A 72,089-nucleotide genomic window follows, 5' to 3' on the forward strand; every position below is an offset into this window, starting at 1 on the left:
TTTTCCCTGTGGACTCTGTATTAACCTACTTGGCACTTGTGCTAGATGGAAAACTACATCACTTGGCAAGACTTGACATTTAGGCTAAGTGCCAAGTCAACCACTCTCCATTTCTTAGAAAAGCCTATTCTTATCACATCGCAAAGAGAGATTTGAATTAACGGATAGTAAGCAGAGGTAGAATTGGAATTACATATAAAGATTAATTGTCAGTGAAAACCACTTGCCTCCACTGATAATGAAAAGGCAAACAGTGCTGAAAGGTTTATAGCTCCATATAAGTTTCATGAAACACTTAAACATTGGGAACTGCTAGAGACTGAAACCTTCTGTTGTTTTTGCTGGCATATTTAATAGACACACCTTGATAGCCTTCAATCTAGGCCCACATGAGGCAGATCGTTTTGTGTGCAGATGGGGTATATTAGCAAGCAGATTCTTGTTAATATAAATGATTTGTAACTATAACTTATTGCTTTGACTAACATTCTCTTTAGCAGACCTCCAATAGGTAGTGCTGAGGTTCAAGTGCTTAATATATAATTTTCATTTACTTTACTTCTACTACTTTGAATAGTTGATTGCACTTGGAACACTGGGACACTGGATACCACCACAAATGAATTTGTTGAACTTTTGTTTTTTGGAATGTACTTCACATACGGATGGATTACTTGGACTTTAATTGTTTTGGACTGGCTTGGCTGATAAACCTTCCCAGCAGTTGCTAGCCGACCAATCTAAATGTGGAGGGGTGGGGTTTTGTGTATTTGTACTGTGTATCATGCAGATTTTGCTCACACTTGATAAAGAGCTATTAACCTCAAAACATGTAGTTGAATAAAGGCACCTTGAATTCCTGCGTCTATTGGTATCATTTCCCACTCACTGGATTTATTGATTACTTTTGCTCTGGATGGAAGCAACGGGTTCTTGATACCAGAATATAACAAGATAAGGGTAACTATACCAGTTTACATTGATTTCGTATTATTAAAAGGAGAGGACCACATTTCCAGAAGATTTATTCAAATGTTATTAATGCATATAAACCATTAACAAAACACAGTGGCTGGTGGCACTGTTCTGTTCAGAGCCATTTTAATAAATGTGCCCTCCAAGTATTGAAAGTGTTTTAAATGAATGTCAATAAAATATACTGTTGCCCTACACTGGTAAAACAGGGATGTTTGCTTCAAAAACACAACTAGAGTTTATATAATAAAGCTGCTGCATAGCCATCGGGCAGCCATTCAAGCATAGGAGACACAGTAGATAGATAAATTCTGAAGAATCCCATTGTATAATATACAGTACAGCATATCTGTTAGCTGCTGAGTATCCTGTGCCTTTTCTCCATTTTCAGCTTGAATGGCTGCCCCCATGGCTATACAGCAGCTTGTTTATATAAACTATAGTTGAGTTTCTGAAGCAAAAACACCAGTTTTACCAGTGAAGCACAACACTAATTATATTTTCATAACTTTAAAACACTTTCATTTTTTTGATGTTACTGTTCCTTAAGACACCAAATTAAATATTACCCTTCATGTCCCGTGGAAGGAACGTGGGTTGAAATGTCACTGATTCTCTGTGGCTGCTCCTCTACTACTAGCAACTGAAGTCACAGTTTACATAACATATTTTTCAGATTATTGGAAGCACATGTCCTGTTAGTACGCTCTGTAACCGTGTTCCGTTTTAATATGTAATTAAAAAGACATCGATTAATGCATTACTGCACCCATTTAGATGCCTCTCTACTGAAGCCTGCTTCTTTCATTTATTTTTAGAGACCTGTAATCACTTGTATTTCTGATATCCACTATCACTTTTTTTATTTAAATGCAGTAATTTATTAATTTGTAATATAAAAAATTAAAAGAAATTCTTACAGAAAATCTGTGTATTATTTGGAAGAGACTTGTATAGGATATAACCCAGCTAAATATATATTCAACAGCTGTTCATACATGTAAAATTCTGCTAGTTTGTTGAGCTCACCAAACTAAAATTGGGATGATTTGATTATTTAGCCCCTCTCCCAGTGCAAAGATTGGATTATAATAAGGGCTTCCACATTCCGACCGGAGCAAAAAGTGCACAAGGGGGAAGGGCCTCAGGGGTGGAGCATTATTGTATGGGTGGAGGAATCATGACATTTGGTGGCGCATTCATACCATTTGGGGTTGGGGCTGTGACATCGGAAGTGGGTATTGGCTAGCTTTTTACTTTGGTGTCACACTGTTAAAACCTGAACAGACACTTGTGAACCAAACAACCCCAAGAAAAACCAAAATCTTTGGGTTTAAACCATACAGGTAGAAACCTAATCTCATAGGGCCTATGAAAAAGGACAACGACAATTTGAAAATGAACTCCATCCCATTTAAAGGAGCAGTAATAATGTGGCTGCATGCACATACTTTTGCTCACTTTGCAATGCAGTACTGTACCTCTCAGGTCGCAGACTATTTTAAAAAATGGGCTGTTATTCTCTACCATGCTTAGTGCTCCACATCACAGGCCTGCATACTCACAGCACAGAAAAACTAACTTGAATTAATTTTCAAGAAAATTTCTGGAGGTTCCATGGAATTGTAATATATCTAGACCAGTGATCCCTACCCAGTGGCTCATGAGCAACATGTTGCTCACAAACCCTTGGATGCTTCTCCCACTAGCCTCAAAACAGGTCTTTATTTTTTTGAATTCTGATTTGGAGCCAAGTTTTGGCATAAAAAACAGTCGTACTGCCAAAAAGAGCATCCTGTAGGCTGCCATTCCACAGGCTGCTAAATTATTTTACACCACCCAGGAACATTTTTCATGCATGCATTGCTCCCCAACTCTTTCTACATCTGAATGTTGCTTACGGATAAAAAAAAGGTAGGGAACCCCTAATCTAGACTATAGGGGGCAGTAATACTAAGATGACTGGTATACCATTGCTACAATGCCATTCTGAAAGAATTTTAAAAGAGAATTTTCTTTACTGTTGGTTTCTAGTGAATTCATGCACTCTGTTTCCCCCTTAACAGCCCATCAGCAGAACAATGGCAAGGTAACCAGATAACAGCTGCATGACACCTGCACTGCTATAAATGCTCCGATGCTCCACCAAGTAGTGCATATGAGAATAGCAATCAATAGTAAAAATCCAAGTCAGGCTAACAAGTTATGAATCCTTCAGTAGGAATAGGAGAAACAATAGCCTATCTGAAAACAGTTCCATTGTGAAGTGCTTTCTGAAAGTGCTTTCTGAAACACATGCCCAGGCAAACTTACCTGATATGGCTGTCTACACACAAATATTACAGCTAAAAAAATACATTTATAGGTTCAAGAGTAAAAATGTAAATGGCAGAATAAATTATTTGCAATACACAGTGTCATTTTGTCTTGAAAACTATACCATGAAAATCATGACAGAATCCCTTAAAGTCTAAAGGTGGCCATAAATGCTACAATTACAATCTTTCCCACAATAATTGGTTGTATAAAAGGTGTTTCGTCCACACCACTAACATTAAGAACTGAATCGTTAGATATGCAGATAAAAACAAAAATAATTATTTAGCTCTATCTGATGATTTAGCATTAATGTTACAATGTTCGTTCACCTTCAAACGCGCCCAATCAAAATTTTCAGTCCTGCCCGATGACCATTATCAATATCGGTCACCTTGTCTCCCACCACAAACGCACCAATTATTGTATAAACGATCTTTCATACAATAATAGTGTGACTATGGCCACCTTAGGTATAGAAAATCAAAAGTCTTATACCTAAGGGCATATTTCAATTCTAATTAATTAGCTGGAAATCCTATCTTTATTTTTGAGTAGGTACTAAAGTATTCAGTATTATGTATTATATCTTACTCTTGAAAGATATTCTGAAGATAGATAATTAGTGTTCATAGTATAAACTTCATCATTGAACTATGCTGTAGGCAGTCATTCCAGAAGGATGTTCTTGCCAGGAATTTTGTTTTTAATGATGCATAGTCAGTCCCAAGAAAGTATGTTATTAGAATGCATTTGTTATGCTCACCCATCAGAGCAACTTCACATTCAACAGAAAACTTTTTTTGTTTGCCAGATTTTTACTGTGAAAAATATTACAGCCTCTACAGTATATATAAAATAAATTCTATTCCGTTTCTTTATACAGAGCCTTGTGTAAGTCACCCCCCTTTAGTTCTCCACATTGTGTTGGATCACAGCTTGGAATTATAATAGTTTTTACTGTGATTTTTACCATTTGATTTATCCAAAATTTGTAACAAATTATGTTTTTATGATGTCATACAAGAACCACCTTTGACTTCATAGACTTATGCAAGGTACTGTATATACAAATTAAATATAATATTATTTTATCATAAGGTGATAGCAGCGTTAATACACTGGGATTACAACTACACTGTACACAGTAACTAGAGGTTAGTGTTAATGGTTTAGAAATGGTCATCTGACTAAGGCTTTCATGGCCTTGCCTTGGCTACATGAGTGGTAGAGAGAAAGAGAGAGCTAGCGATAGGACAGCCATATACAGTACACGTGCAGAAAAATTGCATTGCCTCAAACAGTGTCCCCAGATTGTGCCACCATAGGTAGGAGAGTTCTATGGTTCTAACAACCATAGAGGAAGCAGACCTGTGCTCTGGACCTTTTGCTTCATCAATAGTTATGCCATTGTCTTTTCCGCAAATTCAAATTAATGCCTACTATTCAACTCCCATTAAATATATAAATGTAGACATGCAGTTAAAGAAGCTTGTAAAATCAGTTTCTATCCTTCTATGGCTACATCTAGAATACTATACTATATAGGTAGACCATTAGTGCAGGTTTTGGGAGAAAACTGGGCATAAATAGACATCCATCTATAGCAAGGATGCAGAATTCATTCAATTCCTAGAAGTGTTCCAAGAAGTGTTTTAAAAGAATGAGAAATATAATGGAGTGTTTCCCTGTACTGGTAAAACTGGTGTATTTGCTTCAGAATCTGTACTATAGTTTATGTAAACAAGCTGTGGTGTATCCATGGGGGCAGCCATTCAAAGCTGAAAAAGGAGAAAAGCTACAGGATGCACAGCATATAACAGATAAGCTCTGCAATATACAATGGGATTCTCTATTGTGTATCCTGTGCTTGAATGGCTGCCAACTTAAAGGGAGTCCCAATGTAAAAACTAAAGAAGTTTTTTAAGGCCATAAAAATAGAAAATTACATAGCCTTAGGCGTTTTGTGGCAATAGGCACTTAACACAAATGGGCTGGCCCACTCCATAATGTTAATCTTGTTGGTCTGGAACCAAGATATTGCTCCTTTACTGGTGTGTTTGGGGTTGTTGTCTTGTTAAACACCCATTTCAAGGGCACTTCTGCATTCAAGTATTTTGATGTATTGAAACTGATCCATGATCCCTGGTATGTGATAAATAGGCCCAACACCATAGTATGATAAACATCCCCATATCATGCTGCTTGTGCCACCATGCTTCACTGTCTTCACAATGTACAGTGGCTTGAGTTCAGTGTTTATGGGTCTAGGTGCCACAGACAGTTTGTCAGGTGACCCCAAAGAACAATCTTGCTTTCATCAGTCCACAAAATATGAGGCCACCTCTCTCTATCATGATGCTTGTGCCACCATGTTTCATAGTGTACTGGCTTGAATTCAGTGTTTGGGGGTTGTCCGAACAGGGTCTGTACCCTAACATGCAAAAAAAATTTAAATAAATATTTTGTTTACGGTCTCAAAATATTTACAGCAGTGTATAAACCGCAGTAACACAACACACACAAATCACCCTAGAGCCACTCCAGCTCTTGTTAAAGGAGACATTTTGTGTAAAAAAAATAAGAATGTATCAGTGCATTATACTCATTTAGATATAGAAGAATTGTGCTTTAAAAAAGTAGTGTTTCAGGCTGGTTTATTGAATATTTCTGCAAAAACCCTAATAATCCCTCCCTTCCCTTCCACTTCCTCCTCCCTGAATTCCCAGGCTGTGCAGGGGAGCTGGTGGCTCTCAGCACACTGTACTGTAGGACAGGATATGATTGGCTCTCCATCTACTGTGCTTCTGGCAAGGACCATTAGGACACGCCCACCCCTCATTTGAAACACAGACAGGGACCAGTGAACATCATTAGGGAGCTCCAATAAAGGGGCTATTTTTTTTTTTTTAAAGATAATATTAATTTTTAGCTGCATGTAAAAGCAACATCATATATTACTTATAATTGCCTACAAAATTAGGGTTTTTACATTTATCCTATATGTCTCCTTTAAGAAAATGCATACTGAAGTTATTTTGCTGGAAAGACATTATTCTGACCATTGGTTCAGGCTACTTTGACAAAGATAGAACATTAGCAGGTATGTACAACACCTGGGCTATGGACAATCCTTGCCATTATGTAATCTCTCTCTAGCTGTGTTTCACTAGTGCAACTCATTAGGGCAGGCTCTACTTGGCCCACACACACATGCCCTCAATCCACACAGTCACATCCCATTATGTTAAAACCCCACCACTGCCTAATAAAACACACTTGTACAGCCTTGTCTGTTATTGGACCCCTGAATTTAGAAACCAGTCTTCTGCCCTGATGGTGACCCTGAAGAGTCCAATGCTTTTTATCACCTCTCAACATGCTTAAGTTGCTCAAGGGCAGGGAGCAGGATCCATCAATAAGTTCTACTGTTTACATTTGATCTCCTGTCTATGGAAGGATCACACAGCCCCAGCCCAGCATGACCTTCAGATGCAGCACGCTTTCGTCATATAATTACTCTTCATTTGTAAAGGTACATACAGTAGTACTGGACTGGGTGCAGCTTAGGGAAATAGAACATTACCATACTACAGATTTAGTAATTGTAACATTCTATCCCTTAAAGGGTCATGTCATTATTACTTACATTATTACTTATTATAACAATTGTTCCTTGCAATCTAACTGCAGGCCAAGCTCCAGTTAATTATGTACAAACATGTACTGTTTACTCCAAGTTCCCTTCCCTTTCGCTGTGGTGGCCTAGGGCTACTCAGCCAGTCTAGCATTTAAACGGATGGCCTGTTTTGAGTTAGAGTGAATACATTGCAGTTTTGGGTATTTCCATCTTAAATAATGTGATTATATTCTCAGATCGATGTTCTTAAAGCAGACATGGAAAGCGCAGAGTGGAAGATTCTGGAAAACCTCTAGAAATTCTAGAAGGTGTTGTTAAACAGATAGGACAACTGGTGTTTGAGATTCACCTTCACTGGCCAGGATTCGAAGTCAGTGGAAATGATAGCAGCGTCGTCAGATACTGGTACAGCCTTTTCAAAGAACTTGTGCGCAAAGACTTCAAACTTTTCTACACTTACAAGGACTTATCTAAGCCACAAATGTTCCTTAAAAAGGAAATCTTTAATGCAAGCAGCTGTTATATACTAAGCTGGGTAAACACACGATGGATATGATATGGATACATGTATTAATTTGAATATTCACAACAGAGGCACAGGAACAAAACAGTAAAATGCAATGGGATCACCACCAGCCACACATGGAGAGACTCCACTCCAAGAACCTGTAGCATGTGTGTGATCTGCATAATATAAAATAGGTTTATGCTGTTCACTGCACAAGTGTTTTGCAACAGGTTTGGGATCATGGAGTTAAAGGAGAACAACAAACTAACAAAATATTTGCAGATCTCTGTATCAAGTGGTGCTATTATAACTTTATGCCATTCTTTGAAATAACCATTATAATACCTATAACCAATACCTATAAATTGGAAGCCAGCATATAGGACAGTGACTGTTAACCTACAGATTGGGAACCAAAATTACAATCTACATGTAGTCATTAATAAATATTTAGTTTATTAATACACTCCACTCCCCCCAAGATAAGGTATTTATCTACCGAAAGCGCACCATTGCTTGAAATCTTGGACTTATGCCATTCTTTGAAATAACCATTCAATCCAACAGATGTGCACTTGTTTACTGCTTGATATGTAACCCGATAATGACTAACTCAGTTAACTGAACTTCTATTTCTTATTAGCTTATAGTTAAAAAATGAGTTTCTTTCCACTTCTGCCCTATATTACTGCCAATTTGCATTGATTATAAAAAAAGCATTCCATGACAATTATAACTTTTCTCAGAAAAAATCATGATCGGTTACCTTGTAATATATTTAAATGGGATCTAACATACCTATAAATTGGAAACTTAGCATATAGGACAGGGACTGTTCACCTACAGATTAGGAACCACAATTACAATCTACTTATAGTCATTAATAATTAGTTTATTAATACACCCCCTCCCACCAAGATAAGGTATTTATCTACTGAAAGCACATCATTGCTTGAAATCTTGGACTTTCAGCAGAGTGGTTTGCAGCAGGAAAAAAAAGGTAAGAATCAATAGTCATCTTGTGCTGATGCTTTGATGGTATCCTCAAGGGAAGCAATGGAGGGCTATCATGGGTATTTTGATACAGATTTTCATAGTGATAAAAAAAAAAGTCAGTCTAAGACCACCCAAATTTGTTGTTTATCTTTATTCCAAGATATGGAGACAGACCCATATAAGAAATAAAATATTCTTCAATTTTAACATAGAAAATAGGACTATAAAGGTGAATTTCTATGGTCTTTCTTTGTATTGTGCTACCATGTTGGGAGCAGATCCACCTTCTGGAAAAGTGGATTGCCAAACAAGTATATTTTAAAGGAACAGTGCCACCAAATAAACTATAGTAGTCTTTATGAAGCAAACCAATCTGTTTTTACAGTGCAAGGTAAAAGTACATTATATTGTCATTCCTTTAAAGCACTTTACATTTTTGGTGTAACCGATACTTTAAGGGCAATCCCAAACGGGGCTGTTTCAGGGGATATAAATGTATTTCATATAGGCCAAAAGCATGGCAGTAACAATCCCAAAACACAGTAATCTAAACACTTTAGACAACTATCACTTGATGAGTTTATGGCAGACTGTTAGATCTTAGATATTTCACTGCCATATTTTGCCACCTAAAACAGTCTTTGAAGCACAGTATAAGTGTGGCATGACTTTAATCCATTACGTCAATCTTGTTTGTCTAGAACCAAGATGTTGCTCGTTTACTGGTGTGTTTGGGGTCGTTGTCTTGTTGAAACAGCCATTTCAAGAGCCTTGGAGGTCATGTTGCCTTACGTCAAAGTATTCTGTGGCCCCTCAACCCAAAAGAACAATCTTGCTTCCATCGGTCCACAAAACATCACGCCATTTCTCTTTAGGTTCTTTGGCAAATTGTTACCTCTTCAGCATGTCTTTTTTCCAACAATGGGACTTTGCAGGGCTTCTTGCCAGTAGTTTGGCTTCACATACTGTAGTCATCTTCTAATTGTAATGTACTCACAGGTAACTTTAGACTTTGAGCTGATCATTGGCAGAGTCTTTGCCATTTTGGCTATTCTTCTATCCATTCAAATGGTAGTTTTCGGTTTTCTTTCACATCTTTCAGGTTTTGATTGCAGTTGTAAACATTGAGATAATTTTCTGTACTTCTTTAGGTTTCCCCTCTCAACTCAACTTTTTAATCAAAGTACGCTGTTCTTCTGAATTGGACAACCCTCAGTAAACCCTCAAAGTAGTGCTGCTCTGAGTCCTCTTCAAAAGATATTTGCCTGATATCGATCGGGAGGACCCGTCGGGAGCCCCCACACACTGGCAGATAAGATGCCGAATCGGTCTACAGGACCAATATCGTCAGCTTTAATCCGCCCGTTTTTGGCCACCTTTATTTGGAACGAGCCTCAATAAATGATTCAATTACACAGAATCAGCAGCATGCATGTCATGACTGTTGGGTTTCTACCAAAAACAGTGATTGATCAGGTTAGTGATGTCGGACTGCTATTATTGAGATACCATTAAATTACATTTACAGAACTGTATAGAAATGAATGCAGTAGTGTGCTGAAGCGCATGTAAGTAGTCAAGCTTGCAAAAGACACCACAACTTTCAGGGCTCCCATACAGTCAGGTATGGTGACTTAGTTACAATAAATATTAGGGAAAGAAATCATTAATTTATAGAGATGATATTTATATTAAAAAACACAACTGGATTGTGTTTCAATAGGAGAACTTTAAAGGCTTTGTTCAGTATTTATTTACACCCATGAACATATTTGCAATGTGAAATGACCAATAAAGATTTGTACAGTTTGCAAGAGTTTTTTCATAGCTTTCTTTCACTTCCATCCCATGTGTTTGTCAGCTTTTCTCCCTCCCCCCCAAAATATACATGCATGTTAACTGGCCCCACATAAAGACAATATTATTGTAGGCAAAACCTAGGAATTTCTAGTAGACAAGGTATGAAGATCTGAATTATGGAAAGATCATTTATCCGGAAAACCCCAGGTCCCAAGCATTTTGGAGAATAGGTCCCATAACCGTATCCAAATTCATTTATCCACAAATACAAAGCACTTCAGACATTTTATCTGTCTGTCACTGGATTGTACTGTAGCTGGCCTATTGTATGGCTGTACAGATGTGGGCCCTATAGCCCTATTGGAGTTGGAATAACTACCCCCATGGCTACAAAGTAGTTTACTATACAAGGAATTCTGACGCAAACAATTTTTAGTTTGGGGTACAATACCGTTGCTTTAATACATACAATGTTCCAAACACCCATAATGCAAATTCATGTAGTGTGTGTGTGTGTGTGGTTCCAACATGTAAAAGAGAACAATGTTTGTATCACACACTTGTAGTATAAAAGCAATAAAAATTCACTTTTTGTGTATGTTACATTGATAAACAAAATTACTATATCTGCTCTTCATTATTACAAGAAGTGTAACAAGTCATTAAAATTTTATTATGGCTCATAAAAACAAGGTCTATGTACATGGAACATAAATAACTCTGATGCTTTACAAATGTTTTCTATGAATCACTCTCATGGCATACATACGCCATGGTTTTAAATGAAACAAGGGTGCATATAAGTTTATCCTGCCTCTTTAAGCGAATACTGGTTGCAGGGCAAATAATACAGAAAATACATTAGGTGGAAACATTTTTTGAGAACAAAGAATTTGTTCATGAATCTGCTGTTAGAGAGCTACAGCTCCCAGGAACCACCCAACGTGCAACAGAATAGCCACGTTCTGAGTTGCTGTTTAACCCATTACTGTTAAACCACAAAAAAAACACCTGAACAGTAGAAAAAAATATAACCCAATCAGCAAGCAATCTGCAACAACATATACAAAATATTGTTCTCTCACAACTGCATTATACCATTTATTCATATTGGCACAGTTAAGTGATCCAGATATTGTGCTTTTTCTGGTGCCAATTCTACTTTTGTCCAAAGGTAACCTGCCATTATTTATATGGCACTCTTTTTCACTCTGCTTAGTCCCATAGTTTGATAAGGCCATCCCATCCACATGTTATTACTTTGGATGTTTCGTGAGGGTGCCAAACAGCACTTATGCAAACTTTATCATGTGCTTTCAGTCTGCTGTACAGTTTAGTTGTCTTCCAGTCCCAGATGTTCAGCTTTCCATCGGCATCTCCAGACACTACATAGCTGTAAATGGAATAGGAAGATCAGCTTCGGTCAAAGCATTTACATAACAAAATGGCACAATTAAATATGTATATACTATGTGTGCATGTGTTGGGGGAAAATATTAAACATAAGTCTGCATCAGGTTTTTTTTACATGGATGTACTATAAAATATAGGAATAATGAACCCCCTATGGCATATAATAAGACAGAAGTTCCATGGCCATGTAAAAGAATAATTATGTAAGCACGGGTATACATGTCACAGTTCTCATAAACTTCATATATAGATTGCAAAGTGGATATAATACTGCTAATAATACACAAGCTATTACAATTCCAACTAGTACCCAACACTCTTACTGTAAAGGTGGCCATAGACGCACAGATAATATCATACAAAACAAATTTTCGTACGGAATTCGGTGCGTGTATGGTGGGAAAGAGCCTATCAATATTGGCAGAAGACTTGGATATCAGTCGGCTCGTTGATCGGGCTGGACTGAAATTTTTGATCGGGTGCATTTGAAGGCATCCAAACATCGCCCATTGATAGTGCTGAATCCTGAGATAAAGGTAGAATTTTATTGTTTCTACCTGTATATCCGACAATTCAGCTCTACACGTGTTATTAAAACAAACGATCTTTCTTGGAAATACCTTTTCCAAGAAAGATCGTAATCGTTACGTCTATGGCCACCTTAGGAAGATGTTGGCAATTGTTTAGAATCAGCTAAAGGAATGCAGTTTGGTTACTTTGAGATATAGAATTCTCTCACACAACATATAAATTTGCTATAATCTCTCTGATGGAAAGATTCTAACTACAAATTGCCATGCAGAAATATAGTCTACTAGCCATTTTGAGCAGGATTTAAAGGAGAATTAAACCCTAAAAATGAATATAGCTAAAAATGCCATGTTTTATATAATGAACTTATTGCACCAGCCTAAAGTTTCAGCTTCTCAATAACAGCAATGATCCTGGACTTCAAGCTTGTCACAGGGGGTCAGCACCTTGGAAAGTGTCTGTGACATGCATCTTTGGAGACACAGATCTTCCCCGCAAAAGGACTGTGGTTGCCTTGGGCTGGTATAGAAGCCCAAAAACATTATGTACAACATCTCTAGCCTATTTCTTAATTCAATTTTAGTTGTCCTTTAATGCACTGCCACATGCTCTCTGGAGTATACAGGAGATTATACTTATACTGAACAGTGAATTTGGACACAGCCAACTCAGTGGATCACCAATTACATTTGAATCGTTAGCATCGATTACCCGGTGCCGATTCTAACTTCATAGAAATGTATAACTTGAATAAATTCTTTGTACCCTCTGCTTCAGGGTGGTATGTAGTTTAAAGGGTGGGGTTTCCTGCTCTTCTAGCCTCTTTCTGATACAAATGACTTACTTCATATCTGGAGAAAAGTCAACTTGACAGGCATACCCTGCCACCATATGGCCCTTGAAGATTTTCTTTTTATTCAGTCTGAATCGGTTTTGAGCTCCAAATATTAAAATCTGGTTGTCCATGGACTGACAGGCTAGCCATTTACCTGTGAATATATGAAAGGAGATCAGTCTTTACTAACAGAGCTTGATTAGTGCCTTCCTATAATATACATATTCTAAGCAAATTTCCAGTGTACATGAATTAAAAATTCTCAATGACATTAAAACTATTTATAAATTGAAACAATAACCTGAGAGTTAACACTACAATGCCATTCATGTGAATTGCAGAATAACAAAAAGTGAAAAGCATTGTGGGTAGTGTAGTCTCCACTGAAACATTTTTTCGATGGTACATATAGGTATATGGCCATTAAGTTCTAGCAATCAGTTGGCAGTTGAAACTCAAAGCTTGTGAATTAAATCCAAAAACCAGTCCTTCAGGTGCTTTCATTATGCAGTATTATAGTTTAGTTTGCAAGCAATTTAATTTTAATTTACAGCACCGTACAAGTAATGTTCCTCAATGTCATAGGCGTTATAATAAATGCTGGAGTAAAAACAGATTATGCATATATTTTACACAACATTCCCATTTGTTCAGAGCAAGAGAATAGTTTATAAAGGGCTTACAGAGAATTGATAGAAAATGCAATAGGTAGAAAAGAATAGGAAATCATGTATGTTCCAGGAAAACTATCATATTCTATTAATAATCTATAAAAGCTGATTATATGGCTAGCCTTCATTAGACTTCAGAACAGGGACAGATCCAGATTCTTAGCCAAGATACAGAAGGTAAATGAAGAGAGAAAGATTACTATTTACAGCCATAACTAATGCATAAATCTCAGTGCTTGTTTGTCACTGCCTTCATTTTGGATTTGCCTCTGGTTATGCTGTAGTTCTAAGATGAGTATAAATCACAGTAAATGCAGACTGACAGTCACAGCTCCAATACATTGTACCATTATCATCTACAGTGATTTAGCATCTGTAAACTGCAGTGAAAATGCCTGGAATACAGAGTAGGCTATTTTTAGCCTCATCATAGATCACAAACAAATAAACTTTCTGTGCTGGAGACAAGACTGTGGACAGCATCAATTCCCTTGGAATATTCAAAGGAAGAATCGCAAGTAGTTACAATGAATCAAGGCACACATGAAGTGTCATGGAAAGTTATGTAATTTTCTACTTATTTTCATTAACCCTCTTCACTACCATACATGGTAACAATCCCTATATAAGAAAATGGGTTTTCAGAAGCTTAAATGCAAGTGCAGGTATAGGAAAGGTAGAGCATTTACCATATTAATCTGCCAATAGGCTTATCTACTCTTGCCTTCTTCCCGCCCTCTGATATCTTCTGGTTTTATAAAGTTTCTTCCATGTTTGGCGAAGGGCCGCTATAGTGGGTCATGTTGGGTAATAGGTCTAAGTGGGTAACAATGATAACTACTGGTGTAGGAGGCTGAATTTGATCATTGAGGATTTTGAGATTTAATTATATGCAGGTGTGGGCAGAGATTTGGGTTTTGAAGAAGAAAACATCTCATAAATGACTTCCCTGTTAACACATCTCAACACGAGTACTGTCATCGGCAGCAATTACAAATGTAAGATCATGTCGAAATTAAAATGTGCGGACACGCTATTATGTATGGCTGCCAAAAGTAGTAGTACAGGTATAGAATCTGTAATCCGTAAAGCTCCGAATCACGAAAACGCCATCCATAGACTTAATTTTATCCAAATAATCCAATTATTAAAAAATTATTTTCTTTCTTCTCTTTAATAATACAACAGTAGCTTGTACTTGATCCAAACTAAGATATAATTAATCCTTATTGGAAGCAAAACAGCCTTGGGCTTATTTAATGTTTACATGGTTTTCTAGTAGACTAGAAAAGTTCCAAATTACAGAAAGATCCTTTATCCAGAAAACCCCAGGTCACGAAGATCACGGCCATCCAATACTGGCTTTTGGCCTTGTACCTTGTGCATAAGGATTTCTCTCAAACTCTTAAAGGAGTTGTTCACCTTTCAATAAACTTTTAGTATGATGTACAGAGGGATATTCAGAGACAATTTGCAATTGGGTTTTATTTTTTATTTGCAGTTTTTGAGTTATTTAGCTTTTTATTCAGCTTGCAATTTCAGCCATCTGGTTGCTAAGGTTCAAATTACCCTGGCAACCATGCACTGATTTGAATAAGAGACTGGAATATGAATAGGAGAGGCCTGAATAGAAAGAGGATTCATAAAAAGCAGCAACAACAATACTTTTGTAGCCTTCCAGAGCATTTGTTTTTGGATGGGGGTCAGTGACCCCCATTTGAAAGGTGGAAAGAGTAGGAAGAAGGCAGCATATTTAAAAACTATAAAAAAAAAAGACCGGAGGTAAGGCAAGGTGTCTTGAGCTGACTTACCATTTGGTGATAAGGTGACAGCAGGCATGGAGTGCATGCTTGGCTCTGCTATGTACTTAAAATCCACAGGAATGTCCCTAAAACAAACAAAAGGATTTACAATGTGCTAAGGTTAATTTTCTCAAAATGGCAAATCACACTTGGGGGTGCCAAAAGTTAGGCAGCCCCAAGTGATTATATTTACTTACCTGACACTTCTTTGGGCTGCACATGTACAGCAGAGAGAAAAGCCGAACTTTAATGAAAAGCAGGCTATTTTGTTCTACTGCACATGAGTCTGAGTATAATCACTTGGGGTGTCCAACTTTTGGCAACCCTAAGGTAAATTGCCTTTCCTTCTCCTTTAAAGTGATACTACCATGATTTGATGATGTTTTAACACTATATTGCAAGTGCCTTGCAAATAAAATTCTCCTGCTTGGGGCATTCTGACTAGAGGACACATGGTTGCAAACTCAGCAGGGCCAATTATTTCTGAGCTAATTAAGATCTGTATGATGCACAAACTTTTTACAGTCTTCAGGTATCCTGCTTGCGGATGGAAAAGGGGGTGTCTGTTCTCAGGGTCCACTGCCTCAACTGTATATTATGTATTGGAGTGTTTAATGTCTTCCACCCAACAACTGATGCTTTACAATATAAAATACCATTCTAAGCTATTTTAAAGTATTCATTAATTAAAAACTTTACATGTTGTACAATTATTTGCAAACGTAGTTGCAATTATAAGTAGCATTTGTATGAAGAACAACCACTGCTCTGTACTCTGGGTCTGACTGTAAAAACAATTTAACAGGAGTCAGATCGACTCCTCTACTTTTAAGCAACATTGTTTCAGGAGTCAGAGCCAGTAATCAGAATACACACAGATACTAATAGAAATGACATTCACAAACAACTTTAATAATGAATGAATATAAAGAAAGCTGCCTAGAATTATAACTAGATTTGTCTGCTGGTGGTTAGCGACAGCTAAAATGCCTATCACCACTTTTGATAATAAATGAACAATGCAGTAAAAGAGGAAAATAGGAACACTGCAGCAAAAACACTCACGCTAATGCTCTGCTGCTGCTGCCTTTGATATTATCCAAAGTTGTGACAGGCAGAAAGGGGCTTTTTGACTACAGCTGGTATTGCCTGGATATAGCTTTTAAAGTGAAAGGGTGCAATATAAAGATGGCCATACACGGTGGCAAGGTCACCAAATGAGTGGATACTTCCCCTGATACATAAGCTGCATAATACAATAGAAGGTACAAAGTTTACAACTGGTCTAGTAAGCCATAGCAACCAATCAGGTAGCATTTACTGGTGAGATATGTGATTGGTTGCTATGGGTTATAATCACTGAGGATAGGGTGCATACACTGCACAAAAAGTTGTGACATCACAAACTCAGCACATATGTATTACAAAGCATTCAAGTTATGCACATGCATGCCCATTGTTTTTAATATATTATAAATAGACTATCATGTAGCCGTAGGGGCAGCCATTCAAGCTAAAAAAAGGAGAAAAATGTTGGATATTCATTTTTAACACCAGCTGGCACATGCATAATCAAAATACACATATCATTGGGAATAAAGGCATGCATGCTTACACCATCTGCTGGAAAAGAATATATGCTATAGAAAAATACAAACATTACTCTCCTCCAACACAAGAATGGCAACATGTAAAAAACTGCAATTCTGAAAATGCAACAACCTTATAAGCCAATAGATTCTATTAAAGATACAATGATTAAACAATGTACATATTTGATACAATTGTGTGTAAATGATTAGAAAGAATAGATATAGGACTTACCACTCCCACACCCTCAAGCTTTTGTCATCAGAGGTGCTCACAAAACGCCTATTCTCATCCACAAATGTGATGGTGTTGACAGCCCCCAGATGCCTGTCATACTCCTGGACTATCTCTCCACTTCGAACATCCCACTGAAATGTTAAAGACAGATTTTTTTTCTTTTTGCAATATGACCTTTACCCTTTTCTGGGACATAACCAAAGAAGCCACGCAGTTTCTGACTAAACTGTGTAGGATGTTTGTAAGAGCATTAAACAGAATAACTAATTAAACAATCAGTAAAAATTGATATCTATTGACTTGACTCAGTGAGGTTCATTTACCAACAATGGACAAATTTCACCAGGACAGTGGGAGAGGGAGAAAAAAAGCTAATATAATCACTGGTTGGTTGCTATGAGTCAGTGGGGCTCATTTATAAACACTGGACAAATTTGCATCTGGGCAGTAACCCACAGCAACCAATCAAATATTTGCTTTCATTGTCCAACCTGCAGTTGCCAGAAAAAAAAAACAGTCACTGATTGGTTGCTACAGGTTACTGCCCATGGGCAAATTTGCCCAGTGTTTATAAATGAGCCCCACTGTCTACGTGCAAATTGGTAGGTAAATGAACCAGGTTGAAACGTGCATTTTCTCTTATTTAAAATGCAGTATAAAGATATCAGAAAACATATTGGAGTTTCAGGGCAGCCGACTGAATGCTTTGGTCAATATACACTTTTCTCAAAAAAGTCAAACAAGGAGGGTGATACTACCCTTTAAAAACTATGAGCAGAATAATTTGGACCTCCATACGGGGTTTTTACCTTGATATGGTCTGGTGGCTTTTCTAATCATAAACTTGAAACCTAAAACACCTTTTTTTGAATATATATGCACTTGCATAGAATAATTCGCTCAGTATCTGGGTTTGTATTTTAAAGAAATTTGAAAGTCACAGAAGCCCCAATTCTACATAGAAGTGACTAGAAACAAATCCAGTACCGCAGATGAATATTTTACAGAATAAATAGATCCCATAATGTCTGGGTCTGTTTAATAGTGAGATTTTGGCCTCCTTTGGTAGAAGGGAAATTGATTTTTAAAATGAACTTTTAGAATGATGTCGACATTCTAAAAAGCACATTTTTAATGTAATTTTACAGTTCTGTATTTGAAAATCATTTTAGCCGGCGCAAGACAGAGGGAAGGAGACATTGGAAAACAAAGTGCAGTCTTCAGCACAGTCGATTTTTCATTTTAGCCGGCGCAAGACAGAGGGAAGGCGTTCGGGGAGTTTGGTCGCCGCAAAGACAAGATGATTAGTCGTCAGGCGGCTAAATTGCACCAAATCACCTAGTGTGCCCCTACCCTAAATACACTTTGGGTCTTAGACAATTATCACTATTGTCTATTTTGTAGCCATGACAAATAGCTGCTATTAGTAGCTTTGTGTGTCTTCACCCTGAAAGAGTCATTACTACATATCCATTTAGGCACCTGACCTTCAGAGAGAACTTTAAGATCTGCGCTTGTGATCAAGATTATGAACTCTTAAAACATAAGTTTTACCTGCACAATCTTCTTATCAGACATTCCAGCCACAAATAGATTCTGTTTATCTTCATCAGGATTGAATTTTACACAGTATGGGACTTTTTTATTTGTAAACCTAGAAATACACTGTCCTAAAAAAGCCAAAAGAGGAAATGCAGTTATCAAAAACCCCATTCAAACAAACATTATAGGCTTAAATGATTTAAACCTACACAAATTGTACTTTTGCTCCAGCAGGCCACTTACTGCATAAATGCTAACCATGGGTCTTTTTGAAAACAAAAATGCACAATGAAGTGTCAAAGGAATTTATCTAGTGTGAGTGGGTAAAAGTGTTTACATAATAACGTTTGACTATCAATAACAAAGCATGAATACAAAATTAGCTGCACACTTTTGTTCTGCAACCCAAGCAGACTCCTGTAATCTATTACTGGCAGATGCACATCAAGATCTCCAGCTGCTGGAAAGTGTTTCAACTAGTACATCATACCAGACAGAGCATAAAAAAGCTTTAGTGTTAATTATAACTGTGCGGTTTATAATTATACAATAAATGCCCTTTCTCCATATCATTTAGTAATGCAAATAAGCTTTTGTCAGATACATGCACATGTGATTTTAAACAAGTTTCCTTAAATAAATGTCACAAAAACAAAATATAAAAATTAGAATGAACACTGTTGAAATAGCCATAGGATTTATTTAATAAAACTAGAAAACTACGCTTCCGGAGCAACACCAGCTGCAGGTAGAACAACGAAAGCAAATATCTTGCTGGTTGCTATGGCTACTATAGTGGTACAAGTGATTGCATTTTTTCTAAAGGAGTTTTAAAAAGTGAATGTACCTGTTTCTGTGTCCCACAGCTTGAGATACCGGTCATAAGCAGCACTTAAGAATTGTGTCCCAGCATTGTTGAAACATATGTCTCTCACAGCTTTACTGTGCCCTGAGTTGCCATTACAAAAAACATATTAGAATTACATGTTAAGGTAATTGTACTACTTTAAAGGCATCCCTTTAAAATGGATTTTATCCATTATAAAGGATTATGTAATTCTAAGAGCAAAATAACAAAATGATTAAAGTCATCCATGTACAGGTATGAGACCTGTTATCCAGAATGTTTGGGACATGGTGTTTACCGGATAATGGACCTTTCCGTAATTAATATTTTCATACCTTAATAGGCTGGTTTTGCTTCCACTAAGGATTAATTATATCTTAGTTGGGATCAAGCACAATATTAATGGAGTCTATGGGAGACATTCTGTAATTTGGAGATTTCTGGATAACAGGTTTGCAGATAATGGATCCCATACCTGTACATGACCAAACAGAGCAGATCTTATGGCTTGGCCCCCCATGTCCAACAGCTGGATGCTAATACAGGGATATGGAGACCCATTAGAAAAGGACAACATGCAATTTTCTAACCTGTCAGTTATCTGGACAATTTTCAGACAAATTTCTGACTCCATGAAACACAGGTCAATTCGCTGGAAGGGCAGAGTTAGCAGCTTTTAGCAGCCAGATCATTGTCTGATTTGTTATTTTTACTACTTTATTTATTCTGAATGGTTAGTTGTAGTTCAGTAGACTGCTACGAATGATCGTTCGTCCTAAATGAAAATAAAATCTGCAGTCTATGGCCATCTTAATGCTTAACAAAATGGAGTGCAAATGATTTAGATTAAAAGGAAATGAAAGTCTAAAATAGAATAATGATTTAGATTAAAGGGAAACGAAAGTCTAAAATAGAATAATGCTACAAATTCTGTATTTTGCATACTAAACATAAATATGAACTTAGTGCAGCACAAGACTAATAAAACAAATGATTTATGCTTTCAAAGTTGGCCACAGGGAGTCAACATTAACTATGTTAAACATCTTTGAAAGACCAAGACCACGCACATGCTCAGTGTGGTCTGGGCTACAGGTGGAAAGTCAACCTTAGGGATCGTAATAAATTATCAAAACTGCACAATTCAAATAATATCTGCCATAGAAGCCAATACAGCAAGACTGATTAATAATCAGAATATGCAGACTGCACTGGATTTGCGGGTACAAATCTCTACACAGTTGCCGGCTGCTCTACAGGGAAACAAACAAAGCTGCTCGAGTTCTGGGAAGCAAGATGGGTAAGATGGGGGGCCTCCCCCTTGCCGTTTTGAAGTATGATCGTTTTCCTGCAGAGCAGTTAGGGACCGCCTGAAGGGGGAATTTCACAGTCAGGTTTCTAATAAAAACTTACACATTTTTTAATTAAAGTGCATTGGAGATAGATTTATTTTTCATTAAAGAAAGTAAAAATTGGATTTTATTTTTTTGTCATTAAATCCCCTTTAACACTTTTTATAATACACAAAAGTGTTATAATCAGATGGGAAAATGTTTTATATAGCTATTCATATATACTATAGCTCTTACCAGGCATATTATACTAAATAGATACATCAGGTAACAGTTGTTTAAATAAAACTGGCAATTCCTCAAAAGGCGCAAAAACGAAGTGATCCCAAAAAAAACTTAAATTCGTCCCACGGCAGAGGCAGAGGTCTGACCTAAGTCAGTAAATTTCAATTAATTCTATGAAGAGAGAAAAGAACCCCAATTGCCTCTCACTCGTTCAGCAGTTCCTCAATTATTAGATTACCTATTAAGTGTTTTTGTGATTGTCAAATGGCAACCACTGACTATTTAAAGTAAAGTACTTAATTTTAAACAAATAAATTATATTAAAGTGCAAGTGCAATATAATTCATTCTATTAATTATAATATAACTAAAGATTGATAAATACTTAATTAATTACTTTCACACAAATTAATGACCTTATGATACAATGTGTGGTCTGGTACGTTGGTTTTGCATCCACAATCAATCTGATCAAAGATTTAATAAAGTGCTTCAAGTGCTGATATGATTGCTATTAAATGGCAATTACCAAAAATTCATCATTGCTTCGAAGTTAATTTATTGTAAAGTGCTTAACAGTGCTAAGTAATAAATATTGATAAATAGGTAAAAATACAATAGTTGATATAGTGAGGACCACAATTAATGGGATAAATTACTTTTAAAAAATACACATGATGCTCAGGTTAAAAGTTTTAGCAAGAAAAGGAAAATTAGAAGAGGTGGAGTTGTCCCAAAACTACTACCTAATTGTTTGCTATCCCTGGGACACCACAAAGACAAAGGAGGCAGAGTATCCGGGACTGTGGTCTTGTAATTAATCTAAATCCTATTCTGAAAAAGAGCTGAATAACCCTAAAAAAACCACAAATCCACGGGCTCTTGTGACTTTAGTAGCAGAGAAAAGAGAGATTACCGAGCACTGGTTGAAGTGAGTATCTTCCCCACCCCTTCTATTCCATTAGCCCAATAGACTCAAATCCTTCTAAAAATAAGTTTAAAAGAGGAATCCGAACGCCGACGCGCGTTTCGCATTAATAGCTTTGTCAAGGCGGTGTCCCAGGGATAGCAAACAATTAGGTAGTAGTTTTGGGACAACTCCACCTCTTCTAATTTTCCTTTTCTTGCTAAAACTTTTTAACCTGAGCATCATGTGTATTTTTTAAAAGTAATTTATCCCATTAATTGTGGTCCTCACTATATCAACTATTGTATTTTTACCTATTTATCAATATTTATCAATATTTATTACTTAGCACCGTTAAGCACTTTACAATAAATTAACTTCGAAGCAATGATGAATTTTTGGTAATTGCCATTTAATAGCAATCATATCAGCACTTGAAGCACTTTATTAAATCTTTGATCAGATTGATTGTGGATGCAAAACCAACGTACCAGACCACACATTGTATCATAAGGTCATTAATTTGTGTGAAAGTAATTAATTAAGTATTTATCAATCTTTAGTTATATTATAATTAATAGAATGAATTATATTGCACTTGCACTTTAATATAATTTATTTGTTTAAAATTAAGTACTTTACTTTAAATAGTCAGTGGTTGCCATTTGACAATCACAAAAACACTTAATAGGTAATCTAATAATTGAGGAACTGCTGAACGAGTGAGAGGCAATTGGGGTTCTTTTCTCTCTTCATAGAATTCCTCAAAAGGGTCATGTGTACAATTGTACAATAAAAAACTTGAACAGGTCAGTGGATAACATAATATTGGATACTTTGTTTCCCATGATGTACATAAAGTGCTGACATGTGTTAGTTATTAAATATGATACCACAATCTGTAAAGTGTGGAAGATGGACGTGCCATTTTATAGCTTTGGGAGCAAAAGCAATTTTTTACAGTCTTGTACATTAATCACATGCCATTAAGAGACAATCCAAGCAACTCAAAGTCAATTCATATGCATACACAATACAACAACTTTATAAAGGCCTAACTTTGAACATATTCTAAAAGTTCACGCTATGTTTAGAAAAGACAGTTCAGCACTGTACCTATAAATGTGCGTAAGCATCTTCGGTCTTTGTACACCTCCCAGAGCTATTTAGAAAAATAAAAATAAGACAGAGCTGTACTTTACAAAATGTAGTTATATCAGACAAGAAAAATTCCATAAAATACAATTAAAATAAATAAAATACAAAATGCCCGAGGGGTATTTTTAAATGATTTTATTAATTTACCCAGGAGTGGCACAGCATTGTTGCTGTTTGGCTTACACCCATTGTTCAAATGTATGAAGGTTCATTCAGCACTGTACAGCCCTATATGACAGAATAACTAAATTACATTGTACTAATAGAACAAGCCTTTAGGAATAATTTATCCATAAGTAAAGGTGTTGTATTCTGCTGTAAGTCTTAAGATTTAACGTAACATCTGACATGAAATATAACAAAGATGGTGAAAAGTTAAGATCTTTAGAGGCTAACAATAATAATATTCACAGAAAGCTTTTTTCAGAACATGGATGTTTCATTATAAAAGAGCAGTCACATAAACGTTCACTTTCTTTAAATGGTTCTGCAAGCATTAAAAAGTAATGTGTCATCTTTATATTTCAAGTTTACACGTGCATTTTCTAAAGAAAAATGCTCACCTTAATCTTGCAGTCCATGGAACAAGATAGCAGCAAATGGCCAGAATCTGGAAACAACCGCACAGCACTGACACCCTGCAAACCAAAGATGTCATAAACACTTAATATTGAAAAACTGAAAACAGTTGTATGACATTGGAATATATTACTTTGTACAGATCCTTAACCCTTTATATCAGTGCTCTCCAGCTTAGTAGTGGGCCAGTTATATCTTATACAGCATGATAGAGGGCTGTATTTAATTTAAATGATTAGGTCATACAGTGAATTCTATGAAGCTTCTAAGCAGACTGAGGGCCATAAAAAAAACCTTTGGAGGCCACACAGGTCTCCAGTTGGACCGCCCTGCTTTTAATTGAATTATATAAAAATGTATTTATACAGTTTTGACAGTGTATTTTTTTTTAATTATTATATTTTGTTGCCTACTTATGTATTGTAGATATACAGAATCCACAATTTTAAGACTTAACAGCACAAAATATTCAGCTGAATCCTCAACTGAATGGGATCCCCAATTTGCATATTAAATGGGCAAAAAAAGAAGAAATTGCATCATGCAAAATGTAAGAAACATTCAGTTATCCAGCAGTCAAAAATCATGTGATATTTAGGGTTCGGCTCTTAATGGCATGCCACTAAGATTTAGCCAAATATAGGTACTGTAATTTGGCTGAATTGCAAAACAAATCTGGGATTCTGTGCATCCATGATATGAATTCATCCATCTAAGTCAATGCTTGGTAGGACCACCTCAAGCTTCAGTAACAGTTAGAAGTTACAGTAATTCTCTATCAGCTTGGTACATCTGGAAGTTTTTGGCCATTCTTTTTGAAAAAAAATGTGCAAGATCGGTTAGGCTAAGGAGGGGGGGCGGGAAATCACGTATTGACACAGGTTATTGGTTTTATACCATTCCAGTGTAGCTGTAGTAGTGTGTTTAGTGTCACTGTCCTGCTGAAAGCCGAACCTCTGCTACGCAAGTGTCTGGTAGACTGAAAAAGGTTTTCTTCTAGAAGTTATATAGCTTGTTCTTCGGCAACACCCAACGTTTTAAGGCAAGAAACATAGGGGCAAATTCACTAAGATTCGTAGTTGCGCCAGTGTCTGCTTCGCCACACTTTGCCAGGCGTATTTTCCACAGTGCTACGCAAATTCACTAAAATCCGAAGTTGCGCTCAGGGGAAGCGTAAGGTTGCGAAGTTGCACTTGTGTTAATTCGCCAAGCAAAGCGAAGTTACGCTAGCGCCAAAATGAAGTTACAATGGAGGTATATGTAGCATCACTACATAGTAGTTGAAGCCTGGGAAACCTTCAAAACAGCAAATACATTTTTTATTTTGCCCTACACATGTGCCCACTGTATAGTTAAGGTGCCATGAGTTAGGAAATGTAGGGGGGAAGGAGGGTAGCCCCAAAACAATTTTCGATCTTTTTCAGCCTATCACCCATAAAAAAAGAAAAAACGCCAGCGTTTTTTGGGACTTAGAAAATTTTTTAACTTTTTTTGAAGCAATCCCGATCTACTCTATTGCACTTCGCCTGGTCTGAGGTGGCGAAGGAAGTCTGGCGTAAAAGGTAGCGTTCAGAAAAATGCGCAAGTCAGTGAATTTGCATAGTTACGTCCGTTGCTCAAATTCGCCAGGCGCAAGGGTGTGAAGTAACACTAGCGAATTTACGCCAGCGTTAGGCACTTCGTCCTTTAGTGAATTTGCCAAATAGTATTACCTCTGAATAAACACAGGCCTTGTATTCTCCTGTGCAGTGTTACCTTTTTGAATGGCTAATATAAACCAGTTGCATGAAATAAGCATCTTTGTCTAATGTAAGGAGATCTGTTAAAAGTGTCGGAGTGTACACATTTCTTGCCTTTTTATATTTTTTAGACTTGCCCTATGTCTGGCTCTTGCCCACTTGACAAGTTGCTCACTCTCAGCCAAATAAAAGCATCCCACAACATAACTCTACCACCACCAACATGCTGCACTGTAATGCATGGCCTTCTCTTCGCAGAGCCACAGCTGCGTGTTATTGTTTTCATGATTTTCTAAAATTGAATTACTAGTCTTATATCACTTTTTTTAGTGACACTACAGCTTAGTGAATCATTCCATACAAATTAGTTTAATACTTATACTGAAATTCTGTAGTAATTATGGGCAACTCTACATGCTGCAGAAACTTTTGATTTGAGTAAGTAAAAATATTGCTGACATACCATTCAGTAATGCTTTGCTATAAAACTTTTAAAAAAGGTTACCCAGTGGCACCATGTCAATACTCAAGATCATGATTTCAGAAGAAAAAAAAAACACACAAAAATCAGTGCCCACATTATTTAGCAGTTTCCAAACATTTACCTTAGTATGCCCAGACCAGACGTGTATCTGTTTCTTTGGAAGGTAGCACTTTTCTGGGAGTTCTGATGATCGCAAGTTAACATCGATATCTTGAGGAATATGAAGATAAGATCTTCCTTGATAGTCGTACATTTCTTTAACTATGGAAAAATAAGTAAGTTCAGTAACATGAAATACATGTCTGCACATTATTTATATTTTCCAAGAACCACATGCACCTTGCACTACAAAACAGTCTTAGGTCATTTACCTCCTAAAAAACACAAAAGTACTGAAGATGTCTGGATATAAATAATGTAATAATTACACAGCGAGAGCTTTTAATTATTATTTAAGTGTGCAGGTGTGCTATTAACTGAATGTATTTACCTTCATGGGGACACTTCATAAGCACCAAGGAAAACACAAATCGATAGTTGTATCATTGTAACTGGCCTATATGTCAAAGCATTGTCAATGCAAATTCATTATTTGGCTAAGCTCTGCGAGTGCAAAACAAGTTGTATTTAACTGCATACTAAAAATGGTTCAAGAGCCGAGTAACAAAATATCCAACAGATATCTTCCACATTCCAGATATCTTCGGAATCGAGAATTTGATCAACAGGACAATTTCTGGACCACTACTGGAGGTGTGGATATGCATATTTCTGCCACGTTCAAAAGGGCAGGGGGAAAATAAATATGGCAGCAAGCAAGCTCTGCCTAGTAAACAGGAAGGTGTAGAATGTGCTCATGTAGCTTTTAAAGCTAGGGGAAATCTTGCATAGAAATATTCAAATTTTTGAATAGTAATTACACAAGAGTGGCTGGTGCACTGTTGAAAGCAGGCTTTTGAAAACTGACAAAATAATTAAATAATTTCCGAGTGGCATACCATGTAAAATGGTCTTCTCTTCTGCAGGCTTATCCTCCTCCTGTTTTCCCCTCTTCTGCCTTTTCGCTGTTATTTCGTCCAACTCCTTCTGCTCTTCCTATAGGTATAAAAATAATTAATATGTTAATTAATGCTAAAGACTATGACAAGAAATTTAGTTTACTGTTCAAACAATGTGTTGTGTGCTTCTTGTAGTGTTTCCCAGAAATTTTTTTTTAACCTATGTGCCTTAGCCATGACTTATACCAGCAAAGGTATGTTATCTGTAAACACGTTATTCAGAAAGCTCTGACTTAAGGGAGAATTCAATCCTAAAGTTAAAAAACCCCCTACCCTGCATAGATGCCCCCTCCCTCCTCCCCCGGCCTGTTACCCTGGGCAAATGCACCTAACGTTTTACTTACCCCTTGGTGCAGATTCAGGCACCATCTTCAGCTACTTCGGCAATCTTCGTAATGAGACCAGTGCTTCGGCAATTTTCGTGAGTTTCAGCGCATGCGCAGATGTTGTGAAGTGGAAAATTGCTCCAACTGCGCATGCGCCACCACGCCGGTCTCATTCCAAAGATTTCTGAAGAGAAGAAGATGGTGCCTGTGAACTCCGATGCCTGAATCTGCACTGAGGGGTAAGTAAAACATTAGGGGCATTTGCCCCGGGTAACACTGGGGGAGGAGGGGGTCTATGTAGGGTAGGGTTTTTGTTTTTTTAACTTTAGGGTTGAATTCTCCTTTAAGGAAAGGCCATCTCCCATAGACTCCATTTTATCCAATAACCCATATTTTTAAAAACAATTTCCTTTTTTCTCTGTAATAATAAAATAGTAAGTCCAAATGTAAAAAACGAATCCGGGATTGAAGTTCCCCCAAAATCCAGCAACTTCTTTTAGGGCCCTCCTCCTAAACGACGTTGCTGTATCCCTCAGAGAGGAGGGGGGAGATAACAGAAAATTTATACAGTGTAGTAATTTCAATGTTAAGTAAAATACACCCACAGTGTCCTCCAAACATTACTAAAACACTTTTTTACTGTGATGCAAAAAGAACATACACTTGTGTATTAAATTAACTTATTCACCATGTGTGTTCAATTATAGCTTTTTCACCCTTATTTTAAACAGGAAGAAAAGAGAACAAACAGGGGTGGGTGGGTCCGTAACCAAGGGATAGTGAGGTTAGCAACACAAATACGGATTGTTGCTTTCAGGTGATTTATATACTCACAAGGAGTGAGTTTCAACTAGGGAATTAATGTAGTAGTTTCAATATAAATACACCCACAGTGTCCTCCAAACCTTACTAAAACACTTCTTGTGAGTATATAATACCACCGGAAAGCAACAATCCGGATTTGTGTTGCTAACCTCACTATCCCTTAGTTACGGACCCACCCACCCCTGTCTGTTCTCTTTTCTTCCTGTTTAAAATAAGGGTGAAAAAGCTATAATTGAACACACATGGTGAATAAGTTAACACACAAGTGTATGTTCTTTTTTGCATCATAGTAAAAAAGTGTTTTAGTAAGGTTTTGTGGGTGTATTTACTTAATATTGAAATTACTACACAAATTCCCTAGTTGAAACTCACTTCTTGTGAGTATATAATATCACCGGAAAGCAACAATCCGGATTTGTGTTGCTAACCTCACTATCCCTTAGTTACGGACCCACCCACCCCTGTTTGTTCTCTTTTCTTCTTGTTTAAAATAAGGGTGAAAAAGCTATAATTGAACACACATGGTGAATAAGTTAATTTAATACACAAGTGTATGTTCTTTTTGCATCACAGTAAAAAAAGTGTTTTAGTAAGGTTTGGAGGACACTGTGGGTGTATTTTACTTAACATTGAAATTACTACACTATATAAATTTTCTGTTATCTCCCCCCTCCTCTCTGAGGGATACAGCAACATCGTTTATTTCTGAAGCTAATAATAAAATAGTATCTTATAATTGATTCAAACTAAGCTATAATTAATCCTTATTGGAAGCAAACCCAACCTACTGGGTTTATTTAATGCTTACATGATTTTATAGTAGACTTAAGGTACGAACATCCAAATTAAGTAAAGATTTCCGGCAAAACCCCAGGTCCTGTGCATTCTGAATAACAGGTCCCATAGCTATACTTTGTTTAAAAACCAGCTCACACAAGTTTACCTCTGAAGGTTTTGCAACATCCTTTTCATCAATATATTTTGCCCAAGGGCCAAGAAAACCGTCTATGTTTGAGGCATCGCTTCCTTTTACTTTCTTCCTTTTGTCAGATTTCTTCTGTGTGGATTCAAATACTGTTAAACCTGAAATGATGCAATTATTATTTAAACTACCAGAAGGTTAACTTTTCTGTTTTCATCACAGTTGAATTAAATAGCATGCAGTGTAATCCTACTTTGTCCCTGATGCCAATACTGTTTATCTACCTATATTCTGCTTTTTCAAGGTAAAGCTGCAGATTTCAAACTGTTGGCAGTGACTACTTTTTATGGGAAGTATAATGCTTAGAGATACTGTTAGCCTTAATAAAAAGAAATGTAGATTTCTGCACTGTTGTGACAGACAAAAAAAGCTTTAATTCTTCACGATCAGCTAAATGGAAACACTGCAGTCTATTTGCTATTCAAGGAAAATGCCAAAAATTAAGACAGCTTTGTTGTTTTCTCATGACAAAAATGTGGCTTTGTCATACAGCAGGGAGAGGTGAATAGCTCACTGTTGTATTCCTGTTGTTCACTGTTCAGTCATCACACTGTCCTCATCTGTTTCTACTGGCATTTCCCAGAAAAGGCACCCGCAATAAATCTTAGCAGAGAACATGGTTACATTTCCTACCCCCCTTGGCTGTACGGTGTCCACATAGATAAGTATAGATCTTTCCTGACAAACAAACTTGCAGCAAGGTAGCTGCTATGAGACTGGGATATTTAGCTGCCTGACTGCTTGGCTCATGTATGCCTAAACATTTTTTTTTTAAAAGTCTTTATTTTTGCATTTAACAATAAAACAAATTATATTATTGGAAGGAAAATAAAAAAGGGGGGGAAATGTAGAGTGGTTGGTTGGTGGGGGTAGGGGGGAATGGTGGTTGGGCCACCCATTGGCCAGTCCGGTATTTTATGCTATACCAGGTGAGTTAGTCCATCTCTGTGGTGGTTTCTTGACACGTAGTCCATGCATCCCAAATTTTAGCAAATTTTTCTGGACATCCTCTACTCATGTAGGTCAGTCTATACAATGCCTCATGAATCAATTTTTTCCCATAGTGTTATCGTAGGAAAAAAATTCTGGCGATTTGACCGGAGGAAAGTCCAAGTAGGTTTGCAAATACATAGCCACATTCTCCCAATAGGCATTGATCACCGTACAGGACCAAAAAACATGCATAAAGGTACCTGGGTCTAGACCACATTTATAACACAAATTATCTGGGGACAATCCCATATTATGCAAACGCACTGGTGTGTAGTACAATCTATGGATCGTCATATGCTGTGTAAGCCTATCCACACTACTAATTACTGTAGGAACAAAGGTTTCTGTTATGTCATCCCAGTCATCTAAGTCCAAAGTAGGGATGTCTTGCATACACTTTGCGTATGGGTTACCTCTTTTAGAGTTTAGCAGGTTGTATACTTTGGACAATCTTTTCCTCTTTTCAGGTGCCTTAAGCAGAGTCTCCAAGGCATGGGAATTGGACATTCAGGGCATGCCGGACCTGGAGGTACTGGTAAAACATGGTGCGCGGTAATTGATACTCCTGGGATAATTCTGTAAATTACTTCAATGTCTGGTTTTTGTATAGCTGGCCCAAATATTTGACTTTATATGTTGCCCATAACTGTGGGTCTGGTACTGTTTGTAAATGTGGCAGGGATGGATTTAGCCAAAGTGGTATGTTGGGCGATATTTGGGGGGTGCTAGGTTTGTTTAAAGCCAAAGTTTTTTTCCAGGCGAGTATACCTGTACGAAAGGTGGAAAATGGTTTTGGGTGATGCCACGAAATGGCAAAATAGCTAGTGATTCGAAAGATCCTGCCACTGCGGCAGCAGTTATGCTGGCAGTGTCCTCTGTCGAGGGGTTGAGCCACCCTGCCACGTGTGAGTTGAGATGCTAAGTAGTATATAAAGAAATGTGGCAGGGCTAGGCCCCCAAGCTCCTTAGGTGCGGTTAGTATTGCTAGTTTTATAGGCTGTTTGTTTGCCAATACAAATGATGACACCATCGAGTCCAGCCTAGAAAACAGTGCCGCCAGCATTACAGTAGGTGCATTCTGAAACATATACAACAGTTTAGGCAAGATAATAATTTTTATCATATTAACTCTGCCTATTAGGTTGAGTGGAAGTGGGGACCACAGTGAAAACTTATGGCAGATGTCAGCTATTACTGGATCTATTTTTAAGGCTATAAATTGAGAGAGATCCGGGTGAATGACCATTCCCAGGTACTTAAATTGATCCACCTGCGATAGTGCCTGTGTTTGACTTAGCGGTCTTTGCAAGGATGTGCCCATATGCAGAAGTGTGGATTTGGACCAATTAACTGTGAGACCCGATGCTTTCCCAAATAAATCGACAACCTGCAGCATTTTATTAAGTGACTGGTGTGTATCTTTCATATAGATTAGGGTGTCATCTGCGTAGAGGGAAATTTTCTCATCTAGTGAGTCCACTTTCCAGCCAAGGATGTCTGGGTCATTACGAATCAGGCCGGCTAATGGTTCTATGGCAATGGCAAATAAATATGGGGACAAGGGACAACCCTGCCTTGTACCTCTGCTCAGCGTAAAGGAGGGGGATATCTTACGGTGTAGTATGGTTTTGATTTGTTCTGATGGATAAGGAAAGCGCGGCATGATCTGATATACCCCCCAGGAGGTATACGGCATTAGTGATTTTAGGTTGCAACAGTGGCGTTGCCAGCGCTAGATCTATACGTGACGCCGTCCTATGGGTGGCTAAATAACAGGAATACACTTCCCCTGATGGATGGGCCTGTCTCCAAATGTCAACAAAGTTATAAGTGTGGCACCAGTAAAGTAAGGGGGTTGGGCCGGGTTTCCTGGGGGGCAACAGTTTAGTTCTGGTTTTAAAACCATGTTAAGATCATCCATAAGCAGCGTGGGGGATGGATCCATGTTCAATATTTTTCCCATGACCTCATCTAGTACAGTAATATCAGCCGGTGGTGGCAAATACACACACACCATGTTAAGTAATTGTTGCCTCACAGAACTTTGCATAACAATATATCTGCCGAGTCGATCCGTATGTAACTCTAGTATAGCGACATTTGCTTTTTTGCTTACTAGTATCGCCACCCCTCTAAAGTAATTTGAGAGTTCAGCGTGGTACACTCTTGCACCCCATGCTTTTTTCAAGGCTAGAAGGCAGCCACCTGTGAGGGGTGTCTCCTGAAGGAGAACCAGGTGCGATTCTATTTTTTGAGCTATTGGAATACCAGGCCCCTTTTAATCTTGGAATTGAGGCCTCTGGCATTCCAGGAAATTATATCCACGGACTCCATATTTTAAATTTGGTAAAGCGAATAGGCATAGTCATACAGGATGTAATAGCCCTAGACTAAGGTGGCCCAATGGGTGGGGGAAAAAAGGTTAACCATCCATTTCTAATACAGTACAATGGGAGGGAGGGCTAATGTTTATTAGCCCTCCCTCCCGGTCAATCCTTAGAACTAGGTAGACCTATTACCCTTAAATACCAACTGTGGGGTGTATTCCAAGCCCCAAAGATCAAGTGGCGTTTCCTCGAGTCCAAAGTTAAGTCTCCACTGGTTTGAGCAGTACTAGAAGCCCAAATATCTCACAACTGCTCATTGAGTGGCGTTGGAATAACACCAAAACGGATCCAGATGTTTAGGAACAAACCTTCAGTAGTTAATGCCTGGGGCTATTGCGTGGGTCTGGCTGGTGTCTGCCGTCAAGCCAGGATGCAGCTTCTTCTGTAGTATTGAAAAAATGCGACTGGGTGCCTTCTACAATCTTGAGCTTGGCCGGATATAGTACAGCATATTTATACTGTAGATCTCTCAACCGTATCTTTACCGTGACAAAGGTGCTGCTTTTCTTTTACAGAGCCGTGGAGTAATCCGGGTAGCATGCTTTTAGCACCGTCATGTTGTAGCTCAGCTTTATTTCTTGCTGCGTTCAGTATGGCATCCCTGTCCCGGTAGTTTAATAGGAGCAGCAAAAAGGGCCTTGTGGGGCACCAGGCCTAGGGGGTCTCCCAAGCACACAATGTGAGAGGATTTCTGGCCCAAACTGGTCGTGGAGCCATGTTTCAATAAAAGTTACCGGGTTATCCCCCTCAGCGCTTTCAGGCAGCCAAACGATTTGAATATTATTGCGGCGCTGTCTATTTTCATAATGCTTGAGTAGTTCTGCTGCGTCAGACTGTTGAGTTGGTCTGGAACCGGGCCTTGCGCATCCTCTAGGTTGGAGATCCTACCCTCCATTTCCCTCTGCCTTTCACGGATCGTTTGGACATCCACCCGCAGCAGCGAGAAGTCTACCTTCAGCTCCTCAATTTGTGTAGACAGTGCTGCACGGGATTCGGCAATTGCCGACAGGAGTATTTGGACCCACCGGATCTGGTTGTTGTAACTCGGGCGGATCTGCATCGTCATCATCACCGCGGTGGAGTATCGGTGGGCTGATCACTTTTTTTGGCAAAATGCTCCATGGTTTTCAGTCTTGGTCTGTATTTCCCCATTCTGAGAGTATTTAGGAATCCAAAAGTGTTCTTAAATTACCTATTTATAAGGGCTCAGGAGGTTTTCAGGATACAATTATAGCGGAGCTCTTGGTTAGCATGTCTTACTCCGTCGCCATGCAGGACACGCCCCCGTCATGATCAAAGGAGCCATGACTCAATAACTCACTTAAAGGAGAAGGAAAGGCATCCTGTACTTGGGGGTGCCAAATGTTAGGCACCCCCAAGTGATTGTATTGACTTACCTGAAACCCCAGGCCGGTGCTCATATCAGCAGTGGTTATACCAGTGAGCACCATGGAGTGATCCTCTTTTCCGGTGTCTTCTTTCTTCGAATTTCCCAGGGCAGACGTATGCACAGTTGAACGATATAGGCAACTTTTCAGTTAAAGTTTGGCTTTCCGTTCTACTGCGCATGCGCAGCTGTGTGAAGGAAAGAGGAAGACAGAAGAGGATCGTTTCGCGCTGCTAGAAGATCCCCAAAAGGTTCACAGATGCAATACACGGTTATTTGCTAGTGCATTAAAGGAACAGTTCGGTGTAAAAATAAATACTGGGTAAATAGATAATAAAAAAGGTTTCTAATATAGTTCATTAGCCAAAACTGAAATGAGAGCCCGGAGTGACTGGATGTCTAACATAACAGAAGAGAACCCAACTTCCTCCTTTTCAGCACTCTAACTCTGAGTTAGTCAGCAACTTGAAGAGTGGTCACATGGGACAAAACTGTTCAGTGAGTTTGAAATTGATCCTCAGAATGCAGCACAGCAGATTCAAAAGCAATAGTTATGTAACATGTGCCCCCCCCTCTAGTCATTGATTGGTTACTGCCTAGTAACCAATCAGTGGAAACCACGAGAGCTGAAAAGCATGAAGTAGAGTTCTGTTCTGTTAGACATCTAGTCACTCCAGCCTTTATACATTACATTTTTGGCTAACTATATTGTTACCCACTTTTTATTTTTACACTGAACAATTCCTTTAGAAGAAGATAATTATTTATTCATGGCTTGTTTGAATAGTTTTTCACTAATGATTTCCCACTCATTCAAAGAAGTGAAAGTAAGATGTTTGCAGGTAACTTGTTAGAGAAAATGTATAAATATATATTTCAATATATTCACCTTGATTCTTTTCTGCTTCATCAACAGATCCAATATACTTAGTGCTGGTTTCCCGATTGTCTATGGAAGGATCTAGTGCATAACCTAAGAGTTAAAAAAAAAAAAAAAAAAAAAAAAAAAATGTAAATATTTATTTTATACTAGAACTGAATCTTTAGGTTTATCTTAAAACCCAGGTTTTCCTTTTCAAGTAATTTGATGCAGTTTAAAAAAAGTTTTTCACAAAACAGGTAAACACACTATACAATAAAATGTTAACGATCTCTCACAAAAAGGCTTTTGTAAGTGTTACACAACACAATTTGTATTACATGCAATTTCGAATACATTTAAGAAATGAAACTTTGCGCCTAAGGCACAAAATACTAGTGTGATGTAATATCCCAACTGACCAGATTTATGGAGTGATTTTTTAAATACATGTGTTTGCTGTGGTTAATACTAACCAAGATAATCAGTGATAAGATTCTTATGAAGTAATGAAAGCACTGATTTCCAAATAATGTCTGCATATTAGCTGATCCACTGAGTAGTCAGAACTAATATACTTTTATTGTTATAATGATTAGATAATAAACATGCCAGTGTACATACATGGTATTCCATGTATAGGATCTAATAATCAGAATGCTGGCTACCTAGGAATTTCAGGATACCAGATCTATCCATCATTTGGATCAGAATATCTTAAGGTACTGTTTTAATTTTAGAGAAAAAGCAATTTTTTTACAATTAGAAATATTTGCTTAAAATTAACTCTAAGGGGTATTTCTTACCTGTACTTGTAAAAAAAACAATGAGATAAAAATGAGAGAGTTCTGACTGGAATAAACTGGGCTTTTAGCACAAAAGCCAAATGGGGAAAGATATATCAAACACTATATACAAATAATTCAGTGGGGACAGAGAGGTTTTCATCATATACTGACATTACATACAATACAGGAATGAATGTGGCCGGCACAGCCATGCATCGTGCAATATAATGTATACAAAATTAAGAGAATATTGAACTTGTTCTGCTAGAATTTCTTCTTATTTCACTTTGTAATCAACAGGGAGCAGAAATGAAATGATAATGATGGGATTGACTTAAGCCATTTTGGGAATAAGTCTCTGAAAGAATACATACAAAAAGCTTTTCTTTAACAGAAATCAGAGGTGAAAGGCAAATGTTCCCTTTTTGAGATCATCATTTTTGCCAAGGGAAAATCACTGTAATCAATCAGCCCAAAGTGCCATAAGAATAAATGGCAACTTTCTTAAAATTTGTATTTAAAGGACACGTCAACCCAAAAAAGAAATGTTTTGTCTTATCAAAGAAAACACAATTATAAGCAAGTTTGCAATATGAATTTATTAAAAAATTGATATTGAAAGCAGCATTTGCTCAACTTCTGGTTGTTAATTTTTAAACAATGTCACAAGTCAGTCTCTTCCAGCAAGACAAGTCTGTCAATTCGTTACATCAGGTTGAAAAAAGACCAAAGTCCATCAAGTTCAACCCCTCCAAATGAAACCCTGCATCCATACATAGACACCCTGACCCCTCCATACACTCACATTAACAATATATACCCATATCTATACTAACTGTAGATATTAGTATCACATAGCCTATGATATTATGCTTGTATACAGGTGTGTGTGCTTCAACCACCTCGTATAGGTTCCTTTCGGGCAGAGTGCAAAGCAGTGTATAGGCCCTTGCCATAGGCCAATTATACAGCAAAACAGGAAAAACTGCAGCACCTCTTGTTTGAAAAATGTGAAAAATTTATTACAGTTGGTCAGTAACAGGCAACGTTTCGGGCCTTGTCTTGCCCTTTCTCAAGGCTTGAGAAAGGGCAAGACAAGGCCCGAAACGTTGCCTGTTACTGACCAACTGTAATAAATTTTTCACATTTTTCAAACAAGAGGTGCTGCAGTTTTTCCTGTTTTGCTGTTGGATATTATGCTTGTCCAAGAAATCATCCAAACCACTCTTAAAGACATTAACAGAATTAGCCATCACAGCATGACCCAGCAGTACATTCCACAACCTCACTGTCCTCACTGTGAAGTACCACCTACGTTGCTTCAAATGAAAGTTCTTTTCTTCTAGTCTGAAGGGGTGGCCTCTGGTACGGTGATCCTCTTTATGGGTAAAAAGGCTCCTTGCTATTTGTCTATAATATCCTCTAATGTACTTGCAAGCATCTGTTTTTCCAGAGAAAACAACCCCAACCATGACAGTCTACCCTCATAATGTAAGTCTTCCATCCCTCTAACCAGTTGGCTTGTCTTACATTGTTTCAAAAGCCAGAGCCACCAGGGCAGAGAACAGAAAGAGACAAAACACCTCTTTCAAAATCAATTCAAATACAAATAACTTTTCCCTGATTTTACATTTTCCTGGATTTAATACCATTTTTTTCTGGTCCCCTGAAAAACGTAAAATGGGGGTTCTACTGTATGTCTAAAATATATCAATGATTACATTTCTTACCATATGTTGCAAATGTTCTTCTCTGTTGTTCAAACATGAAATCGTTAATATGCGTTGGTTCAGCAAATCCTGAGAGCATGTTCCTAGGAGCAGCCATCTGCTGTGTTTTGAACGGATTGTTGGGGCCAAACTGCAGCAACAAAATTAAAGGCAAAAAATGTGAAATGCAATATGCAAATACTTTTTCAATAGCAAGGAAGCTTAAAGGGGTAGTTCACTCTGCAGATAATCTTGTATGTTACAGCATCTCTTTTTTTTTTTTTAAACAAATTTTCATCTAGAAAATTTTTTTCTGCCCTTTCCAGTTTTCACGTGGGGGGGGCACTGAGCAGCAAAAAATGTAATCTGTGCGGCTACAATTTTATTATTTATCTTTTGATGCAGACCCTTTCCTATTTATATATTAGTCTCTCATTCACACAACTAGCTACTTGCAAGGGTAAATTGGACGGAAAAAAAAAAAAAAGATAATTATAATCTGGAGAGCTGCTAAAACAAGATTTTTGATACTCACCGTTAAATCTGTTTCTCTGTAGTCGAAAGGGGGACACAGGGAACGATGGGGTTAAGCTCCATTCTCCGGAGGCAGGACACTTGAATATTAATTTAAGTGGGCGTGGCCATCAGGCTTACCCCCACACACCATACAATCCTATTCAGTTTGTTCCAAAGCTGCGAACGGACCTTTAACTTGCATTTTAAACGCAACAGGTACAACAGATAACCTGAGGATTAAATGGAAAACAACAGTAGCTCGCCTAAGGGCGGGAAGCCCTGTGTCCCCCTTTCGACTACAGAGAAACAGATTTAACGGTGAGTATCAAAAATCTTGTTTTCTCTGTCGTCTTAGGGGGACACAGGGAACGATGGGGACTTAAAGCAGTCCCAACCACAGCGGGGTGGGAGCGAGCTTATTTGAGTGTTTAACTTTGTAAGTACGGCTTGCCATGCCTTCCGCCCGAGTGAGGCCTCGGCAGAAGAGAATGCGTCAACCTTGTAGATTTTGTAAACGTGCCAACAGTCGACGTGGTAGCCGAACTGCAGATCTGTTTCAAGGAAACCGAGTTACATCATACCCCGGAAGCTCCCACCGCTCTAATGGAGGGGTCCTTGATTCCCTCAGGCGGTGCACTTCTCTTCGCACCGGGGTTTGATTGATTGACTCCTTCTATTCCATCTAGATTTGTATGCTTTTGAAGCTGCCTGACCCCTGCGAGGGCCAATGGAATAATAAAAAAGAGAGTGTAAGTTCTCAAAGATCTTGCCCGATTTATGTACTACCGTAGAGCCCTGACTACATCCATATTATACCTGTATCATCAACCAATTCAGCTGTTTAAATGGTGAGTCCAGCAAGGCTTCAAGCACCAAGTTGATGTTCTACACAGCTACCGGGTTGTGGAACGGAGGTGGCGATGTGGGCTACTCCTTGTAAGATGAGCGTTGAACGTTCACATTCACCAACGCGACTGAAAACAGACTGACAGGGTCGCTACCTGAAGCTTGAGAGAGCCAAGTTTAAGTTCCAACTGTGGCCCTTGTTGTAAAAACAACTGTATCCGTGGAATGTCTGGTTCCAGGAAGGAAAATCAGATTCGTTACAACCTGTAATTATGAATGCCACAACCCACGATATGATTTCGATGATGAATGCTTGTGAGCTTTCAATCTAGTGGCAATAACCTCTTCTGTTAGTCCTCGACTCCACCAAATGGTTGCCTCAACAGCCATCCCATCAACCTGAATGGTCCAGGACTATGATGTAGTATTGGTCCCTGTTGTAGGAGGTTGTTCTGAACACCAGCCGGACCGGCTGTGACACTTAAAACTCCTGAAGAATGGTGAACCAAGTCCTCCGCGAACCGAGCGGAACTACAGTATAAAGACTGCTTAATCTTTAGAGGACTCGTGATAAGATGGGGATCTGGGAGAGAACATATGCTAGGTAGAAGTGCCAATGCTGTGCCATGGCGTCCACCCTTGCTTTCGGAATAAAGGGAAACTTGCTACCTTGCAGTTGGATCTGGATGTCATAGATCTATGCTTGGCTGTCCCCAATGATCTCCAAGTTGAACGAATGCCTTTGGGTGATGCTCCCATTCCCCCAGATCTAGCTGATTCCGACTGAGGAAATCCGCTTTCATGTTGTACACACACGGGATGTATATTGTAGACAATCTGTCAAGATTGATCTCTGCCCAGTGTAGAATCTGTCTGACTTCCACCAGCGTTCCTTTGACTTCACGTTCCTTGCTGCCGATTTATGTACGCCACTGTGGCGCCGTTGTGGCTCTGGAGCATACCGGCTGTCCTGTGGGCCACTGCGTCCATTGAGCTAGCGCTAGTTTTCCGGAACTCGTTCCAGTATGTTTAATGACCATTGTCCGTGTGCAAGCATGTTAACATATTACACCTTAGCACTGGAGACTGATGTTTGTGGACATCACATTCCACTCTGGAATTGGCCATGTTCAAAATGTAGTGTCTAATCCACCACTGCAGCGCCCCATTGTTGGTTGAGGAAGGTTAGAGGTCGAAAAGCGATCCCCCTTACTATGTCGCTAGACGCTAACTTGCAGTAGATTGAAATGTATGAGTGCAAATGGAACTGCCTCCTATGGCAGACACCATTGTTTACAGCACTTGCATTGCCCTGTTTGTCGTCATCTTGTGGCTGATGAGTAAGAAGCTGATTTGATCTCTGCTCAGATTGTCCCAGGGCAGGCTCACAGTCTGAGTTGTTGTGTCGAATCTAATCCTAAGACCGTCATCTTGTGACCGGAGCTAAAGTTGAATTTTTGACCATGTGATGGTCTAACCCTGAAGAATCCCTGCTCCCTTCAGTTCCTCTTTGGCTCTCACTTCCGATCTGGCCTAGAGGAGAAGGTCGTCAAAGTAAGTCATCATGGAGATACCCTGTAGTCTCAGTGTGGCCGATATCCCCTCCATTAACTTGGTGAATACCCTGGTAGTGGATGAAAGTCAGGGGTGCCACATGATAGTGCCTGTTCGAGAAGACGAAGCAAAAATAACAGTGACGAGGAGACCATCTTGTGACATGGAGATGTGCTACCTTGATGTCTAGAAACATCATTAGCTGTCCCTGCTTTATTCCTCAATCCCTGGGCGCAAGGTCTCCTTTTTGTCGCCCCCTGAACATTATAATAGTTGAGACCCTTAAGGTCGAATGCTGGTCTGACTGCCCCGTCTTTCTATGAGAATATAATTGAGTACACACTTGGGGATCTCTCTGCAGGAGGTACGGCTACAATTACCTTTGTACACTCCCCTCTTTCCATACATTTAAGGGAAGCTATTGCCCTTGGAATTGAGGGGATACCGGACATAAGGATTACTTGAGTAGGATGAGAATAAAGTCCAGATCATAACCTCTCATTGATCCAGGTGTCGGAGGAATAATGGACCATATCTCTTGAGATCGTAGTATTTTTCCCCCGATCCATTCTGACGGTTCCGGATGGAGTATCCAGTCAGGCTGAAGCGGCCTTCAGTGCTGAAGGTTTGTTACGAATCCTGTTGGTCTTTTATGGGGTAAGGTTCCTTCACATCCCTTGATTTGAAGGTGAGACCCTTGTGAAAGTTGCTCCCCCCTGTAACCTTTCACCTTGACCACGGAAAAACAAAGTTTTCCTCTTTCGTTACTAGTGGCAGCTCTGCTCGTTTTGTGGGAGGAAGGTACTCTTTGTCCCCCGTTGCCTGGGAAAAAACTTTTCTCCAGCTCTCCCCAACTAACCGTTGGTCTTTGAAGGGGAGCTAATTTGGCGTTTTCTTAAGCTCTGAGCTGCCTCCCAACTCTCGAGCCTCAGCTTAGTGCGTGCCGCCATGGATAATTGATTTAAATATGATGACACTGTAAAAACGTGATGCCTTCACATATTATTGTGTGGCAAGAACAGGTCCTGTCGGGGAATCCCCTCTTGAGTGCCTTTGATAATGATTCAGACTATGCCTGTATTGTCTGAGCACCCAAGCGGAAACTAGACAGGGGCGCAGAGTCAACCCCGCAGACGTAGATAGCTCGTAGGAAAAACTCTCGTCTATCTGAAGAGTCCTTGCCCACAGCTGCATCATGGACTGGCAGAGTGGTAAATTAGAAGCCTTGACAATGGCGGATCCGCTGCTAAGGGATAATGAATATTTATCAACCAGTTTCTCAGGACAAGGGTATAATTTGGTGAATCTCGTAGTTGCCTAAACTTGCATTCAGGCGAGAACCATTCATCCGGAATAAAACTGAGTAATCGTTTTTGTTCTGAGAAACAACTGTAGATTCGCATAACCTGCATTGCAATCCCCCTAGTACCCCATTAATGATGCTATTAATCTCATGGAGGTCATCTGCCCGCCTCCTGATGCTCATCTTCACCTGCGGATGAGAGACCAAAATACAACTTTGGTGCTTCAAGTTATTAGCAGTGGTGGGAGATGAACCCACACCCTTTTGGACCAGGTTTGGAAAAAAGGCACGCGGTCTAATTCAATAATAATGAAAAGCTATTCAGAAGGCTCGTTCAACCTCTTATGGGATGAGGGATGAAAGGGTAATGACTCATCGGAGTTAGAAGGGTTAGGCAGTATCAGCCATTTGCTCTGCCCGTTTGCACTAACCACTCTGTTAGTGGCCAAATAATCTAGGGCTTTCCGCAATTAATGCTCAACAGCAAGTAATGCCTGCAGAAGGGACAGAACTGGGAAGGCTGCACTGCCCAGAGAGGAGGGGGTAGTTCCCTTTGATCCAGCTGGACTGCGGAACAGCTGGCACCCTCTGCCTCTGCTGACACTTGATACAGGCCAAAATTCCACCTGTGCAGCAGAGGGGACCTGTCCTGGTAATATGCCACAGACCTACTCTCTTTCCCAGTTTAGGAAGGTAATAGATGCTGATTTTACCGTCTGGAAGCCAGATTCCACTTATGCACAACTGCAGGAGTCCATCCTAAGTCGTGGGCAAAATGTCCGCTGGAACGCATAGTGCGTTCCACTGATGCGCGCCTGCGCACGCGCTCGTGCGGCAATTCCCGTTCAGGGAAAATGGCCGCTGGAACGCAAAGTGCGTTCCACTGATGCACGCCTGCACATGCGTTCGTGCGGCAATTCCCGCTAAGGGAAAATGGCCGCCGAAGAAAATGGCCACAGGTGGAACGCATCCTGCGTTCCACTGAGCGGTCTGACTTGTTTCCCAGTGCCTAGCGACACGGGTCTTCTGCCTCAGGTGAGTGCACTAGAGCATGCTGTGCTCATTCTGAAAACAGACGCTGCTTTTCTATAGGTAGAGCTAGCCAGGGAAACCGTTCTTGTACCTGTGTCGCTCTTCCCCTTTGTTAGTCAGTTAGTATGAGGGACATAGAGGGGTGTGAGCGAGAAGGGGAAAAGGAGGGGGGGAAAACCCCACAGACTTTTTGGCAATGTCCCTTAAGCAGGGCCCGTGCCACTTACCCCTCCACACCGGCCAGACCATCTGCCTTGAAGTAGACAATGCAGGAACCGTCTGGGTGGTTGTTATAGCCAATGCTAGAAATTTACCCCGGTGTGCTACGCCTCGTAGGGGGTTAACCATGTCAAAAATAGGTAGCCCTATTTTGGGTATCACCCCGGGTGTCAGCTAGCGCTGACCGTAGACTGTCTCTTGATGTCCATCCTCCCGTGAGCAGGACACTTAAAAAACTGAATAGGATTGTATGGTGTGTGAGGGTAAGCCTGATGGCCACGCCCACTTAAATTAATATTCAAGTGTCCTGCCTCCGGAGAATGGAGCTTAACCCCATCGTTCCCTGTGTCCCCCTAAGACGACAGAGAAACAAAAAGCCAAATTATTTGAAAGAAAAAACAAAAAAAATAAAACAGATGTTGAGAAAATCTTACCTCTGGTGCAAACATTGTCTCATAGGTAGGATTAAATTGAACCTCTTTGACATAAGGATCAAGGTGATGTCCAGTCTCCACATCTTCCTATAACAAAAACAGGCATATTAATAAAATACACAGAATCAGGATTGTAATATCAGTTTGCATTCTGGGAAAAAAAACGGAAAAAAACTTACCCTTGAAAAACAGTAATACCAAAAAATAAAATGGTGTGAAAGGAATAGAATGTAGTGTTACCCTGCCCTGGTAAAACCGGTGTCTTTGCTTCAGTAAGGGTAAGGACACAAGGGCAGATTCGTCGACCCAGTGACAAATCACCTCTTCTTTAGGGCGACAATCTCCCTGAACTGTGTTTCCCTACCTTCCTGCTATAATGAAAAAACGCCAGTGGGATGGCACTCACGGCGCTTCATTTTCCTAAGTTGCCTCATGAGGAATCTGCCAGTGTGCTAAGACTACTATAGATTATATAAACAAGCTGCTGGGTAGCCTTGGGGACAGCCATTGAGGCACAAGACACACAGTAGATAACAGAAAAGTTCTGAAGAATCCCATTGCATACTATAGAGCTTATCTGCTGTGTATCCTGTGTCTTTTCTCCTTTTTCTGCTTTGAATGGCTGCCCCCATGGCTACACAGCAGCTTATTTATATACATTTTAGTTGTGTTTCTGAAGCAAACATACCAGTTTTACCAGTGCAGCAGAACCGTACATTATAGTTTCATTAGTTTAAAAGACTTCCATTTTTTGGTGTTACTGTTCCTTTAAAAATCAGTTATATTTTTTACTCTGTTTCTTAATAGCAGTGAGTCCTGCAGCCAGTTTTCTAAACTGCTACAATTTTATACACTAGTGGCATTTCCAGTGGCTTCAGCCCCATCAATCATGCACCCAGACTGGAGGTTTTACTTTCCAGTCAATTATACAATTTGATACAGTAGTAACACCAGCCTACTGAATTAGAGAATGATTCACGGAGATAATTACTGATTACTTGGAGGCAGACAATAGCTACTCACAAGACCATTACTTTATTTCAGTCTGTAATAATATATCAAACTCAACAGATTAACAACTATCTCCCACTGATAACTGGCTTAAGTAGAGGGTGTTCAATCTGTTTATATTTATTTACTGAAAACAGTCTTTAAATAGAATCTATTGCATTCTTGGACATACTAAAGCATTACAACCAAAGACCTACTATTATACCAGTCACAATTCTATTGCGAAATTCCATGTATGGTTTTAAGACAGAACTCAATAAGAATCTAAAGTTTTTTCATGAAGGGCAGTTATAACTCCTTTTTTAAAGGGGACCAGTCACCCAAAAAACCTATTCCAAATCCTATTTTATCACGTTAGTCAAGCAAAATAAAATTTAATTACGCTTTATAAATTATTTGAATCTTGTTTTCTTCAGTCTGGGAACTCTTAATCATATCAAGGAGGCAGGAGCCATTTTGTGGACACTGTTATTAAGGCAAGTCTCAAAAATCTTGTTCATGCATCAGAATTAGGGGGACCTGATGTCCATCCCCATGCAGTGACTACACAAGTAAATGGTGAAGAGAGAAGGGGAATGTGGGGAGTGCAGTGACATCTAGTAAGTGCTAAATGGAAAGTGACAGCTTTTAATGCTTTAATAAAAAAAAAAAAAAAAAAAAAAAAAAGAATTTGGATTTGATGTTTAATTTGAAAATGACTTATTATACAGCTTTTTATGTCTGGGTGACAGGTCCACTTTAATATGAATTCAATAAGTAGGGCTTGGGATAAACATACCGTTGCCTATAGTTTCAATCACAAAAAGAAATCTGTTTCTTATTATTTCTTGAGCTAAACAGGACAAATATTAAGATACTCTATGTTTGGCCCTTGTGAAGTAGATAATCAAATTACAGTAGCACAGAGTCTCCCCATACATAACGTACTACTGCTAACTCAATTACAACAAAGAGAACGGGAGGGAGAAACATGGTGGCAATTTAATTATTAAACTCGCAATTATTAACCTCGCAAACATGAAGTAGCTTGAGTTTTTCAGTTCAGATTAAGTTTACCTGAAATCAAGATGAAAAAAAGGGTATACTAGCCCTTTAAGATTTATTTCTATAAATCCTGTCTGTCCTAACTTTACAGCGTTACAGTTAACAGCAGTTTTATTAGATTATCAGTGGCAGTCTCCCACAGGCTCCATATTATCCAAATAATCAAATATTAATAAGTACCTTGTACATGATCCAAACAAAGAAGCAGAAGCAGCCTCATGGGTTTATTTAATGTTTATGTGATTTTCTAGTAGACAAGGTATGAAGATCCAAATTACAGAAAGACAAGTTATCCAGAAAGCCCCAGGTCCTGATGATTCTGGATAACCAGTCCTTTAAAATGCACCACCACTTTTGCAATCCGCTACGGAAGAAATTACTGTACAACTGGAATTTAAGGGATTTTAGGATTATTTTTCGGTAATTTGAATGACCATCTATTATGTATGCTAAAAATCATTTAGACATTAAATTACCCAATAGGATTCATGCATCTTAGTTACCATTGTGTACAAAGCACTGTTTTTATTACTACAGGGAAAAATGAAATCATTTTTGCAAAATTTTAATTATTTGATTAAATACCTGTATCACTGTGGTTTAAGCAAGCAGCCCTACATTCCCACTTCGTTCCAATTCTATGAAAGCAAATAGTTGGAAACGTGTACTCTAATTTTACTTTCAAAAGTAACATTTATCAGATACTGACCAGCAATAACTGGACATTTCAGTAAAAACAATATCTACTGCCTATGGCCATAAAATACTTGAAGTTATTAAAAAATGCTTGATGCTTTCTTTGTTTGGGGTTGTCCTTATCTAAATGCATAGGTTTTCATTCACTACTGTTAAGTGCAGCAAATTCTTTATTTTCAGTACAGCTGTATTCAGGAAATACAAAATCCACTTTATAAAACAAATATTTTGGCAGAGTTTCTCAATTCCAAACTTTGTTCACCACCCTACCAAGCCCTCATTCAGAGAAATGCATGTACATAGCACTGACTCAATCACTTAGTCTTTTTAAGTTTGATATATTATGATAATCCCACAGATAAATATAAATCACTCTCTCCAGTGTTATGGTACAGATTGTGGAAGTGAATCTTTACAATACAAAGCAATGGCTTCTGTCAGCAGGTGAGCCAATGCACCCGCGGTGCTTCGATTTCCGAAGTCGCCCGAAGTTGCCTCATGAGGAAACTTCGGGCGACTTCAGAAATCGAAGCACCGTGAGTGCATTGGCGCATTATAGCAGGGGGAAGGCAGTTCGAGAAGAGTCTCCCCGCAGAAGAGGCGATTAGTTGCTAGGCGACTAAATCTCCCCGAATCTGTGCGTGTGCTAGCTCCCATAAGGTTCACAATACAGTGATTTTTGATTTGAAGTGTGATTTATATTGATCTGTCGGATTATCATAATACACCAAATTTAACAAGACATAGGGGCAGATTTACCAAGCTCGAGTGAATAGTTCGAATCCAAAAATATTTGAATTTCGAGTAATTCTTTGGGTACTTCGACCATCGAATTGGTCAAATTTGATAGAAATCGATCAAATTGAAATGCTACGAACGATTCGAAGTAGAAATCGTTCAACCATTCGATAATCTAAGTACTGTCTCCTTAAATATCCTTCGACTCAATACTTCGCCAAATAAAAGCTACCAAATTGAATGTTAGCCTATGGGGACATTGCACTTTTTATGATCGAATAAAAATCATTCGATCGATCGCTTGAAAATGTTCGAATCGTTCAATCGAACGATTTTTATTCGATCAAACCTTTTGCGCTAAAATCCTTCGAATTTGATTCCGAAGGATTTTACTTCAAGGGTCGAATTTGAGGGTTTTTTCTACCGTTGATAAATCTGCCCCTAAGTGACAGTCAATAATAGGATTCTAAATGTAACTAAAAAAAGATAAGTGATACTTTTCTATCTTTTGCGGAACTGTTGGGAGAATTTATACAATGTAGCCAGTAGATGGCACTGCTTAAAGGGTATAAATCGTAAATGTTTCAGTAACTTGACAAAAGGCTGGAAACAGGCATGAAATGTTGTATGTTTGTAACAGATCAAGAAGCCATGTCTTCAATAAAGGCTTGAATTAATGGATGGTGCTGTGTCATAAATTGGATTTCTGGAAAACCGGTTGGAAAGTGGACCACTGGACACCTGCATTGTGTCTGGGTGACAGGTCCACTTTAAATTACTTAGCTTTGTGCTTATGGTAACATATAAAGGGAATAAATGCCAAAGCTGTGAAAGATGTATTTAAAGGAGGAAGAAGAGCCTTTTCATTTTTAACAAGGTTACATTAAGGACATAGATTGCTAGCGAAGTGACACACATCCAGGTATTACATTAAACCAACATATATAAAGGGATGGAAATAAAAATGACTAGCCTTGCCAAAATGATTAGATGCTAACTAGTGAGCGTGGGAGACAGACAAGCTTTCAACTTGGCACCATGTTGCCTTGGTGACAAATTGTAATGCACTACTTCATCCAAAACAATACGCAATCAAACATGTTTCAAATGTATGTTCTCTCTACATGAGCAAAATAAATGATGAAAAATATTATTTACAAGGGATGAAACAAGGGGTGATACAGCAGCATAGGACAGTAGAAAAAAGCATTAAAGGAAACCATAGTACTAAAGTACATGCTGTTAGTGAAAGATTTTGTAGCATTTATGATTTTATAAGCAGTTCATATGATTTTAAAAGAATATCTTGCAGTGCACAATAGAACATTACATTTTTTTCGTAATCTGCTTTGCACAAATACATCTTATGTATAAAGATTAATGTTCATGGCTTTGGTTGGCTCTGTGTGCCGGCCTGGGACAAGGTATGACCAACTGCTACCAAAATTCTCAGGGACCATACTCTTTTATCTTGTACGCTCAGGACTTTCTGTATAATGGATCTTTCCGTAATTTGGATCGGCATACTTTAAGTCTACTAGAAAATCATGTAAACATTAAATAAACCCAATAGGCTGGTTTTGCTTCCAAAAAGGATTAATTTTATCTTTATTTGGATCAAGTAAATGCTGCGGTTTTATTATTACAGAGAAAAAGGGAATAATTTTTAACAACTGAATTATTTTAATAAAATGGAGTCTATTGGAGATTGCCTTTCCATAATTCGGAGCTTTCTTGATAATGGGTTTTTGCATAACAGATCCCTTACCTGTACTTTTTTATTAAAAAAAACAAACATTGAGCCTTGGTATAGCTAGTTTGTAATTCGTAGGTTTCTGGATTAGGGATAAGAAACACAATTTCTGCATAATGCAATCTATTGCTTGGATTCTGACAGGTCATGTTCTGGTTAAACCATGCATACAGCCTCCTCAGATGCATCTGATGTATATGATCATTACATTCAAGGGAATGTATAAACAATATATTCTCTGACAGGACAGTGTCTCCAAGTAACAAACTTTTGTTTAATACTGTTTGTTTAACAACCGAGGGAACACTGCCAAGAAAACCTGTTTTGCTTACTTGCAAAGCTTAGAACCTATTAGTAGTAACTGATGCTTTGTACCAGACATTACTTCCCCACCTGGGGACAACCCCTTTAAAAGGTTAAATCACACAGACAACACTGCCACAGAGAACACAGTAGATTGCCTCAAGACAAATAAATGGCAACCACACGTGCCACGAGTAACTTGAAGAGATTAATTCAAACATGCTGCAACATTATCAATATATTATATTTATGTGCCTTTCATGCCTTTTTCTACTTCATTCTTGTTCACTGCGGACTTCAACTCCAGGCTCTTTATACTTTACTACATCAAAACATAGGAGCCTAAGAGACACACTTCTCAACAGCCTAACCTTATAGAGATGCAGCAATTACATTTTAATGATCACCTACATGTAACATAGTAAGTTAGTTTGAAAAAAAGACATACATCTGTCAAGTTCAACTTTTTAGGTCTATATAAAACCTGCCTGCTAGCAGATCAAGAGGAAGGCAAGAACCCCCTTCTGAAATCTCTCTTATTTGCTGCTTAAAGGACCAACTGATTAATAAATCAGAGAAATTAATATATTATTCCCTTATATATTTATTTATATCTTCCCTTAAGTGTCTCTTCTCCAGCTTAAACAACATGGTCAGTCTTTCTTCATAACATAATGAGACTTTCCAAGTCTTTTACCAGCTTAGTTGCCCTTCTTGGAACACTTTCTGATTCAATTATATGCCGTTTGAGAAATTTAGATCATAACTGCATAGGGCTCAAAACCTTGTTTGTCCTTGCAGCTGCTGGCATTGCTTTAGGTATATTATTGACAAGGACTCCAAGGTCCTATTCCTTAATGGTATAAGTGGCTTGCATATTTTAACATCATAGTTGCATGACCTTAAATTTATCAGCACTGAACCTAATATATTACTCAGCTACCCTGACTGCCAGTTTGTCAAGATACTGCTGCAAGATTTCCATACCTTGGAATTAATTGGGCTGCATAGTTTTGCATGATTTAGAAATCACAATACATTTACAATACTCTCCCCTACGTTATATCAAGTACCCCCAATACAGAACCATGCGGGACCCCACTTAGAACCAAGTAGTAAAACAACAGACCAGCTGATATTCTGCCCCTACAGCAATCGTACGAAAGTTTATGTCCGACAAAGCTGGTGACAGCCTCCCACTGAAAATAGTCAGATCGGCAATACATGCAGAGATATTATCGGCAGCCGATTGATATCTTCTAACCTGTCCGATCGACCATGCATGGCATGCACGACGGCATGGCATGAAAAAACGGTCCAAAAATCATACGAATAGAGGATTCGTACAATCGGATCTTTGCGTCTATGGCTCAAGTTAAACCAAAGGCCCTTTATTGGGGCAGTATTGATACTTACACATGCCTACAAAATTCATATGACTGTCTGTATAACTGAGAAAAAATTGGCACAATACACTTTCCTTACAAAAGTCCACTCAAGCTGCATCAAGCCCAGCATTATATACTCTCCAAAATTGCTTGAGTGTGCCCCTATGAATGGAGAGAAGGAGAAATCAGTCACACAGACCTGTCGATGGTGTGATCCCTCAGTAGACTTGAATACTCTTTCCAGCATGCCCAAAAGAAGCAAAAAGGACTCCATCAACAGTTCTTTTGATTTGCATTGTGACATGTCAGTATCATTTTCTCACTGCAAGCTACCTTTCAAGTGATAACTTTATCTTTCCATGTCAATAGGGAAAAAAAATTCTGTGTATGTGGATTCCCCGGGGTCCTCTCCTGACTTGGATGGATTCTGTTCTCAAGCTAGCCTGGTCATATCACCTTGATCTTGAGTAAGAACCATCCTATTGTTTATTTGAGCAGTTCATTGTTTTTCTCTGATATCTCTATGCTCTTGCAGTGATAATGCCCTTCAGTTTTTATGTCATAGGTTCCCAAGTTTATAAAAACTCTGATTTTTGTTCAGGGTTCTGACTCTTTGTGAGTTCAGAATCCATGGAGCTTGTGTCAAATAAACACTATATTTTTACCTCAAGTGATCCGTCTTGAAGTTGCTCAACACTCTCATAGACAAACATAGACATAAAACACTGCCTGATTCAAACTAAGATATAATTAATCCTTATTGGAAGCAAAACCAGTCTATTGGGTTTATTTAATGTTTACATGATTTTCTAGAAATGAGCGGATCTCCCCCCGACATGCTCACATTGAGGTGGGCAATATTGGGCTGATCTGATCGTAGGCCCAAGGGACCAATGATCGGATCATAATGTAGCCAATAAGGGCAGTCGGATCCCGGGACCGCATCAACGAACAGATGCGGCCAGATATCGATTGGGAAAGCCCGTCAGAGGGCCCTACACATGGGCCAATAGGTCGACTGGGCCAGCTTTAAGGTACGAAGATCCAAATTACGGAAAGATCCATTATCCAGCAAACTGCAGGTCCCATGCTGGATAACAAGCCCTATACCTGAATTTAGTTTTTTTATAATTCCAAGAAGCTTACCACATCTTTTGTAAGGTACCAAGGGTTAGTGTGTTTTATAGGTTAATTCATGTTGTTGTTATTATTATTATTATTGGGTTACCGAACTTCTCCAACTAGGTGGTATGCCTAGGTATGTATAACGATCTGTTTACCTCGGATCCCGGAGGAAGGTAGCTGATCCAGTAGAACTGATGGTAACAGGAACCTCTACGGCTCCGGTATTCACCGACAACCTATTGGGGCCCCGGGCTTTCTGCTGCGGAGGTGGTAGAGAAGCCAGGCGAGTTACCAGGAGCGAAGTAACAAGGGATCAGGCAAGGCGTAGTCAAATGCAGTCAAAGGTCGTTTCCAGAAGACGGGTTTCAGAGAAGCGAAGTACCAAGGGGTCAGGCTAAGGCGTAGTCAAATGCAGGCAGAGGTCGGATTCAGGCAGCGAAGGTTCGGAGGTCAGGAAAACAGGCAGAGGGTCAAAACCAGGAAACTCGAACAAACAGGGCTTTAGCAGGAACAGTAGGAACTGAAGCCAGCTTGGGCAATGTGAGGAGGAAGAGGAAGGTATTTAAGGGAACAGGAACCAATCAGGAGCAGGCTGAGGAAGACAGACACATCAGGAACCAATAGGAAGCCAGGCGCCCAAATTAGAGGTCATTGCTCCTAAGTATGCGAGCGTCCATTCCTGCGCAGGCGTCCGATTTGACGTGCGCGGGCGCCTCGACGCCGGCGCCCAAGTTGACGCGTGCCTGCGCTTATGCACTGGCGCTCAAAACCAGTGGCGGGTGTTACAGCATGGCAGTTATGGGAGTAATAAATCAAGATCGTAGTTTTCTCTGTGATATTTCTAACTTTATTTTTGTTTAATAGAATTTTCTATTTAATGGAAATTTATTTTAGCAGTTCTAAAATTACTGAAAATAAACATATTCATGGGTCTGTGATCAACTTTAGCACAAATCACTGTTTAATGAAATAGTTTACAACCTTTTTAGTAGTTTTATTGTCACTTTAATGACATGGGGTGTAATCAGCAAATATTGGTAGAATAACACTAAAATCTGAATCGGCACATTTTTGGGGGAAGTGAATTGAAGAGACATTAAGAGGGTTGTATTTCCTTTCCTCCTAATCTTTATAGTCAAATGACAGTGACAGTCTCACATGCATGCAACAGTGTATATATTTGAATCTTAGCTTTATAAACACTAGCATATGATTTGCGTCCATTCATTATTTAAATGGAAAGGTGGAGAATAAGTAGTTGTCACATGACATACAACTGTCTGATGCTTGTTAATATTTATAACAGTGCTGACTGAATGGGCCTGTGATAGATGTAACCAAACTGACTTGAGTTAAAAAAAAAAAAAACAACAATCAATACAACCCTAGACACTTACTGAAAAATTTAACAGCCTAGAATTACTCAGCCTTATGTTCAGCACAGTAGTTCCTAAAACAATTTATCTTATATATGTAAACTTGTTAAACTACTGGGAGCTCTAAACAAATGTTGAACCTCAAACGGACAATAGAAACAAAACAGTCAAATAGATGTGGTTCTCATTTATACAGAGTTTAAAATACCACAGCAAACTACAGACCTTTATTGAATTCTTAATTAATAGGTTGTACATCTTAAAGGGATCATTCAACTTTGAGTTAGATTTTATCGTTACAGGGAGCAATATTCGAAGACAATTTGCAATTGGTTTTCATTTTTTAATATTTGTGGTTTATGACTTATTTAGCTTTTTATTCGCCAACCTTTACACTTTGCTATTTTAGCAATCTGATTGCTAAGGTCCAAATTTACCTAACAACCATGCATTGATTTGAATAAGAGACTGGAATATGAATAGGAGAGGTCCTGAATATAAAGAGGAGTAATTAAAAGTAGCAATAACTAAGCCTTAAGCTGACCATAGATGTAAAGATTTTTAAAAGATCCAATCGTTATCGTGAGACCACGATTATCTCAAAATGATCGTTTAACTGTACGATGTGTCCATTAACTAAAAAGACAATTTCAGGTGATATTGCCAGCAAAACTGAAGGGTAGCTGCCTGCTTGGCCCTGCAAACAAAGAGATTGCACTGGAACCGATAAAGATTTTTAAACCTGGCTGATCAATTTTCTGAGAGATGTCGGCCGAAAAAATCATAACATGTACGATCGTTCGAATCCCACTAACCACACGATAATTTGAGGGATTGGTCGGACTGCACTGAAATCGGTCATTCACCAAAGAAGAATCGTCGCGTCTATAGGGACCTTTACAGAGCATTTTTAGATGGGGTATGTGACCCCCCCCCCCCATTTGAAAGTTGTAAAGAGTCATAAGCAGAATACAAATAATTAAAAGAAAAATAATGAAGACTGATTTAAAAGTTGCTTAGACTTGTCCATTCTATAACACACGGGTCATATTTATTATGCCGTGTAAAAAAATGGCAGGATAATAAACCACACATCTTCAGGTGTTGCCGTGTAAAAACTGGCTTTAAAAATGGTGCAAACTTTTTGCACATTTTATTATTAGCGTGACTTCCTCCAGAAGCAATATAAAAGACTGTGTCAAATCTGCCGTTCACATAGTGTAAAGTTACACGCAATTTAATAAACTCGCCATTTATTTTACACAGCTTTTTACACTTTTTTTGGCAAATGTTGTTTTACACAACATAATAAATATGCCCCTTAGAATTAACTTAAAAGTTAACCACTCCTTAAGGACTGGAGGCCTCAACTTGCAAATAACCAAATATAACTGAAGAGTGATCTCAATGTATTATTACTTCATGAATAACTTTCATTATTCCTTTCACAAGACGAGTGGTCTTAAATAGTTATAAGACAAATACTGCCATATGTCTGATCGGATTACTGCTTTTTGTTAGTTAGACCTTAAAATCAAACTATTGATTTTCAGTGAGATTAGAAGTCCTGACTAAACACGCGATATCGAACTTTCGGGAACATAAGCTACAATTAAAATCGCTCAAAGAGACTGCAGCAAAACACATGGCAGGGAAACACATATGTCAGAGAAAACTCTAATATCCAAGATACACATGGAAAGAACAAGTAGAACTTGTAAAAACGCACCTTGACCGCTACCTCCGGTGCTGAGTCCACAACTCTTAAAACTCCTGTTCCTGGGGGTAAAACTTTTAAATGTGCGCTGCAATCTTCACTATCGGACTCACTATCAGCCTCTGAACCACTGCTGTACGATACTAAGGATGTAAGAGCCGCCATGTTGCCACCGGAAGCTAGGAGAAACCAGGCAGTTCGACCGCAAAGGAGCTTGGGAGTAGCAATAGAAGGCGGGGTTTCCAATATATTTTGTTAGTGCACAAATTCCTTTGCGTGTACTTATAAAGCTCGGTTTAAAAAAAAAAAAAAAACCGACTAAATATTGGTTGTGAGTTTTTTTGTGTAACGAAATACAAGATTTTTTTGGTGGGTGTGAGTTATGTGTCTTGAAGAGGGGATTGAATGTTTTTTTACAGTTCCAAATTTATAAATTCGGTATCGACAAGTTCCTATCCTAGGAAAGGACCTGACGTCACGGTCATGTGATCCTACATGTGACCGCTCCACTGCAGCTTGCCTATTCGTGAGCAGCAAATTCAAACTTGGGAAAGTGGTAATGGGTTCTAGTGGCAGGCTGCGGACTCTTGACAGACCCTGTAACTAAATTCCCAGGGTTGCCAACTTGTATTGTAGGTTTAGTACAGGTTGCAACCTCTACCTCAGGTTTTGGGCCAGTTTATTGTGTCACTGGATGTTTGTAGGGATTGAAGGGATCACTGCCTCTGAATTTCTGTGGGGTGAAGGGGGATCACAGTGAATTCATGTCAGCTAGACTCTATTCAATATTTAGACACCCAAATGCAGCTACAATATTGTTGTTGGAGCTGGAGTTTTTTTTAACATTCCTCTCGCACAAATACGGTGCAACAATGGCAAGATAAAAATGAAAGACATACTGACACAGCTATAATAATATTATATTCATTGAAACAACACTGATTGGTATCCCTGTGTGTGTGTGTGTATATATATAGTGAATAAAGTACCCCCTCTTGTAAAATATAGGGATATTATAAGTTACCGAGGAGTTTCATGACCATATAAAAACACGAGGCCGAAGGCCGAGTGTTTTTATACAGGTCATGGAACTCCGAGGTAACTTCTAATATCCTCATATTTTACAACTGGGGGTACTTTATTAATTATAATACACAAATTTTAGTTAGTCATGTGACAGAAATTACATCACTACTCACCGTTTATAACTGATGACATCACTACTCACCGTTTATAAGGATATAATTTACAGGATATTCATGGCTTTTGTGTATTATATATATATATTTGATCCTTATTTAACCCAAACTATAGGTAGAGGTCTGACGAAGTCAGATGAAAATGTGTTAATATTGTTTAAGAAAAAAGAAACCCCACCAAATAGAGGGTTACTATATCTATACCAAGTAAACTCAAACCATAAATTACAAAACCAAAATAATTAATGATAATAATAATTCATTCATAAAGGTGCTGACTAATAAATTAGGTAAAGTGCTAGTGCAAATAAATAAGGTGAGATCAATCAGTCCAAGGACTGATAAAAAAAAAGTTATTCCTGAATCCAGAGGGTGTATTACCCCACCAATAGATTCCAATAACACCCCTTAATAAATAAATTCATTCATTAATTAATATATAAAGTGTGATTAATCAAGATAGATTTGGCAAATTGATATTGCAATAAATTACACCAATAAAGTGCAGTGCAATAAATAGGCTAAAAAATGAGACTTGGTAATTAATTAAATGGTTAAAAAGGAATTGGTAAAAAATGGCCAGGAATTTTGGTCTAATTCCTTTGCTTTACCACCTCTTCTATCTTCCTTCCATTCTACGGGGCCGTGAGTTTGTGGCTTTTTAGGGCTAGTTAGCCTCTTTTAACTGTTAGGGCAATTTAAATGACAAGGCCACAGCTCCGGTTACCCTGTCCTGCCTTGACTTTGTGGTGTCCTAGGCCTTAGAAACAAAATAGGCAGTTAGTTTTTGGGACAACTCCACCCTCTATATTTTTCTAATTTCTTTTAATCTTATTCTTGGAATATGACTGTCATGATACAGGCCTGTAATAGTTAATAAAACAGGCCAAGGTATCATGAGACATATTTCTACCAGCATCTAAATCAGACACATAACAGGCCTCTTTTCACTATGGTCAGAGGGGTCAGAGCTGTAATGCCCTCCTCCATGCCCTGGCTGATAAGAGCCATTCCATGGGGAGGGGGAAGCCCAAGGAGTGAGAACTTAAAGTTCCCAGCAAGACCCTCAAAGGTGAAGGCTATTTCATCTTTCCAACGAGTCCAAACATGAGTAGGTTTGGTACTCTGTATATTAGATGTGAATATCTGGGCAGGGGCAGGTCACACAGTATTGATGTTTAGTATCTATGGAATCCCTGAGAGAATTAATAACCAATGAATATAATATCATCTCTCTCCTATGTTCCAATAAGGAGTTATGGTCATTATATTCTTGGTCCAGTTCCTACTCACAGGAGGTCATAAAAACTCAATCTGTGTCCTGCTAGGCCACGCCCCCTTACATTCCTGAGGGAGGGGGGAGTGTGCAGTTACCTGATGCCCTGAAATCACTAATAAATAGTCAGCTCTTCTGACTAAACTTTGGATTTACTTTGGAGGACCAATTGCGATTGAAAGTTATCCCGTTTGTTTCCCCTTGCCTCCAGGACCAGGAATTTTATATCTTTGAAGTTAAATATAGGTTTTCCATGTTTTCCCTTTTATTTTACAACTGTTTGTAATTGTATTATTGAATGTATGTCTCTTTTTGTAACATCTTTTTGTATATTGCACTGTTATACCTTTTATAATATTAAAGAGAATTTAATAAGATTGTCTTTGGTGCTCTAAACGAACCTAGCCTGAAAGAGTGTAACTGTGAGCCTTAACCCTCTGCATGCTGAAGTACTTGTTGAATCAGTAGGAACTAACTGACTATAGTGAGAGAGTGTTTAATGCATTGGTGTATTGTGTGTTATTACCTGTTAGAGAGAACAGGGGAATAGTCACATTAGGTTTCTATCACCTGTGAATGATAGATGGTGGCAGTGAATGAGTTTTGTGGGTGTTGGTTGGTGTTTGGGGTGCTTTTGTGTTAGTCTAACCTGTGTGCAAGGTGGGTGAGAGACTGAGGGAGTGACCCCTGATAGCCACACCTAAAGTCACGTGCGGTTGGAAGTACCGTGTTCGTGACAGATTGGTAGGCAGCGGTGGCATATTTTTTATTTAGAGCATTAGTGCTTGGGTTAAGTCACTAAACTTCGCACTAAAGAACTGTAAATCCTTGCGAGGAGTTTACAGTCTTCAAAGACAAACTCAGTGCATCCTATTTTTTTTTATTAAGACATACTTGCAAACAGTTTCCCTTCCCTTCTTGTTATGTTGGCTTTGAAGAAGCCAAGATACTGTTCTACTAGTTCAGCTCGTTATGTTGGCTTTGAAGAAGCCAACATACTGTTCTACTAGTTCAGCTCGTTCTTCTTATTATGTTGGCTTTGAAGAAGCCAACATACTGTTCTACTAGTTCAGCTCGTTATTATGTTGGCTTTGAAAAAGCCAACATCTTGATCTACTAGTTCAGCTCGTTCTTATTCTTCTTATTATTATTATGTTGGCTTTGAAAAAGCCAACATCTTGATCTACTAGTTCAGCTCGTTCTTCTTATTCTTATTCTTATTATGTTGGCTATGAAATAGCCAACATACTGTTCTTCGAGTTCAGCTCGTTCTTCTTCTTATTATGTTGGCTATGAAATAGCCAACATACTGTTCTTCGAGTTCAGCTCGTTCTTCTTATTATTATTATTATGTTGGCTATGAAATAGCCAACATACTGTTCTTCGAGTTCAGCTCGTTCTTCTTCTTCTTATTATTATTGGCGAACCCCATTTTCTAAACGCTACTCCTCCTACAGTTTTAGGGGTGCAAGCACCAAACTTTCCACACTTATTCCTCTTATAGCAAAGTACGTTGCTTGTGCTTTAATAAGCGATCCCACCCACCCCGCCCCTGTGGCGACCCCCCGACGACCCCTTTTTTCCCATTGACTTTGACAGGGAAAAATTTCAAATCGCCGCCACTCGTACAGTTTTGAAGATACAGTCCCCAAGCTCGGACCACATATTGTTGATGTCACCCCGAATAAAAATAAGTATTTTGGAGGGGCACCCCAAAGTGGGCGGAGCTACCAACGCCCAATGAAAATTTAGCAATTTTCTATACGCTACTCCTCCCAGAGGTTTAGGAGTACAATTGTGATACTTTGCACACTTGTTCGGCTCATACCCGAATAGGTTGCTTGTGCTTTGTTAAGCGATCCCACCCTCCGTGCCCCTGTGGCGACCCCCCGACGACCCCATTTTTCCCCATAGACTTTCATTGGAAAACTTGAAACTTTTGCCACTTTGAAGTTACACTCACCAAACTTGGGTCATTTAGTCATGGGGTGAAGCTGAAAAATTCTGTCCTATTTTGGGGACCCACCCCGCCCCTGTGGCGACCCCCCGACGACCCCTTTTTTCCCATTGAGATTGACAGGGAAAAATTTCAAATCGCTGCCACTTGTACAGTCCCCAAACTCCACTTGTACAGTCCCCAAACTCGGACCACATATAGTTGATGTCACCCCGAATAAAAATAAGTATTTTGGGGGGGCACCCCAAAGTGGGCGGAGCTACCGACGCCCAATGAAAATTGAGCAATTTTCTAAACGCTACTCCTCCCAGAGTTTTAGGAGTACAATTATGAAACTTTGCACACTTGTTCGACTCATACTCGAATAGGTTGCTTGTGCTTTGTTAAGCGATCCCAACCTCCGTGCCCCTGTGGCGACCCCCCGACGACCCCTTTTTTCCCCATAGACTTTCATTGGAAAACTTGAAACTTTTGCCACTTGTACAGCTTTGAAGTTACACTCACCAAACTTGGCTCATTTAGTCATGGGGTGAAACTGAAAAATTCTGTCCTATTTTGGGGACCCAAAAAGTGGGCGGAGCCGCAAACAACCAATCAGATTTTCCCTATTGACTTCAATGAGAAAATGTAAACAGCTGTAATTCTCACAGTATTAAAGCTAGAGCTCTCCCAAACTTGGCACCGTGGGTCACTGGGTGACTCGGCTAAAATTTACCTAAAGTGGGCGGAGTCTACAACAGCCAATCAAATTTCAGCCATTCAAATAAATAGGAAAATGTTAAACTGCTGCCGCTCTTAGACGGTTAATGGCAGGGTCCTCAAACTTGGCACAGTTGGTCACTGGGGGACTGGGATTAAAATTAAGAAAAGTGGGTGGAGCCAAAACCAACCAATCAGATTTCTTTGATTGATTTTAATGAGAACAATTAAGAAGGCTGCCATTCTCTCAGTATTGATGTCAGGGACCTTGAATATCACAAATGTGGTCGCTGGGGGTTTCCACTTCAAGTTTAGAAAAAGTGGGCGGAGCCACCAACAACCAATCGAATTTCATTCATTGATTTTCAATAGAAAAAAATAAAAATGCTGCCATTTTTACACAATAAATGACAGCATTCCCAAACTTTGGAATGTTAGTCACTGAGTGACTGTGGTTCACAATTAGGAAAAAAAAGGGGCGGGGCAACAACAGCCAATCAGATTTCAGCCATTGACCTTAATTAAAAATGATAAACTGCTGCTATTATCACGGTTTAAATGCTAGGTGTACCAAACTTGGCTCAATTACTCACTGGGTGACTGCGGTCAAAATTTAGGAAAACTGGGTGGAGCCAAAAACGGCCAATCAGTTTTCACCTATTGACTTCAATGTAAAATTTTTGATTACTGCCGTTCTCACAGTTTTAAAACCAGAGGTCCCAAACTTAGCACTGACCATGACTAGGTAACTGGGGTTAAAATTCAGAAAACTGGGCGGAGCTTAAGACAGCCAATCAGATTTCTTTGATTGATTTTAATGGGAACAATTAAGAAGGCTGCCATTCTCACAGTATTGATGTCAGGGACCTTGAATATCACAAATGTGGCGCTGGGGGTTTCCACTTCAAGTTTAGAAAAAGTGGGCGGAGCCACCAACAACCAATCGAATTTCATTCATTGATTTTCACTAGAAAAAAATAAAAATGCTGCCATTTTTACACATTAAATCATAGCATTCACAAACTTTGAAATGTTAGTCACTGAGTGACTGTGGTTCATAATTAGGAAAAAAAGGGGCGGGGCAACAACAACCAATCAGATTTCAGCCATTGACCTTAAAGGAGAAGGAAAGTCAAAACAGAAATAGCCTTCTAAACGAAGTCTTGTGGACATAGAAATCACTGACCGTTTTTAAAGATTCCTCTGTGGTCTCATGTAGAAGCAGCTAAGCTGTCTGAACACTGCAGCATGTGAGTTGGGTGACGTCACTTTTTTTTTCAGGCTCTTGCTCCCTGCTGCCCGAGGCAGCCTTGAAGCGCATTTGGCATAATTCAGTTGTTATGCGCATGTACTGGGGAGCTGTCATTTGCATATGCATTTGTATGGGGTCTATTACTGGGATTTACGTCTTGGTTTCCTGGATTTTACTTTGCTAAATCAGCCCTCTCCCTTGCCAAGCGCCAAATTTTATTTGCAAAATTCCTTTTATTTAGAGCGTCCCTGCAAAGTTTCTAGTATGCTGCCGCATATGTGTACTGGCACGCTCATGGGAGGGGCTGTGCTGGAGGAGCAGAAGGGACCGGGACAAAAGAACACTCCTAGGAACGGGAAGTGGCTGCTCGATTGAATATGGTGGGGGCCAGAGAGTTTCAAAAAGCTGCAAGAAGCCGTTCTGTGTGAGTAGACACAGAAACGGCTAGTATTCTGGAGAAGGAGGGGTTGGGGGGAAATAGTTAAAAGCCGTCTGGAGAGCAGGCTGAAGGGGCCGGGAACAACTGGCTGCTGTGTAACAGAAGCAGTACGGGAAGGGAGTGAAATGCGTGCATGCGCAGTAAGGTGAAGAAGACTAGGAAGCCTACGCTACCTTACTAATATGGCGCCTGTGTGTCTGATTATGCAAGCAGAAGAAGCAGATGGATTATACACGATAGGATTAATATATGTGAGTTACAAACATAGCGATTTGGTAGGTCTTGGGGAGTAGATTACAGGGAAATAGGTATTAATTTTTGCCTTTCCTTCTCCTTTAAAGAAAAATGATAAACTGCTGCTATTATCACAGTTTAAATGCTAGGTGTACCAAACTTGACTCAATTACTCACTGGGTGACTGCGGTCAAAATTTAGGAAAAGTGGGTGGAGCCAAAAACAGCCAATCAGTTTTCACCTCTTGACTTTAATGTAAAATTTTGTATTACCGCCGTTCTCACAGTTTTAAAACCGGAGGCCCCAAACTTGGCACTGACCATGACTAGGTAACTGGGGTTAAAATTCAGAAAACTGGGCGGAGCTTAAGACAGCCAATCACATTTTACCAGACGCTATTCAATGGGAATATTTAAATTCCTGTCAATCTTACACTGTTAATGTAAGAGTGCTCAAACTTGGTCCATTTGGTGAAGGGGTGACTGGGATGCAAATTTTTAAAAGTGGGCGGAGCCAAAAATAGCCAGTTTGTTTGAATGGATTTCAATGGTAAAATTGGATTGGCTTTAAATTTCACCGTTTTAATCCGGATTCTACCGACTTTGTGTACTCTCTAGGCACCGGGGGCGACTGGGCAAGACACCTATAGCGTTTCAAAGCCAACATCCCGTGGTTTCTTCAGAAACGACACCCTCTAGTTATTATTATTAGCGCCCCCCGGTTTTCTAAACGCTACTCCTCCTACAGTTTTAGGGGTACAAGCGCCAAACTTTCCACACCTATTCGCCTTATAGCAAAGTACGTTGCTTGTGCTTTAGTAAGCGATCCCACCCACTGCGCCCGTGCGGCGGACCACCGAAGACGCCTTTTTTCGTATTGACTTTGACAGGGAAAATTTTCAAATCGCTGCCGCTCGTACAGTTTTGAAGCTACACTCCCCAAACTCGGACCGCATATTGTTGGTGCCACCCCGAATAAAAATATGTATTTTGGGGGGGCACCCCAAAGTGGGCGGAGCTACCAACAGCCAATGAAATTTTAGCAATTTTCTAAACGCTACTCCTCCCAGAGTATTAGGAGTACAAATATGAAACTTTGCACACTTGTTTGGCTCATACCAGAATAGGTTGCTTGTGCTCTGTTAAGCAATCCCACCCTCCGTGGCCCTGTGGCGGCCCCCCAAAGACCCCATTTTTTCCCATAGACTTTCATTGGCAAATTTGAAACTTTTGCCACTCGTACAGCATTAAAGTTACACTCACCAAACTTGGGTCACTTAGTCATGGGGTCAACCTGAAAAGTTCGGTCACATTTTGGGGACTCCAAAAAGTGGGTGGAGCAACAAACAGCCAATCAGATTTTCCCTATTGACTTCAATGAGAAAATGTTAAACACTGTCATTCCCACAGTGTTAAAGCCAGAGACCCAAAACTTGGCACCATGGGTCACTGGGGTTAAAATTTGGAAAAGTGGGCGGAGTCTACTGCAGCCAATCAAACATTAGCCATTTGTTTCAATGGGAAAAGTTAAAACTGTCGCCGCTCTTAGATTGTTCATGGGAGGGTCCTCAAACTTGGCACAGTTGGTCACTGGAGGACCGGGATCAAAATCTGGAAAAGTGGGTGGAGCCAAAAACAACCAATCGGATTTCTTTGATGATTTAAATGGGAAATATTAAAATTGCTGCCATTTGCACGTTATTGATGTCATGGACCTCGAATATCACAAATGTGGTCACTAGGTGTTTGCACTTCAAAGTTAGGAAAAGTGGGTGGAGCCACCAACAACCAATCAAATGTCATTCATTAATTTTCAATAGAAAAACATAAAATTGCTGCCATTTTCACATGTTAAATGTCATGATTCCGAAACCTTAAAGTGTTAGTCACTTGGTGACTCTGGTTCAGAATTAGGAAAAAAAGGGGGCGGGGCAACAACAGCCAATCGGACTTCAGCCATTGACCTTAATGAAAAACGCCAAATTGCTGCTATTATTACGGCGTCCATGCCAAGTGTCCCAAACTCAGCACAATTACTCACTGGGTGACTGTGGTCAAAATTTAGGAAAAGTGGGCGGAGCCAATAACAGCCAATTAGATTTTACCTATTGACTTCAATGTAACAGTTTCAAATACTGCCATTCTCACAGTTTTAAAGCCAGAGGCCCCAAACTTGGTACAGACCATGACTGGGTGACTGGGGTTAAAATTCGGAAAACTGGGTGGAGCTTAAAACAGCCAATCAAATGTTACCTATTGCTAATCAATGTCAATATATAAGTTGCTGCCATTCTTTCACAGTTAATGGCAGGGACATCAAACTTGGCACAGTCGGTCACAGGGGGACTGGGGTTCAAATTTTAAAAGTGGGTGGAGCCAAAAACAGCCAATCAGGTTTTTTGGATTGATTTTAATGGAACCATTTGATCTGCTTCAATTTTCACAGTTTTAAACCAGATTCTACCAACTTTGTGTACTCTCTATGCACCAGGGGCGACTGGCCCCAACACCTCTTGCGTTTCAAAGCCAACATCTTGTGGTTTCTTCAGAAACGACACCATCTAGTTCTTCTTATTATTATTATTAGCGCCCCCCGGTTTTCTAAATGCTACTCCTCCTACAGTTTTAGGGGTACAAGCGCCAAACTTTCCACACCTATTCGCCTTATAGCAAAGTACATTGCTTGTGCTTTAGTAAGCGATCCCACCCACTGCGCCCGTGCGGCGGACCACCGAAGACGCCGTTTTTCGTATTGACTTTGACAGGGAAAATTTTCAAATCGCTGCCGCTCGTACAGTTTTGAAGCTACACTCCCCAAACTCGGACCGCATATTGTTGGTGCCACCCCGAATAAAAATATGTATTTGGGGGGGCACCCCAAAGTGGGCGGAGCTACCAACAGCCAATGAAATTTTAGCAATTTTCTAAACGCTACTCCTCCCAGAGTTTTAGGAGTACAATTATGAAACTTTGAACACTTGTTCGGCTCATACCCGAATAGGTTGCTTGTGCTCTGTTAAGCAATCCCACCCTCCGTGGCCCTGTGGCGGCCCCCCAAAGACCCCATTTTTTCCCATAGACTTTCATTGGCAAATTTGAAACTTTTGCCACTCGTACAGCATTAAAGTTACACTCACCAAACTTGGGTCACTTAGTCATGGGGTCAACCTGAAAAGTTCTGTCACATTTTGGGGACTCCAAAAAGTGGGTGGAGCAACAAACAGCCAATCAGATTTTCCCTATTGACTTCAATGAGAAAATGTCAAACACTGTCATTCCCACAATGTTAAAGCCAGAGACCCAAAACTTGGCACCATGGGTCACTGGGGTTCAAATTTGGAAAAGTGGGCGGAGTCTACCACAGCCAATCAAATATTAGCCATTTGTTTCAATGGGAAAGGTTAAAACTGTTGCCGCTCTTAGATTGTTCATGGGAGGGTCCTCAAACTTGGCACAGTTGGTCCCTGGAGGACCGGGATCAAAATCTGGAAAAGTGGGTGGAGCCAAAAACAACCAATCAGATTTCTTTGATGATTTCAATGGGAAAAATTAAAATTGCTGCCATTTGCACGTTATTGATGTCATGGACCTCGAATATCACAAATGTGCTCACTGGGTGTTTGCACTTCAAAGTTAGGAAAAGTGGGTGGAGCCACAAACAACCAATCAAATGTCATTCATTGATTTTCAAGAGAAAAACATAAAACTGCTGCCATTTTTACAGGTTAAATGTCATGATTCCGAAACCTTAAAGTGTTAGTCACTTGGTGACTCTGGTTCAGAATTAGGAAAAAAAGGAGGCGGGGCAACAACAGCCAATCGGACTTCAGCCATTGACCTTAATGAAAAACGCCAAATTGCTGCTATTATTATGGCGTCCATGCCAAGTGTCCCAAACTCAGCACAATTACTCACTGGGTGACTGTGGTCAAAATTTAGGGAAAGTGGGCGGAGCCAATAACAGTCAATCAGATTTTACCTATTGACTTCAATGTAAAAGTTTCAAATACTGCCATTCTCACAGTTTTAAAGCCAGAGGCCCCAAACTTGGTACAGACCATGACTGGGTGACTGGGGTTAAAATTTGGAAAACTGGGTGGAGCTTAAAACAGCCAATCAAATGTTACCTATTGCTAATCAATGTCAATATATAAGTTGCTGCCATTCTTTCACAGTTAATGGCAGGGACATCAAACTTGGCACAGTCGGTCACAGGGGGACTGGGGTTCAAATTTTAAAAGTGGGTGGAGCCAAAAACAGCCAATCAGGTTTTTTGGATTGATTTTAATGGTACAATTTGATCTGCTTCGATTTTCACAGTTTTAAACCAGATTCTACCAACTTTGTGTACTCTCTATGCACCAGGGGCGACTGGCCCCAACACCTCTTGCGTTTCAAAGCCAACATCTTGTGGTTTCTTCAGAAACGACACCATCTAGTTTTTCTTTTCTATCTTTTATTTTTGCAAAGTGTTGCAAGATGGCAGCATTTTACAAGAGGGAGACCCTCATCAATCTCTGTGAGCAAAGAGGAATTGATGCAGCGGACAAATCGAAGGAAATGTTGATTTGTGCCTTGCTGGAAAAGGAGCAGCAGAACTACACACCTGAGTCAGGAGACTATGCAACTCAGGATGTCCCAGTGATGAACTCTGTTCCTGGATCCTCTCAGCGGCAGTGGGCAGGATGACAGGAATTCATCCCTGCAAGCAGCTTTGCAATTGTTGGGTTCAGATGACCCTCAGCTGCGTCTTCGGCTTATCCTGCAATATCAACAGGCAGAAAGAGATGCAGCAGCAGCAGAAAGAGATGAAGCAGCAGCAGAAAGAGATGCAGCAGCAGCTGAAAGGCAGGCAGAACGACAGCATCAACTGGAGTTAGCAAAGCTCCAGCAACAAAACTCACACCTTTCGTCCATGGAACCCAGGGTGTCCCATCTTTTCCATATTTCCCATGACTAATTCCCGACCATGGAGAAGGATGGAGATATGGACACCTTCCTGCGTGGGTTTGAGAGGACTTGTAGACAGTACCAACTGCCCCGGGAACAATGGGCAAAGTAACTTACCCCAGGGTTAAAAGGCAAAGCCCTGGAAGCCTTTGTGGATTTACCACCAGAGCTCGATGGGGATTATGATGCTATCAGACAAGCCTTAATTGACTGGTATAATCTTACTCCAGAAAGATATAGGAAACGGTTTCGTTCCCTACAAAAAGGCCCTGCTGACAGCTATGCAGATATCCTAAGTAGTTTGAAAACTACCTTTAAGCAATGGGTCTCTGGACTGGATGTTACCACAGTTGAGGATTTAACTGATTTGATAGTCAAAGATCAGTTTCTACACATATGTCCATTGGAAGTACGGTAGTTTGTTATGGACCGGGAGCCTAAAACAGCAGACCAGGCTGCCAAGCTTGCTGATACTTATGCAGCTAGTCGGATGCCAGAGCACCGCAAAGCCTCTTTACCAAGCTACAAGGAGCGATCAACAGGAGGAACCGCACACAGCAGTCCACAGTCTGGTGAGAATTCATATTTTGGGGGGTCTGTTGCAGCTGTGGGGCAAAAGGATACCCGTCGATGTTTTTCCTGCAACCAGATGGGCCATGTGAGGACTGACTGTCCACAAAAGAAGGAACCAACTTCACCTGGACAGCCTGTTGTGATGCTTCTGTCTGGTAAGCCTGAGAATCTACATCATCATATGCAGTCTGTGATTGTGGGGGACAAAGTGACTCAGGGACTAAGAGACTCGGGGTCTAATTTTTCTCTGGTGCGTCCAGAGATGATAAACACTGGGGACATTATTCCTGGAAAGACTTTGTCCATAAAGGATGTGGGTGGGAGCCACCCAAAGGTGCCTGTGGCAAAAGTTTTCTTGGATTGGGGTGCGGGGAGAGGTCTAAGGGAAGTGGGTGTAACTAATGAAATTCCTGTAAATGTCTTGTTGGGGAATGATTTGCTTTTGTGCCCTATGACCAGGTCTCACTAGGTCCAGCCGCGCTGGAGTGTGGCCACCCACCTCAACAGGTAATTGCAAAAAGTACAATGCAGCAAAGTAACTAGGAGGGAGGACTGGGAGGCAGGAGCCAGAGTCAACCAGTGCCTGAACCAGTGTTGTCCCAAAGTAGGGATAAGAAGGGAGAGGGGGAGGAGAGGTTTCCCCTAGGAGTCTCCCTGGTGCAGCCCGGTAGTATACCGGCAGTATACCGGCAGTGAGGGATTTCCAGCGTGTAATCCCTGATCCTGTACCCAAACTGCCTGAGGTCTTGAGTGGGGGTCAGCAGCTATGCCAAGCTCAGGAGTCAGTGCAGAAGCATGAGGGACAGGTGGTTAGGACTCAGAGTAGGGTCCTAGTGGATAGTGCCACTCAGACTGGGGAGAGTGATGGTAGTGGTGGGCCAGGAATAGCCCTCATGCCAGAACCAGTACTGAGGGGGGGTCAGGTGGTCAGTACTAAGGAGGAAAGGCTGACAGTACCAGGAGTTGCTCCCAAGTCAGATAGCAACAAAGTAGTGTTTCCAGAAGTCCAGGGTATCAAAGACGTGCCCAGTGGTTTATGCCAACCCAAGACTAAGCAGGTCAGTGGAGACCAGGGTTGCATCAATGGGGAGGGAGGATGCCAGCTAGTTTCTATGTCTAGGCCCAGGGAATGGGAGATTAGAGAGAGGCTGAAGGGCCCCTCAGTGAACAAGGTGGGAGGAATAGGTCAGATGCCTGAGGAGAGCAGCGATAGACCATTGCCTACTATGCAAACCTGCACTCTGTCCAGAGACAGTGCAGATAGAGGCAAAATGGGAAGTATACCTACATCAAACCAGTCCAGTACCTGGGATTATACTGATACAGCCCTCAAGGAACAAGACTTTAGGCCGGGGAGGTAGCCTAATCCCTCATACTGTATAACATGAATGGATATTTCGATAATGACCTGGCTATGGTTATGGATTTATGTTTTTATTGTGGCAAGGTTAAGAGTGACCTGTAAGTCAATCTCCCCTTGCTCACTCTAAAAAGGGGAGGTGTCATGATACAGGCCTGTAATAGTTAATAAAACAGGCCAAGGTATCATGAGACATATTTCTACCAGCATCTAAATCAGACACATAACAGGCCTCTTTTCACTATGGTCAGAGGGGTCAGAGCTGTAATGCCCTCCTCCATGCCCTGGCTGATAAGAGCCATTCCATAGGGAGGGGGAAGCCCAAGGAGTGAGAACTTAAAGTTCCCAGCAAGACCCTCAAAGGTGAAGTAAAGGTTACATATAATGTATACTCAAATATATTTATCCTTACAGAACCCATACCTGTTGTACCAACAGTATAAAAAACTAATGATGGGTTCAAGGCTATTTCATCTTTCCAACGAGTCCAAACATGAGTAGGTTTGGTACTCTGTATATTAGATGTGAATATCTGGGCAGGGGCAGGTCACAAAGTATTGATGTTTAGTATCTATGGAATCCCTGAGAGAATTAATAACCAATGAATATAATATCATCTCTCTCCTATGTTCCAATAAGGAGTTATGGTCATTATATTCTTGGTCCAGTTCCTACTCACAGGAGGTCATAAAAACTCAATCTGTGTCCTGCTAGGCCACGCCCCCTTACATTCCTGAGGGAGGGGGGAGTGTGCAGTTACCTGATGCCCTGAAATCACTAATAAATAGTCAGCTCTTCTGACTAAACTTTGGATTTACTTTGGAGGACCAATTGCGATTGGAAGTTATCCCGTTTGTTTCCCCTTGCCTCCAGGACCAGGAATTTTATATCTTTGAAGTTAAGTATAGGTTTTCCATGTTTTCCCTTTTATTTTACAACTGTTTGTAATTGTATTATTGAATGTATGTCTCTTTTTGTAACATCTTTTTGTATATTGCACTGTTATACCTTTTATAATATTAAAGAGAATTTAATAAGATTGTCTTTGGTGCTCTAAACGAACCTAGCCTGAAAGAGTGTAACTGTGAGCCTTAACCCTCTGCATGCTGAAGTACTTGTTGAATCAGTAGGAACTAACTGACTATAGTGAGAGAGTGTTAATGCATTGGTGTATTGTGTGTTAATACCTGTTAGAGAGAACAGGGGAATAGTCACATTAGGTTTCTATCACCTGTGAATGATAGATGGTGGCAGTGAATGAGTTTTGTGGGTGTTGGTTGGTGTTTGGGGTGCTTTTGTGTTAGTCTAACCTGTGTGCAAGGTGGGTGAGAGACTGAGGGAGTGACCCCTGATAGCCACACCTAAAGTCACGTGCGGCTGGAAGTACCGTGTTCATGACAATGACCGAATAACCTTTTAACCCATATTGAATTTTTTTTCTGCCCATTTTTTACCAATTCCTTTTTAACCATTTAATTAATTACAAGTCTCATTTTTTAGCCTATTTATTGCACTGCACTTTATTGGTGTAATTTATTGCAATATCAATTTGCCAAATCTATCTTGATTAATCACACTTTATATATTAATTAATGAATGAATTTATTTATTAAGGGGTGTTATTGGAATCTATTTGTGGGGTAATACACCCTCTGGATTCAGGAATAATCAACTTTTTTATCAGTCCTTGGACTGATTGATCTCACCTTATTTATTTGCACTAGCACTTTACCTAATTTATTAGTCTGCACCTTTATGAATGAATTATTATTATCATTAATTATTTTGGTTTTGTCATTTATGGTTTGAGTCTACTTGGTATAGTTATAGTAACCCTCTATTTGGTGGGGTTTCTTTTTTCTTAAACAATATTAATATTATATTCATTAACCATAAACAGCTTTGCTTTTCTGCCATGCACTGAAAGTCTCCCTTAATGGAGAATAATGTAATGGACAACTTGGGAACAATAAATTGTATAGAAACTTTTGCCTTGGTGTTTCATGAGCTGACGGAAAATGTGGAGCGCCCAGTCAAGTAATAGAACATGGGATAACGGTCATGAGAGGGACTTCTATTTAAAGGGGAACTATCGTGAAAATTTAATTTTCCCTGCGGATGGATAGGATGAAAATAATAATATTCTTAAATATATTCATTTAACAGAAATGCTTACTTTTTGAAAATCATTCAATAATATTGAGAACAGCAAGGCTGTTATTATTGGCAGAATGAGGTTTTTGCATTCTCCCAGATCAAAGGCAGGACAGAGCTTGGTAAATATTGTACAGATATAAAAAAAAAAAACCAGGGTATTATGCACCTACTTTTTGCACATTGCACCTCACATTTTGCATATGTCTCTGTAGGTCAATAACAACCAGCCAGCATTTCACTTTGAACAGGCTACTTACTAAAAGGTGCAAAATATGGGTAATTGAACTGGTACAAATTAGCACCTTTGTTTGAAATCACCCTATTTCTGTCTATAAATGTATTTGTGTGACAGTGTGTTTGTGTATGATTTAGTCTGCCAGTCAATTTTTGTGTATAAATCTGTGTCTTTGTGTGTTCCCATTTTTTTGTGTGGTGTAAATGTGTTTTAGAGCAACAGCAATATCAAAATATGACGTGTTAATAAATGTACTGTTGCCCTGGCCCTTGTAAAACTGGGGTGTTTGCTTCAGAAACATAGCCACGGAGCAGCCATTCAAGTTGAACTAGGGCTATAAGGTTCAGGTGTAGTAGCAGATACGCTCTGTACAAATTGGCCTAAGAAGCAATCTGGGAACAGGTGCTGCTGGACTACGAGGGCCTTCCTGAATGGACTCACTGCCCAGGCCATGCACAACCCTAGCAAGAGTCTGGAGTGCTACTTGTGGGAAGAGGAGACAACCCATTAGTACTGCCTGTGTCCCTTCAGTGCTGCCTAAGGCTCTGCGCTCAGTTTCTGGAAGCTTGGTTTTCACACCTTACTATGCCAGCCTATGGGCTCCTAGGGATCTCCCCTTTGCATGAGGCCCAGGCCTCTTACTGTCACTGAAGATTTCTGAATGTACTCCTCCTGCTTGAGCCGGGATGGTTACTCCTATCTCTCACACTCAACCCTGCCACTGTTATCTCTATCACACTCACCCCTGCCATGCTTACCTTCTACTCTCACACTCACCCCTGCCACTCCTATCTCTCTCACGCTCACCCCAGCCACTAATATCTCTCTAACACTCACCCCTGCCACTCCTATCTCTCCACACTCACCCCTGCCATAATAAAAAGTTGCCACTTCAAGCATTTACACCAACATCTCTAAAAAAAAGCCGTGTATGCAACTTTTAAGCGCCTCCCATATGGAAACTGACCTAAACTTAAGATTACTAGTGAATCTTCACTAGGCATAACCAAACGCTAACAAATATTCGCTATAAAATGCTCGCACTGAAAAAGTATCGATAGCGAAAAGTCACCAGCGTTTGGCGCCCAGGATGCAACTTCAAATTTTAGTGAATTAGCGTAGTGGTAACAAATTTGAATACACTGCCTGATTAATGTTTGGTAAAAGTGGCAAATAAGTAAGTCATCCCAAGAAATATATCATATTTTTAGAAAATACACATTCTGCCAAATCTAAAATGGGTA

At 39.5% G+C, this 72,089-nt stretch overlaps 1 protein-coding gene and 1 pseudogene across 1 annotated transcript; one reads left to right on the plus strand and one right to left on the minus strand.

Moving 5' to 3' along the window:
• The window catches only part of LOC108717426, a 10,168-nt pseudogene extending 2,533 nt beyond the window's left edge, over window positions 1–7,635 (plus strand).
• Window positions 7,636–10,887: 3,252 nt separating this feature from the next.
• On the minus strand, window positions 10,888–54,698 carry cdc40.S (cell division cycle 40 S homeolog). Its single transcript, NM_001094228.1, is given in 15 exon segments — window positions 10,888–11,628; window positions 13,024–13,168; window positions 15,497–15,573; window positions 17,312–17,445; window positions 18,869–18,984; window positions 19,704–19,805; window positions 23,303–23,348; window positions 23,908–23,982; window positions 26,268–26,407; window positions 27,145–27,241; window positions 29,299–29,438; window positions 34,994–35,077; window positions 37,482–37,611; window positions 43,365–43,451; window positions 54,528–54,698. Coding segments are annotated over 15 exon segments (1,704 nt in total). The 5' UTR covers window positions 54,681–54,698; the 3' UTR covers window positions 10,888–11,450.
• Window positions 54,699–72,089: the final 17,391 nt, after the last annotated feature.

Source organism: Xenopus laevis, chromosome 5S (genome assembly GCF_017654675.1).
Source record: "Xenopus laevis strain J_2021 chromosome 5S, Xenopus_laevis_v10.1, whole genome shotgun sequence".
In the NCBI taxonomy this organism is placed as follows: Eukaryota; Metazoa; Chordata; class Amphibia; order Anura; family Pipidae; genus Xenopus; species Xenopus laevis.